The sequence below is a fragment of the Hemibagrus wyckioides genome, linkage group LG09 (genome assembly GCF_019097595.1).
Source record: "Hemibagrus wyckioides isolate EC202008001 linkage group LG09, SWU_Hwy_1.0, whole genome shotgun sequence".
Classification (NCBI taxonomy): domain Eukaryota; kingdom Metazoa; phylum Chordata; class Actinopteri; order Siluriformes; family Bagridae; genus Hemibagrus; species Hemibagrus wyckioides.
The window spans coordinates 20,943,769-21,015,857 of NC_080718.1; the positions used below are offsets into that span (position 1 = coordinate 20,943,769).

The window sequence follows — 72,089 nt, forward strand, 5'->3', positions numbered from 1 at the left end:
CGCTTTGCATTGCACTTGGTGATGTATGGCTTGGATGCAGCTGCTCGGCCATGGAAACCCATTCCATGAAGCTCTCTGCGCACTGTTCTTGAGCTAATCTGAAGGCCACATGAAGTTTGGAGGTCTGTAGCGATTGACTCTGCAGAAAGTTGGCGACCTCTTCGCACTATGCGCCTCAGCATCCGCTGACCCCGCTCCGTCAGTTTACGTGGCCTACCACTTTGTGGCTGAGTTGCTGTCGTTCCCAAACACTTCCACGTTCTTATAATACAGCTGACAGTTGACTGTGGAATATTTAGGAGCGAGGAAATTTCACGACTGGATATGTTGCACAGGTGGCATCCTATCACAGTTCCACGCTGGAATTCACTGAGCTCCTGAGAGCGACCCATTCTTTCACAAATGTTTGTAAAAACAGTCTGCATGCCTAGGTGCTTGATTTTATACACCTGTGGCCATGGAAGTGATTGGAACACCTGATTCTGATTATTTGGATGGGTGAGCGTATACTTTTGGCAATATAGTGTATGTATATATATATATATATATATATATATAATATATATATTTTTTTTTTTTTATCCTCACAACATGGATTTATGGATTTGAGTCAGTTAAGCTAAACTTAACTTAAACAGTACATATTATTGCATTTGGCTCCAAGCTTATGTGTAATCACTCTCTGATAAGACAGAGAGCTAGAACACGATGTGTTTATCTGTTGTTTGACGTCACTGTTCAGCAGATCTGCAGCTTCCTGTGTTGGCGTGACCATAGATAATGTGACAACTTGCTTTCTATTTTCCCCCCAAAACACAGCAATTTCAATAATGGTACTGAGAGAGTGTGTGTGACAGAGAGAGTGGATTACTCTCTCTGGATATATTGTGAAATTGTTTCCTACACAAAACTCTGTTAAATAATTGTCTTAACAAGTCTACTGTCAACATTAATCTACTGTTGGTGCTCTTTAAAGCTCAAATATAGTTTAAAAATATTTTTTGACCAAGACTGTTTGTCTAATCCTGTCACAAGAGACATACAAAGAGGAACACACAGATATTACTTCACATTCCTTGCAAACGTGTATTGCATAATTTTTGAGATTCTTGTCCTTATTTCAAAACGATATACCTGGCAGAAAATGTTCTTTCCCAGTTCATAACAAACAGATAGTTGCAAGACAAAGTGTTAACCAATTTTAACTATAAACAAAAAAAAAAGGACTATGTGTTTGATTATTTTTCACCCTAGACCATGTTGGACAATTGGTAAGGGCGGCGAATCAATATTCCTGTCATTCAGGCAAATTCAAGACGTAAAGTTTTCACCATGACACACATTTTGTTACCAGCCTTTCCATAAAGAAGACTTCCTGGAATCCACGTCAGAGGAGTTTCTTGGCATAGGGACAAGGGGCGGAGACGGACAACCCAGAGCCCTCCCTATCTGCACACGCTCTCTCTTACACTCACGCACACTCACCGATATTCAACACCACATGATCTGGCATACCTTTGTGGATAGATGTGAGTCATTCTTGTTAATGTGATTGACGTGGCTTTGTTCTTGTACTCCTCCCCATACGCACACAACTGTTAGGACATCAGCATGTACGGATACAGATGTTTCAACACACGCAACTATAGTAACAGCACTGCACAAGACTTAACTGGTTAAAGACAAAGTGTACAGTGAGTTAAAAAGGCCTTTCATCACCAGAAATTACGGAAAAGGCGTTGTACAAACTACGACAAATTGAGACAAGCTGAGTATTAAATTCTGTTGTGATCTACAGTCACCTTTACAAATTTTCACCCATAGAATAATCATAGAGCATTAATCCTGAACAATAATCTTAAATATTTCATGACATTACACCTGAATTAGCATTAGCACCAGAATTTGTAAACACATCAAAAAATATTTAAATGTAAACAGATTCAATGTGTATCAGGGTGGAGTTTTCCTTTAACCTTTATTTTTGTAGACACACATCCTGGCCTTGGACTAATTCTCAGAGTTCTGTTTAGTCTAGGATCCAGAAAGGAACGGAATTTAGGATAATTTAGGATGAGAAACTTAAAGAGAAACAGTGAAATGCTTTGTTGTCATTCGTGTCTGTGTTGTGTGAATACTTCTAGGGTTAGGTGTAGATGAGATGAGCCTTTTTCCTTCATATAATAAAGCTACTTGAAATCGAAACTCTGTTCACTTCCTCCGAATTATAGCCTACCATAAATGTACATAGACATGTGCTTCAATGGGCTTTCGTGCCATAAAGGTAGCACAGACTTGTATATTTGGAATTACCCAGTCATGTTAGGACAAGTGATGTTAGAAGTGTACGTGATGAACCTGGAAACAAAAGCTCCCAGCCCTGTGCCTTTTGTACAGGCGTTAAAGGCGCAGCAGTCAGTTACTTTTTATTGTTTACTTGGACTAATAACCTGGAAAATATGTAGAACATGATAAAAACTTAATTGTTTAAGCAATGGCCTATTGCTTAAACAATTAATGGTCTATCCAGTAGCTGTAAAAAACCCATTTGGAATATATTGAGATACTTTTCTGCTCACCACACTTGTAAAGAGTGGTTATGAGAGTTACTATTTCCTACTCTGGCAATTTTCCTCTTATCAACAACACATTTCCATCCACAGAACTGTCGTTCAACCAACTTTTTTGTTTTTCCCACCATCCTTTTTAAACTGTAGAGAGTTGTGTGTGAAAATCTCAGGAAAAAAACCAGCCCATATGGCACCCACAACTATGCCACAACACTTTTTCTTCATTCTAATGCTTGAGGTAAACGTTAACCGAAGCTCTTGACCTGTATCTGCTTGATGTTTCTCTCTCTCTCTCTCTCTCTCTCTCTCTCTCTCTCTCTCTCACTCTCTCTCTCTCTCTCTTAGCAACACCTGTACACCTTCTCATTTAAGATATTTTTAAATTATTATTATTCAATAAGCTGTTATCCAATAATAAATAATGTTTATTTACCTTTCAAGCTTAATCATACCACCTCCTAGAAAGTATAATTTACATGAACCTGATTTTGGTCTCTGGTCTCGTTCTTTAGTTTAACTACATTTTCTGAACCTATACTTGAATCCACGTGAGTATTAACACATTGCATTAATGTTAATACTTGCTGCCCTTTTGGAATAAAATTCATACTTTGTGTGTTCAATATGCTATTGTGTTCTTGACTTCCTCACATTATTTTTTTAACACAGATAAACCAAAAGCTATCGGTGAAATAAAGGTTGCAGAGATCCCAAGGTTGCAGAGCACAAATGAACAAACAACAAAAATCTAAGTGAACCCTTATTAGTAGCAACCCTGTCTTTTTTTTTTTCCCTTTCTGCAGTTCATTTCATTACATTAGTAGACATAGATATCAGTCTGTCTACATCATTGCATTTGGATTATTTGTTGTAAGAGTTTGGTTGGAAATTTAACTGCTTTCCATGACTTAAAGCTATTAAATTGCTTATGAAATATGCTTGGATCAAAAAAACTGGTTACCATATTTTAGGTGAAGCAACCTCAAATAGCTTCTGTACAACTCATTAGGAAACAAAAGTCATTGGATAACACCACAGCCTTTGATGTTTGTCTGACTACATTAGGAAAGCACTGCATTTTGGGTCACAAACCACAGTCGTGAGCCTGGGATACCTCTGTAGACCTACAAAATTTTTTAGTGTACAACAAAATACTTTTGCATATCTTCTGTGCAATTATTAATTAAATACCAGACAGTTTTTCAGATCTCATTCAGAAGCTTTTTTAATGATTTCTACATATTGGATATTTTCAGGCTGTGTGGAGCTCCTTTACTGCAGACAGACGGTACACTGAGATCACTTTCTCCAGCCACACCAGCTGAATCAGCACATTTCTTTCCTCTATCTCTTTGCCAGAAAAAGACAGAATGTACATGAGAGATCAAAGGGAATAGCTCAGGAAATACGGATGAGGGTGTGGAAAATGCAGGGGGAAAAAGAATATGGTGTTCTACACTGAGTTACCTTTCACACACAGCAGTAAAGGCTGAACCACTGTACTTTTAGATTATATTGCACATCTTATGAATTCTTGCCAAAAAATCTTGACATTGGAGACACAATCCAGCTCATCTGGTACCAGCAACTATACAACAACCAGAGTTAGACATCACATGTTTTCTTCATTTGGCATTCTAATATTTGATGTGAACAGTAGCTAAAGCTCTTGACATGAATCTGCATGATCTCTCTCTCTCTCTCTCTCTCTTTATATGCAACACCTGTATACCTTCTCATTTTAGCTGTTTAATCATACAATCGTCCAGATACAGGTCAAGACCTTCAATTAATATACACATGAAACAACAGAATGAAGAGAAAATGTGATCTCTGTGACATGGTTGTAGTGCCAGAAGGGCTGGTTTGAATATTTCAGAAACTGCTGAGCTTCTTGGATTTTCACACACTATAGTCTCTAGTGTTTAAACAGAATGGTGTGAGTATGCAGGCTGAAACACCTTGTTGATGATAGAGAGCTGATAGGAAGAGTCTATAATAACTCAAATAACTACCCTTTACAACCATGATGAGCAGCAAAGCATCTCAAACCACATTTATCTTTGAAATAAAACAGCAGAAGACCTCATCAGGTTCCATTCCTGTCATCCAAGAACAGGAATGATTCCAGGCACAGGCTCGCTGAAACTGGACAATTAAAGATTGCTGGGTAATTTGCTCTGACCCATTTGTTTAGCCATCACAATTTGGCTCTTGTCAAATAAATAAACCTAAGTAGTATTAAACTGTGATCAAGCTCATGATAAAATTGAAATAAAATGATAAACTATGTGTACATGCGCACTGTGAACAGCAACGATTGACATCTGTTGAATTCTTGCATTGTGAAGTACCTCTGATAAATAACACCCTGTTTCATTTTCTTTAATTTATGTTTTGTTGCTCTGCTGCGAAGTCAGTCAGAATTGGTCTATAATATAGATGACAAGGAAACGCATATTATGAGATACAGCACAATTTACTTATGTCGACCTTATAGCTGTAGACACCATGCAATAAAAACAGACATTTCATCATGTCATCCAAGCTAAGAGCTATAACGAACGGGATAATCTATCAACAAGTTACGATATTATCATCAGTCATCCCAAATCTAGTAGTGATTAAACTCATTTCATCAAGGGATAATTGAGTGGGCTCTCCTGCAGTCCCTGGGTAAGTATATGCATAAAAGTTAGAAATATACAACATGGATTGTAAATACAGAACAATTGACAAGGTTTGCTCTAAAACATTGGGCACCAACACCATTTCCTTATTCATTTTACAAATTAATACAAAGCAGACGTTTTTATACTGCATCTGTGATGACTTAAAGTATTCAAGTAGCGCAGGACTTCGCTGGCAGCTCCAGGGTGCTTTCACGGCCGCAGTGGCCTGGCATGTTCCCAGGGCTTTGTTCCTCCACCAGAGCAGGCATCCCCTTGACATGGATCTGCTGCATGCATTGCCTAATATATGATATTGAAGAATTCCTCTCTTTTTTGGACTGCATAGATGGATTCAGCAGGAATATAAGTTTTGTCAATGGAGGAAAGGAAATCAGAAAACGTGAACTCACCAAGCAGATCTGGACATGACGTAATAGACGTCTGGCTTTTGGAAGCCGTTAAAGGTGGACGAGACAGATACAGTGTAAGCACCCATGTTTTCAAACAGCAGCCAGTCCCCTACCTGCCGGTCAGGCATGGTACACAGCTCCACAATGCGGTCCGTGCTATCGCAGGTAGGACCCCAGATACTGCATGGGTACATGCGCTCATCGGGCTTGGGTTTCTGTAGAGCAAAAACAAAGAGTAATGTTCATTAATCTTTATGTAAATATCACTTTATATTGACAAAGGACTTATTAATAAGGATTATTAGTAGAGATAATAAAACATGCATATTTATCTCAGTACCTTGTCCAAAGTGTGTTCAAATTTGTAACCAAGGAATACTTCTTTAAATGAGCCATAAACTCCATCATTGACATAGTACATTATTGTTCTGTCACTAGTCCTATCATCTTCGTCTGCATTGTGTTAAGAAAAAAAAATATGCCAATGTTGTTTCAGGAACATATAATTACATATGTTGGTCACCACATTACCATCCTGGTCTTACCATCAGAGCCTGATTGCTCCTTCATGTTGACTTTCTTAGCAATGATATTGACAGCTAGCATATATGCAGAAGCCACATAGAATTGGCCAGGCTCAGCAATTATCCTCACACCAGAGTCTGCAGGAAAGTACTTATCCAGTGCGGGGTTGATTACAGCAGTAATCTAAATGAAACAAAAATTAAATTTTAACTTGATGGCAAAAATGTATAATTAAAAAAACATCTTAAGATCACTCCTAAATAGAAACAAAAGTAAGTTCTAAAATAACCTGCTCAAACATCAGCTTGGATTTATCACAGCCAGGGAAGCCACCGCCAATATCCAGCAGGGTCATATTGTAGCCCAGCTCAGCCTGAGGGAGAGTTTTAAATTTCAGTTTCGTAATGCCACCATGCTGAAGGTGCACTTTACACTATGAGACAAGCAGATTTCACAGCATGTGACTACTCACCCCCATGTCAAAGACTAAACGTGCATCTGCAATGGCCTGGGCATACGTCTCTGGGTCAGTGCAGCCGCTGCCTACATGAAAGCTGACTCCAATGATGTCCAGTCCTAGCTCCTTTGCCCGCTCCAAAAGCAGCTTGCTGCTTTTCAATGTGGCTCCAAACTTCTGACTTAGCCTGATCTTTGCTGTAGAGTCATCTGCAGCTATACGCAACACTAATCTGCAAGAATATACAAATCGCCATGAGATGATGGACTATTCTTGGGTTTTTGTCATACTGTAAACACAATGACATAATTTGGACTCCAGATATAGAAAGCTACTCACTTTGCATTGTCATGGCTACGAGCAACCTTCATTAGCTCCACTTCACTATCAAAGGTCATCATTTGTACTCCATGTGCAGACGCATACTCAATATGTGACACCTGCTTACAGGGGTTGGCATAAATGATCCTACTGGGCTCCACTCCCACAGACTGCACAAGCTGGATCTCAGTCTAAAGGAAGGTACAGATAAGTCAGTATTAGTTTCTACTAATGCTACACCTACTGGTACATAATGTATTTCTTTCAAAAGTAAAATATGAAATTTCAGACAAAAACATACAAACCTTGCTTGCGCAGTCAAAGCCTGCTCCCATTGTTGCCAGTGTCTCGATAACAGCCCTACTATCATTGCATTTCACGGCATAGAAAGGTGTGACATGAGGCAAGACACGTGCCCATCTGAGGTGCTTCTTAAGGACATCCCCCAGGTCTGCCACATAGAAAGCATCCTGGTTACCCTACAGGCAAAAAAACAGTGTCATCAGGAACAAAAGATTGACAGTAGCATGCTATACACACTACAACCAAACTAAATAAATATGTATATGATGGAGAAAACTTACTGATGAGGCAGACTCTTTGATCTTCTGCTTAATAACGTCCTTTGCACAGAACCCCTCCTCCAGAAAGGTAATTTCATAGTTGTCAAATGAAGTCATGGTCATAAATTCCAATTCCAGTTGCAGATGAAACTGCAAAAAGTGACTTGTGAGTGTTAACACTATCCATTTTAGTTAGTTAACTAAAAACATAACTGCAAGCTATTTGCAAACTGATTTTCAGAGTTTATGCACCTTTCCCAAATACTGACTCCAGCAGAAAGTTACACAGAACAAAAAAAGCAACTATGCAAAGCATTAAGAAAGTATTCCAGACTTTTGTTGCAAATGATCTGGCTCACTCCACTCATAAGTAGCGACTCTAGTATCAGTGCTAGGTTCCCTAGGTTTATCATAGATTGGATTCAGGTTATCAACATTCTCAATCAAGATTTCCTCTGTTATATCATTATCAAGAGTGTTAAGTAAAATGCAGCGAAAGTCCGGACCAGTTAACTGGGCATAACGTGTATGCTGTTTCAAAGCATCAACAAATCTACTAGGATGAGAACAGGGAGGAAGAGAATCACAAGTAGCTTTGATTTCACTCATGCTTGGAGGAGAAATTTGGAATGACTTACCCATCTGCACAAAGGGAGCTGTGGCATTTATTTCAGTAGAATTAGGCTGAGGTTTCAGAGTGTCTCTAACGACTGCAGATTTCGATTTCTCCTGTCTTTCTTCCTGTCTATCTCTGTCTCCCTTCGGTATAGGTGGAGCGTAAAGCGGCAGTATCTGGGCCGTGGGAGTAGGAAATGTTGCGGCCAGACAAGCCAAAACTACTTTTTTTTCAGGTTTTTCAGGCTTTTTCTTTTTAGTTTTCTCATGTTCCCTATCCCAAATTGGTTTTATTTTTGAGCCATGCTTTTAATGCATCAGTCATATACTTGTAATCCCAATTAGGGTCACCATATCCATTGAAAACAAGAATGGTAGCCGCATTTAAATCATTATCTTCAAAAGACCCTTCTCTAGGATAGGGACGCCACTGTGACCCCTACATTTCCCGCGTTTTGTTATGCTGACATCAGTCTATACCCCTATAATGTCAAAGCAAAAATCAGACTTTGCAAATGTTTTAAAAAGGAAAACTAAAATATCACATTAATCAGACTGTTTGCTATGACACTTGTTCAGGTGCATCCCATTTCTAAAGATGCATATCAGAGCATTATGATATCAAACACACTATGATATCAAAGGAGTTTGAGTTCAGAGATTATGTTGAGGCACAGATCTGCAGAAGGCTACAGAATTTTTTTTTGCTGAACTGAAGATTCCCAAAACAACAACTGACCTCCATAATTCTTAAATGGAAGAAGTTTGGAACAACCAGAACGCTTCCTAGTGCTGGCTGCCAATCCAAACTGAGCAATCAGGAGAGAAAGGCCTTTGTAAGGGAGGTGTCCATTACAAGAACCCATGGTTGAGCTCCAGGGATCATGTGTGGAGATGGGGAAAAACTTGCAAAAGGTCAATCATCATTGAAGCACTCTGGGCACATTAAAATCTGCTTGTCATTTAAAAAAAAGCACCTAAAGTATTCTCAGGCTGTGAAATGAACCTGGAACTGTTTGGCCTCCAAGCATTATGTCTGGAGGAAACCATGCACCACTCATCACCGTACCACAATACCATCCCAACAGTAGAGCATGGTTGTGGTAGCATCACACTGTGGGGTTGTTTCTAAGCAGGGCAACGGTCAGGGTAGCTGAACACAGCACAATACAGAGATGTTAATGAAACCCTGTTCCAAATAGTTCAGGACCTCAGACAGATTAGCAGAATAATGCAATACAATAAATTTCAGTTTGATCAGACTTACCCAATCAATGACAACACTCCACACCTTGCTGATCTGATCTCCTCAGAGCCGTGTGCTTTTACGTTTCATGGAAATTTATACAACTAGTGCTAATATATACCGTAGCTGTTTGTGCAAACCAACTTCTGCCCCACTAAGAGTTTAATATTTATATAGTTAAAAAGATAGGTTGAGCATACTATGTAAATAACTGTTAATTTGCATGAAGATTTAAATGTTTGCCCCAGGGCAAATGCTTATAAAAAATGCCAATTTATATCTTGTTCTATAAGAGATACATGCTTTGAGCAAAAACATAAAGAGCAATTCTTTGTCACTTACCATTCAAGTTATGACAATAGCTCAGTGTTAACAATGTCATATCAGCTGAAACTCGAGTGGCCGATAACAGCCATTTTTAAGTATTTAGAGATACAGTATGCCAAAAAATTCAACTTGACTAGGCTTGCAGTTCCTGAGAAACAGATATCTAAACTTTGCCCCTATTTAGGCCAAAAACTATATAAACCCATCATGAGCTGCTATAGCTGTTTGAGTACATTATTATTGAGACTAATTTGAAAATAATTATTGAGAATATTGAGACTCCATTTTGCGGACTGAAAGAAACAGGATTAACGTCTGTCAGAAGTTCTCAGAACACAACGTCTTCACAGTGAAGCTGAATCATCATTTCAGACATGCCTCAAGGTGCGTGTGTACTTTTCTCAAGCAAATAAACTGAAATAAAGAACTGAGTGAGTTATTAGTGGGTTTGTAGTCAGGATTAATTTGCTAAGAGTACAATGATTATTTATCGTTATCAGATTATTTTGAAATTACAACCGAGAGTGCAGTTACTGAATATTACTGAATATTAGCCTGGCTGTCAATTGGCCATTGGCATGAGCTCTGTAAAATGGGTGTCCCTTCTTCCTTTTCATGTCCATTTGATTAACTTTAATATTTTAGGTCAAAAGTTCTATTCCTGAAATGTTTGTTTGCCATGTTTGCTCATGATGTCACAAACACTACTGTAGCATCCGTTTCAAGTAGGGAGTGGAATTTTATGCAGCAAACATAGACAAATGGAGTGATAGACATATTTAAATTTCCCAGTTATTGAAAATATCCTGGAACACCACTCGATCAATCAAATTAGCAGAATGAAACTATATGTTGTTTAATACAATGATCTCTTTGCTCACACTATAGCTAAGTGGCTAGAAGTGATCATTCAGAAACATGCATGATTCTGATTAATTATGGTTCTATCTTTTAAAGTCTATTGTTGTAGCCGCTAGTAGCTAATATAATATGATTAAATAAATTCTACGGTGTATTAACTTGGCAAGCTGAATGTGGAATTATAATGAAGTGTTTATTGAGCTTTTATGGAAATCTTTATTGTGTTATATATGCGTTTGAATCATTTCTGTTAGCCCTTATTTCTCTTATACTATTATACTGTACAGGACCTATGATTCAAGATTCAAGATTCAAGAAGCTTTATTGTCATTTCAACCACATATAGCTGACGCAGTACATAGTGAAATGAAACAACGTTTCTCCAGGACCTGGTGCTACATAAACATACAACAACAAAGAGTTCAACACAAAAAAAAGCACCACCACAGAGCTAGGACAGAAGTTTGTCTTAGCCACGTAAAGTGCACAGTGTGCAGCTAGGTGCAAACAGAGCATAGACAAGACAGTGCAAAAGACAATAAATACAAGAAAGACAACACAAAAGAACACAGGACACTTAGTGCCGAAAAAGAAAGAAAAGAACATGTGTAATGGAATGTAAGTGAAATAAAATAAGATAAAATGAAATGATGTAAAAAAGTATTGTGCAAAGATATTGTGCAAAAATACAACAGCAGCAGTTGAGGTAGTGCAAATAGAAATAAACATAAATATAACTACAGCAGCAGATGACAGGTAGAGGTAGTGCAATAAGTAATGAACAATGTAAATTATGTGCGTGCGTGTGTGCGCATCCACACAGTCAAGAGAGAGTGTGTGTGTATATGTGTGTGAGAGAGACAGAGGGCGTACTCTGCTAGAACAGATAATATTTTAAAAATGAATATCATCGGTTTATTTTTTTAAGGCTTTTCCAGACAAAAGTGCAGATGTGGGCCAGGCAGACATTGTGTTAATGACATCTGGCAAAACAGCTTACTTAATCACTATTTTATATAAGCAAGTTAGAGAATGCTTAGACTTTAAAATAAGACTAACTTTTTGTCTTAGGAGACTCAACGTTATCAGCACTGTAGTAAAGTTGATTTGTGGTTCCGTAATCACAAAAAAAATAAATAAATAAGTGTAATCATGTAAAACAACAGCCAAATGACGTGATTTCTCTGTTGAACAGAATAGTTAATGTGCAACTTATCATCATCCTGTTCAGAAAAGTGCATTAGTTACACACCATTTACTGCTACACTAGTTTGCTAACTTTATATCCATGTTAGCTGGCTGCTTTCCATTGACCTGAACATCATGTGAAATGGAAAAAGACACTCACTGTCCTGTCCACTTTATTAGTAAACCTGCAGTTATCTTAAATCAGCCAGTCATGAAGCAACAGGTCAAGAGCTTCAGTTACAGTAATATTTATATCAAATATCAGAATGATGAAAAAGTTTGATCTCTGTGACTTGATTGTGGTATGGTTGGTGTGGTGGGTTGATTATTTCCTAAACTGCTGAAGGGAATTTCTTCACACCGTACCTCTCCCAGATGTGGGAAACACAGTGAAGGTGCACTCATTATAGAACAATACAATACAGTGAACAAATAGCTTCAAATTGTCCACAGCCCAAGATTTCTGCCGCTGGCACCATCAAACTAAAATTTTTGGTTTTGGCATGAGTGACCAAAGGTTTGGCTATAGCAGCCCGGCCATAAATTTTGACCCTGTGCCACTCCAGACAAACATTTTTGGTTGAAACAGGAAAGTCGTGGTGCACATTTAATTCTTCTGTGAGTTTGGCATTTGTGGTTTTATATTTTTTGGATACATTCAGCTTAGTACCTGGAAATCCTTTAAAGACAGCTTCCTCTTACATCTACAGTTACTCCTGTTGGAGTGGTTCTTTCTTCATGGTGGTATGCTGACATTACCCTGGATACCGTGGCTCTCGATACACCACAAAGACTTGCTATCCTGTTCATAGATGCACCAGCAAAACACACACCAACCAATTTATGTTGTGTGGATTGCAAAATTTGCTTTGCTACTGCTCTGCTGATTTAACCTTCCCATTCTGCCCTTCTTATGAAATGCGAAATCAGTGAAGATCAGAACCAGGCCACGCATATATAGGCGTTAAACCTCTATCACTCTATTGGCAAGCGTTTCAGTGTTGTTGTCCAACATTATCTCTTTTTCATGCTTCAATGTGGCATGTCGTCAGTGCTGGATTCCTGTCTTCCCTGCATCCTGTACTTTGTTTCATTCCAAGAACCCTAAGAGGAGTGTACAGGTGTACCATAAAGGCAGCACAGATGGTTATTACCCTTTTCTCTCATTACACAGTCATGTTAGGACATGAGAACACATATCTGTGATTAAACTAGTAATACAGCACAAAAACAGCTCTATGGACTGTCCTCTCTGTCAAATGAGCTGTTGGGGTGGAACAGATTTCCACTCCAATCTTCAGAAAAACTAGTTTTTCTTTTACAAGTTTGCAAATCAAATCAGAAAAATAATGTTGAGACGAAAAGTAAAGAACTGAAAGTGTTCACAACTTCACATCTAACATCTTATTGTATTTGTTGTAAGAGAGTGTTGGGAAATTGAACTGCTTTTCATGACAATGCTATCAACAGAAACTTCCCTAAAGCAGATATTTGAAGTTGATGTGTAATCTTAAAAGTTCATGTGCAACTTCTTAGGAAACAAAAGGCATTGGATAACACCACAGCCTCTGATGGTTGTGTGATTGCAGCCGGAAAACACCGGTTCACAAACCACAGCCCTGAGCCTGGGCTATCTCTGAAAACAAATAAAATCTTTAGTGTAAAATCTTTCGCTTTCACTTTTCAGATCTGAAGCGTTTTTTTTTTTACATTTCAGATTTCAGCCTGATGGAAGGATTGATCATTTAGTCTGTGTTTAGAAGATAGACGGGACACTAAGATGACTTTCTCCAGCCACACAGCCTGAGTCAGCACATTTCTCTGATCTCTTTGCCAGACAGTCGAGGAAAAAAAAGACAGACAAGACAGAGACGAAAGAGCCGAACCAGTACAATCAAAGGGGATAAATGAGGGGAGAGAGAGAGAGAGAGAGAGAGAGGGAGAGAGAGAAGAAAACTAAAATCTAGGGTTTCCCTGGCCTGAGGCACCTTTCACACAGCAATATGAACAGCACTGATACAGTATATTTTATCAACAAGTAAATTAATCATCTTTTATTCTGATTTTTCTGTTCTGATTCAGTTTTTTTTCTAACAGAAGCTCTGAAAATAGTTTCAGTTTACAACAATGGGATCATTGTAACACATTAACATGTGATTATCATAGAAACAACTTACAGAGGAACTTGTATGGTGGACATTCTGGCATGATCTAAGACTAATTGCAAGTTAGAAAGTTTTTAGCAAAAGCAAAGTCTTTAGAATAGAATGTTTTGTGGTTACCTAGTAACACTGATATCCAGAAAGAGTAAAAGAGAGACTGGTGAGGGAACGACTGTTTACAGAACGACTGTTTATAGCTGCTATATGTTGTTATTGTCCTTCAACTGCTTGCTGTTTGAGCTCGTCACCACGGATCATCTGGTCCGAATATTTTTGATTTTGGCAAGTTTTATCCTTCCTGATGCAACCTTCCCATTTTATCCACGCATGGGACTGGCACTGAGAGTTAACTCCTCAGTGGCTGGGTTGGTTCCTTGCCCAGGAATCAAACCCTGACCAAAATGGTGATCGCTGTTATACACCGATCAGGCATAACATTATGAGCAGTGAGAGGTGAAGTGAATAACAGTGATTATCTCCTCATCATGGCACCTGTTAGTGGGTGGGATATATTAGGCAGCAAGTGAACATTTTGTCCTTAAAGTTGATGTGTTAGAAGCAGGAAAAATGGGCAAGTGTAAGAATTTGAGTGATTTTGACAAGGGACAAATTGTGATGGCTAGACGACTGGATCAGAGCATCTCCAAAACTGCAGCCCTTGTGGGGTGTTCCCGGTCTGCAGTGGTCAGTATCTATCAAAAGTATCCTTTAAGTCTGCTAACATCTTGGTGCCAGATACCACAGCACACCTTCAGCGATCTAGTGGAGTCCATGCCTTAACAGGTCAGGGCTGTTTTGGCAGCAAAAGGGGGGCCAACACAATATTAGGCAGGTGGTCATAATGCTATAGCTGATTGGTGTATATAAATGTGCTAAATTCTGCTATTGGAAAATAATCACCTTCAGAGTGCACTTACCTGTGTCAGGAGGATAAGAAATTACAGACACTCAATGTTTACTTAGAATAAATCCCAATACCAAACTGTCAGTCTTCGGATGTATAAACTTGTGCTTTGAATTGAATTTGGTGGAGAATATGTGGATACATCAAAATATAAAGTACTTTGTGCATAGAAGAGTGCTCCAAAATCCTTCTGCATGCTTTCTGATTTTGTTCAACGTTATTTAAATAGACTCAGAGCTGTTAGAGGCAGAACAAAACTCAACCTAAAACACAAAAAGAAAACTTAGAACTAAAAAAATAAAAACTATACAGGATTTCTATTTTAATCTTAAAATATGACGTATAATGAAGGGTAGCCTGGCGTTGATTCTAGCTCTCACTAGCTGTTGGACAGAAATGAAACATCAGAGGTGACGGCCCCACTCTTCCCATGTGGTATGCCACCGTTGGCCTTGTGCCCGCGTTCCTGTCACGTGATGATAAAAGGGGCCTGCTGCTGCTCTTTTCCCAGAACGCACCCGCTTCCCATTCCACTTGCCTTTGGAGAATTCAAAGAAACTGAGCACAGCACTGAAATCCCTGAGTGGACCTCACACACTCCCAGACAAGGCAGCGAGTGGGAAGGGTGTGTTTTATGGCTGTATTGAAGTGAGTGTCAGGATGGATTACTCTGTGAAAGCAGAGTCCTTTTGTCTTGTGCCCTGGACCTACAGAAATGCAGGCTGGGCTAATTTAAAAAAAAAAAAAAAAAAAAAAAAAGCAAGCCTAGATGCCTCACTCTTTCCCTATCCAAGCCACTGAACCAAACACCAACCAGACCAGATAATGAAGTTACATACACTGGAAATGACAAAGAATTTGGCGTCTTATACAAATCAGGTAATCAGACCTTTCATGAGCTGAGAGAGGAACCCAAAAAAATGTGCACTAGACTGCTTAGCTAGTTGAACTGGTCTTAGCAAAAAAATAAATAAATAAAAATCTAATTCAACTGTAGATTATATTCTTGAGCCTTAATCTAACTAAAAGATTCAGCAAATTTAAACTGAATTTTAGAAATTAACATTATAAATTATAGCCCTATGTACTTTCACTGCTACCTCTAGTCATTAGAATCTGTTTTTGAATGCTGTCTTACAAAGTGTCTAATGTGTCTGCCTGTGAAACAGTGACCTATTTTCTGCTGTCTCTCCACCATCGTATCCGGCTTGTGATTTATCCCAAAGCATGCCTGGGATGACCATGGTGACCCTACCAAACAAAATTGCTTTTGTCAGTTGATCTGCCCATGCAGAGGGAAGTAGGCTAAACTTTTTTCTTTTTTTTTTGGTGAAAGCATTGAAGAAATCCATGTACAACATTCATATGAATATTTATAATTAATGCATGATTTTAAGATTTTATGAGTTGACATAAATCATGAAGTTTTCAAGTCTGTTTTCACTCTGGCATTATGGGTATGATGCTATTCAACTACTTGCTGAGAGATGAGCAATGAAGCAGCACTCCAGTCTTTAAGTTTGTCCAGCTCTCCCACATCCTCATCTGTACAATCTACTCAAACAGATCCTTCATGTTAATACCACCACCAACACTACCAGGCTTATCGACTCGTAGATCTCTAACCAGCCGAGCCAAGTTTCTGCCATCTTCCTTTGACTACAATGTCTGTTATCTCCATTACTTCCACGTTAGATTTCTCAATCACATGACATGAAGAAAGGAATGATAGAATGAATTTCACTTGAAAATAAGCACTTTTTAATAGAAACTAACAGCAAAAACTGAGCATTATTTCCTATGGTTGATATTGCAATTTTTTTTTCTCTCCTATTAAATGCCTTTGCGATTGTGCGAGTACAAAAAACAATTAGCCCCAGAAACGTTATTGCACGTTAGAAACGTTTCAATATTAATTTTTCAAGGAGGTTTCATTTAACTTTGCAGTTTTCTCTCTCTCTCTCTCTGTCTATCTATCTGAAACACCACACACACAGTGTAAGTGCTGCATCATAGTTTTGACATCAGAAGGCCTATATTTCTCTTGAAAATCCTTATATTTATTACAATTTAGCATCTGCACAATATTATATATATATATATATATATATATATATATATATATATATATATATATATATATATATATATATATATATATATATATATATATTCCTTTAGATACAGATGAAGAGACTCAGACGTTAAATGGACTCACAGGATCCAGCTTTTTGACTATTTAGTAACAGTATTTACTTTGTTTGACTGTTAACGTTCAGTTGCTTGTTTTATGTACGTCAAGCATGATTGAGGGTTTCAATCCAATTTCAAACAAATCTGTGTCACCTTGAAAATCCTGTCATCCTGTCAGGTTCTTACTAGCTTCCTCAATACTTTATTTAGAATAATCAATAGAATAATACTAATGTTTAGAATAGTCGTTTTAAAGCTCGACACTTTTAATCACAGGCTATTGTTAAACAGAAGGCAGCAAGTGTCCGGTTACAGTTGGTTATCTTAAACGTCTGCTTAATATCTTAACAGCTGACAACAAAATTGCAGTTTGTCATTAAGCAGCTAATCCTCATACTGACTCGAGTCAAACTATTCCGTAAAGGGAAATTCTAAAAAAAAAATAATTATGAAAATGTGTAAAGAAACTTTAGCCCGAGGCAGGACAGGGGGAGGGGCTACTGCAGCTGGAACTGACCTCATGTTCACCTGTCACTTTTCTATCACTGCGTCTTCTCATTTGCACCCCTACTCTACTTTTAGGAGAGCAAAGTCAGCTTACTATGAAAGATATTTCTAAAATTAATTTTAGAACAGAAGTTGCATTGAGCTCAGAATGTGGAGTAAAAAAATTAAAATAATACAAAGACACAGAGTCGGCTGTGGATAAAAGGTTTCTTTAACAAAGTCCAGTTGGTTTAGACTACACTGTGGGACAAAATAGGGGTGTGTAGCAGAGAGAGAGAGAGAGAGAGAGAGAGAGAGAGAGAGAGGGCGCACACACATGTACAAATCTTCGCACGCACGCACGCACACACACACACACCCAAACATTAAAAAGAATTATCCCCAGCTTCTCTCACTGCCTAAACTGGCCACATGGTCTCTCTTTTGCATTCCGTCATTCTGCGAAACCCACATTAAGAGCAGGGTTTACAGAGCACTTGCCTGTCCTCGTACCGGCAGGACAAAGTTATTTTGAGGCAGTGTTTAAAGCAATGCATAGAAGTGACTACAGCGGTAATTTGGAGGCAGGGTTCAGAATCGTCCCCGCCCTCGTCCCCTCCCTCGTCCTCTTCCTCGTCCTCGTCCTCTAGTGTAAAGGTGACCGGCAGCCCTTCTGATCTTTCTCCTCTCCTCGTGGTGCTCCCGTTCGGCCTGCTGCTGACTCCTCTGTTTCTCAGTCTGTGCGAAAGAACAAGAAGAGAACAAGATAAGCAGTCATGAAGGCTAATGTAAACTTTTAAAATATCGATATTAACCTTAGAAACCATCAGAACCAGCAACTTTAATAGGAAAACTTGTACCCCAATCTTTCATTCAGTTATGCACTTTACCAATCATGTTGAAGCAGTTCAGTCAATAAGATCATGCATATTCCAGTCTCAGTGGCTTCATGTTCACAACACAAAATTTGATCTTCTCTACAGTTTACACAGACCCAATTACCCAATGAGGGGGCAGTTCTACTGCTGTAAACTCTTTGTTGAATGGATGGTGCAGGTAACTCAACCATTCTTTACAACCAGAGTGAGCAGAAAAGTATCTCAGAATACACAAAACGCCAAACCACAAGGCTGATGAACTTCAACAGCAGAAGGTCACAACCTGTTCACACTCCTGTCAGCCAAGAACAAGAAGCTGAGGCTACAGCAGGTGATCCTCAAGATTACTGAAACTGGACAGTTGAAGATTGAAAACACTTTGTCTAGACAATTTCAATTCAACTGTCAGGTTTTGGTGACCACAGGAGCCTCAGATCCTTGTTCGTGGTGTAACCCGATATGGTCTTCTAATTTTGTAGCCGATCACTTGGTGGTGCTCACTGCTGCTGAGGATGACCCTATGTGGACTACCTGGAGATATATGGGACTGCTATGGATAGAAACACTTGAAGACCATGGCGCCAGCTTTGAACTGCTGTTGCGGTAGTAAGTTTTGCGCTCAGGTCTCCATTATTGAACATGATGTCTTCGGCAGGAAGGAATCAGTGTTAAATCTATAATGAATTAAGAAACGACGCTGATTTCTAAGTTGCTCAAAAGCTCCTGGTTACACAACTCCACTTCACTATTTACAGCTGTAGAAAGGACATTATTTGTAATCACACTTTCCGGTGTCACCCAGTATTTCTCCAAAACTGCTTAGCACTATATACAAATAAAATTGAACTGAATTTGTTGTTCTTAATAAAGTGTATAATACCTGTAATAAATAAATCATTTTTATATAATGCACTTATAAATGTATACCACTATTAAGGATGTGGCATGATTATTTTGATATTAACTACTTCTGTTATACTGTATAAAAGTGCATGTATGATTTTATTTTTATTTATTTTTTTTTTAGTTTTAAAAGCACTGCACACTCTGTGTGGTCTCAACAGTTCACACCACAAAATAATCTGCTACACAGAGTTAAAGTGATCATTTCAAAAAGGGTAAGCAGTACTTTCTGGTCATCAAGAGACACCTGAAATTCTGCTTAAGAACAGCTTTGCTGCTAAATCTGGCCTGTCGTAGTCACTAAGCCACTGTTGTTAGATGTTTCTTTTGCCTTGTGTTTATTCAGTCTGAACAGAATCAGGGACAGAGCCACCATGATCACCATGGTTTACAGTTCTCTAATGTTAATCACAGCTAAAATCCACTTTCACCTTAAATGTACTCCTGTACGATGATTACAGGATTGTCTGAAACTTTGAAATCTGTAGTCAGACACAGTCCTGAAATCTGCTTTAATCTGTGACGGCACCAGTGAAAAGAGCAGGATGCTTCTCTAAGGTACCGGTCTTTATTCCTCATGTAAGAAGGAAGGATCCTTCTTACATTCCTTCTTTCTAGAACTATGTGGGTAATTTCTATTAATAAAATAACTAAAATAAATAAATAAAAAATTACTAGAATAAATGAATGAATAAATAAATAAATGAATAAAAAAAATAACTAAAACTAAAAACTTATTAACTATGAACTTTGAATATACTATAATAAACTATAATTAAACTATAAATGGTTAAATTGTTGAGTTCTGGTATCTTCACAATGAGAATAATGAATTTAAGCAGGATGAATTTAACGAGTGAACAAGTAAATGGAACACTGAAACTTGAATGCACAACACAAAAACACAGCATATAAAATCAATAAATAAAATAACAGACATTTTAATACCACAGCGCTGTTTGATCCTCAGTTCTAATTGGTAAGAACTGGAGAAAGAGAAATTATTGATTCATTTTCTATAACAGCAGCTCGGACAGTGCTGGCTGCACGGAAATCACAGGCTTAAATCAATGCTCTCGTTCTAATACACTCTTACAGCAGACCATCTACATTAAGAGATTTTTAAATATGAAAATTCCCATCCTCAATCCTTTAAAACTTATGGTTCATTGCCTGTAAGTCAAGGTCCTACCAAAACCTGACATTAAACTCATAGCTTCACAGTTAACTACATTTTAAATATATATATTTTTTTTACCCACAAAAGTTTATAAAATGATCATTTCAAAAAGTGTAAGCAATACTTTATATGATACGGCAAAGCTGTTCTTAAGCTGAATTTCACGTGTCTCTTGATGACCAGAAAGTACTGCTTACCCTTTTGAAATCATCACTTTAATTCTGTGTAGCAGATTATATTGTGGTGTGAACTGTTGGGACCACACACAGAGAGAGTGCAGTGCTTTTTAAAAACTCATTACCACCTCCATAAAACTATTTTACCCCTTCATATGGATCGAAAACAAATATATATATATAAATAAATACAGACACACTGTATGCCAGTGCATTTATGTCTTCGACACATATTAAGGTATAAATTAGCTTTAAAAATGGTAAAATGGACATTACATCATTTCATTTTCTACATTTATGCATGTAAAGTTATAGTTTAAAAACATGATGGACATAAGAAAATGAAATCATCATTAAAGCAGTTTCAATATTTACAAGCTACTTCATTTAAGAAGAAAGTCGGCTAATATGTCGATATATTGTTTATATATGCAAATTATTTATTGTTATATACTTATTATATATGCTAATTATTTGCACTGCGAAATGCACTTCTGGTTAGATGCTAACTGTATTTCATTGCCGTGTACCCACATGTGCAGTGACAAAGTTGAATCTAATCTAATCTAATACAGGAAATGTGATTAAACGGACAGGTTTGCTCTGCTCCAACACTGAACATAAAAGCATTTAGCCAGGAGAGAATTTCAGTCACGCCGCTTCAGAGCTCCCACCGATTTCCACCCCACATTTATTCACACAATATTATTTATTCAGCTTACTCGTCTAATTTGTCTTGACGCGACTTCCATCACTCTTTGACCTCTAAACAAGAGAATGCGCCTCACTACTTCACCATGATCACAAACTCATAATCCAGATTACATTTACTCAGTGCCAAATATGTTCCTTCAAGGGTGACACCAAAAGGTCACTGTTTTCCTCTCACAGTAACAAGAAAGCACTTTTCACATTTGTTGGCTCTGCAGAAATGTATCTGGAGTGTGTGGGCAAAGAAAAAGGAAGGACAGACACAGGAGAAAAGTTACAATGAATTTCTTCAGTACATGAGTGACTAAGAACGGCATTCCTAGAGCCTAATCAGAGTCTCGTTAAAAACCTACGCGAAAGGGAAAGCGAAAAGAAAGGGAGAAAAAAAAAAAAGAAAGAATGAAAGAAAGAAAGACTATTGTATCACTGACACTGAAATAATTTGGAAAATTGCAAATAATGTTTAAAAAAATTAAAGAAAGAAAGACTGCAAACTATTGCTTCACTAACACTGAAATAATTTGGAAAATTCCAAACAATGTGAAAAGAAAAGAAAAGAAAAGAAAAGAAAAGATTTGGAAAATTGCAAATAATGTTTAAAAAAAATCTTTAAAAAGAAAGAAAAAGAAAGAAAGAAAGAAAGAAAGAAAGAAAGAAAGAAAGAAAGAAAGAAAGAAAGAAAAAGAAAGAAAAAAAGAAAGAATGAAAGAAAGAAAGACTATTGTATCACTGACACTGAAATAATTTGGAAAATTGCAAATAATGTTTAAAAAAATTAAAGAAAGAAAGAAAGACTGCAAACTATTGCTTCACTAACACTGAAATAATTTGGAAAATTCCAAACAATGTGAAAAGAAAAGAAAAGAAAAGAAAAGAAAAGAAAAGAAAAGAAAAGATTTGGAAAATTGCAAATAATGTTTAAAAAAAATTTTAAAAAGAAAGAAAAACAAAGAAAGAAAGAAAGAAAGAAAGAAAGAAAGAAAGAAAGAAAGAAAGAAAGAAAAAGAAAGACTGCAAACTATTGATTCAGTAACACTGAAATAATTTGGAAATTTGCAAACAATGTGAAAAGACAAGAAAAGAAAAGAATAAAAGATTTTGAAAATTGCAAATAAATGTTTAAAAAAATTAAAAAAGAAAGAAAGAAGCATGTGGCATAAAGAGAGAAATGAGCTGGCCATGAAGCTCCAAACTCATTCTTACTCAATTCAGGTGCCACGACAGGTGCTGCTCCAATACAACTAGACAGAGAGTACACACTGAGTCTCATCAGGAACGACCTTTATACACCCTAAAACCTACAACGTTTTATCAGAAACCGCATCCAAGTGCAGGAGTAATGTAACGTACAAACGGAAGTCACTACATTCAATTTACACACGTCTTTATCTGAAAAGGGTTTTTCCCCCATGGGAATGCTCAGAAATGATCTTCAATGTATACGAGTCAAAAAGGCAAACAACGCTCTTTATCTCCTGCTGTCAGTGACATTTGTACACCAAAAGGCCAGTCTATAGAATGGCTACAATGAAAATAAGTCTTGCTATTCAAGTGCTTTGCTAGCATCAACAGACATGCGGATTTACAAGCAGTGTCACAAATATTTGAAAGGAGTGGCTCTGGTATGTGGCGGACACCCCAGTGTGTCTTAGGTGCATCAAACCGTATTACAGGAAGGTTCAAGAAATCTAGAAATTTAACATCTGACTGTTTATATCTTCGTGACCACGTAAAGGAGCATCCAAAGCATGTTAAAAAAAAATCCGGTGTTTGCACTGAAAATGAAACCCTTGTACTTAATTGGTGTGTCTTTTACATGCATCTCCACCACAAGTACAGTTTTACACTCTGAAGTAAAAGAGAAAATTGCATTTAAATTCCAATACTGCCTAGAGTAATGCAATGAGCAGGTGTTCCTATTAAAGAAGATATAACACACACATACACACACAGTATATATGCACTGGTTTTTGTGGATGTTTGCCATACAATACCCTGTGTAAGTCATTACAACAGTGACAATAACACATCAGAACAATCACATTAATATAAACCCTGCAGCCTAGAAAATGAACCTCAGGCAGAACAAAGCGTAATATATACATATATATGTTTAAATAGTCAAATAACTCTAATATTTCACTAGACATGAGAACAAACGTTCTGACAAGGTACAACACAAACTACTGCTTGCATATTCTAAATAACCCGCTGATCTAGCAGAGCGACATTTTCAAAAGGTTATGCTTTCCAATAATTAAAGAGACATATTTGCACAGTAAATGCTGTTTAAGCTGCTGCAGGCACTGGAATAATTTGAAAAATTGCAAATTATGTTTAAGAAAAAGAAAGAAAGAAAGAAAGAAAGAAAGAAAGAAAGAAAGAAAGAAAGAAAAAGAAAAAGAAAGAAAGAAAGAAAGAAAGAAAGAAAGAAAGAAAGAAAGAAAGAAAGAAAGAAAGAAAGAAAGAAAGAAAGAAAGAAAGAAAAAGAAAGAAAGAAAGAAAGAAAGAAAGAAAGAAAGAAAGAAAGAAAGAAAGAAAGAAAGAAAGAAAGAAAGAAAAATACTGCAAATGATTGTATCATGACTTGGAAAATTGCAAATAATGTGAAAAGGAAAGGAAAGGAATGGAATAACACAGACACTGGAATGATTTGAAAAATTGCAAAAGAAAAGAAAATAAAAGAAAGGGAGAGATAAACTACAAACTATTGTAACTGACTGGATAATAATTCAGAAAATTGCAAATAATGTTTAAAAGGTTTTGTGCCTTTTTTTTGTGCTTTTTTTGTCCGCATGAATGTAAAAACTGCCCACTCCCATGAGATTCTGATGAGTCCAAGAAGGGGGTTAGTGGTGTCCTGATGCCCACCGGTTACATGTGATGTGTAAAAATACATTTCTGAGACAATTTACATCAAATTTTAGTGAAAATTTACAGTATGTATTTCAGAGTGAGATTTATTTATGGCTGATCATGTAGTGAATATTAAGTGCGAGAACATTTAACATTTTAATTAAAAGTTCATTACTTGCAATCAGTTCTATTATTAACCCTATAACTAAGTATTTTATTGGACAAATTTGTATTTGAAATGGCCTTAGACGTTTAGTGGTACAGCAGTGCGTATTTTCAGCTATGGTTCTGCACTGATGAGTAAAAGTGCTCACCTTTTTAAGAGTGAAGGTCAGCTGCTTGCTTCCGACTGTGGTATCGGCGAGGTTCAGCATGCCTGAGCTCTCCTCCATCTTCAGACGCTCCTCAAGTGAGGTCCTGGCATGGAAATAGTCATTTAGAACAATTTCAGACAGCAATGCAATAATTGTCAACAGTCTATACCAAAACTCACTTTTAAAGCCATCATTTGTTTTCAACTTTTATCATCTAAGTTGGAGCATTACATGTGGATGAAGTCATTATGAAGAAAGAGACTGGCAGGAAGTAGCAGAGACTTGGTGAGATGAGTAACAATGGAGAGTTGTGTACACATAAGCCTAATATGCAACTTATAAAATAAGGAACCAATTTTCACACTGATTATTTAATTACTTAACTACTTACACCACCAATGGGCTGAATGCATTAAGAAACTAGCTAGAATTAGCCAAGCCATATAAGCATTAGCATTAATGTCTGAGTTTTCTTAAGCCCCTGCAAGGTGTTGGCTTGTCATGTAACAATTTTTAAGAAAGGCCCAACGAAAATTCCTGTAATCAAACAGTGGCCAAAGTTATGAGTAAAATGTATGAGTGAGGTGGCATGCATGACTAAGATTAGCTCTGCTCGTAAAACTGACCATGTACAAATTGTGGGATTAAATCACCATAAATGACAACCAACACCATTTAGTTAAGATCTAAATCTGAGCAATTATGATTATTTATAGATCAAATTTCACATTGCACACTGCATTGACCTTTACATAATGGTAGTTTAGGATAATTTTAGCATGTACTTTTGCATCTTCTGTTTGCGTGCCACGTCCCCGAAGCTGCGGAACTCCTCTCCGGCTTTGATCTGGTAATAGCGCGGCTGACTCTGGCCTTGAGCCTGGCTCGGTTGAGACTTTCTGACTGGATCTGAACTTTGCAGGCTGGTGTTGCGGTCCTTCTCCTTTCTCTCTTTAAACTGGCGCTCTCTCTGCTCTGCTCGTAAGAGACGTCGCTGCTCCCTCACCTCCTCCACCCAGCTCTTATCATCGTCTGAGCTCTCCTCTTCCTCTGAGCTGGGCCGTCCCTCCAGCTCCTCTTCCTCTTCATCCGACTATCAGACGGGAAAAGATTTCAACACCTAAATTTAATTTTCTGTCCAACGTATTATAAGACTACAAATGAAGACTTCAAATGAAATAAATGAAAAATAACAGACACAAGAAATATTTATTAAACACAGTTGCAGTATGTTCCACAAACTGTGTGCCACCAAGTGCTGCAAAGGATGCACTCACCTGCTTGCATTATCTTTTGGACAAAATGTCAAATGTTTTAAAACCTCAGTCATATTTTAAAATAAAACATTAGATTATAATTTAAATTCCATTATAGACCCTGAAAGGCCCTTAAAGCCTTTCAAATTTTTAATAAAAATTGTTTTTCTGCCAAAATAAGACTTAAGCAACCATCAGAATGGCCTGTTCTTGTTATTGTTGAAATTTAAACTAAGGTTTTTGAACACCAGATTATCAAGCCCATATTTGGTTCTTCGCCCAAACTGTTGGAACTCATAATTGTATGGGATGTCTGTGTATGCATGAGGTGTAGAAGTTCCCCTTCACTGGGAACTATTGGGGCACAAATATGTTCCAATCTGGCAATGTCTCTGTGCACAAAGCAAATTTCATGAAGACAAGGTTTGATGAGGCTGGAGTTCTCTGCTCTGACCTCAACTCTACTGAACACGGATGAACTGGTAGCTAAGTGGTTAAGGTGCTGAACTACTGATCGGAAGGTTGTGAGTTCAAATCCCAGGTATATCAAGCTGAGTCCCTGAACTGCTCAGTTGTCTTAAAATAAGATAAAAATGTAAGTAGAGTTCTTCCAGCCTTGGCAAACCTTGACTTCATGGAGTTTGCTTTGTGCACAGAGACATTGTCAGACTGGAACATGTTTGTGCTGTAAGCTGCACCCAAGACCTCCTTATCCAACATCAGTGCCTGATCTCACTAATACTTTTGTAGCTGAAAGAACACAAATCCCCACAGCCAAACTCCATTATCTACTCCCTCCCAGAAGAGTGGAGTTTAATATAACAGCAAATGGGGATTAAATCTGGAATGGGATGCTTGATAAACACATATGGGTGCGATGGTCAGGGATCCACAAACTTTTTTCCATATAGTACATTATACACATATAACCTTATATAAACAAGTTTGTTTTTAAACAAAGATATAAAGTCTCACATTTTCTGATAATCTGGACATACGGTACCTTTTGCATGGCCTCTTGCTCAGCTAACTGCTGTAGTCTCTCCCTTCTCCTCTGGCCCACTTTGGACACGATGGGATTAAGCAAGCGGTACTCCTCGCTCTGCTCGTCCACTTGGTAGTCTGGATTCTCAAACATCATCTTGAAACGGTCATCAGTCAGGATGCTGGCGGTGCCCTGAGAGAGTGAGACAAATGCAGACTAATGCATCAGCAAGGTTTAAAGAATTAGGAATATCTATGTGCTAGTAGAAACCACCATATCCGTTATGCTTCTAACATTAACAGAAACTCTCACCTTAGCCTTCTTCTTGGCTTTTCGTGACTCTCGGTCTTCTCCCTCTGCCATTAGCTTTATTGCAAGCTCTTTATTAACCTTCGGCAGATTCTGTCAATGTGCAGAACAGGTGAGGGTGGTTAGACATGCAACAGGCACATAATTTACTTACTTAATAAGCAAGGATGACTGATGCTGAGAGCATACATGAGAGAGAACATGAGCAAGATAGAGAAAGAGAGAGATACACTGGGAGAGAGAAGAGTGAGAGAAAGAGAAGGGTAGACAGAAAGAGACAGATAGAGAAAGAGAGAGAGACTTGTCACCTTTAGTTGTACTCTCTGGACTCTAGACTCTTCGATTTTCTGTCGTATTTTGTCCTTGCGATATTCCTCATAGGCAAACGGATTTGCCATAGTTTTAACCTGGAGGATTATTTACAGTAAATCAGTGGTATCACTTTAAGGAAATTGTTAAAATATTTCAAAAACCTCAATTGTTTCAGTCTCCAAATGTGATTAAATATTACTTTTAAATATTTGATCACAGAATATTAATAATGTTACAAAGACAAATGATCACTAATAAACCAATTATTACTGAGATTATGTACTTTTATTCTCACACAGACACACACCTTGTGGTAGAGTCGGATGTCCATGAAGAAGCCATGCATGTAGGCCCTCAGCAGAGGTGAACCAATCAGGTGCGTCAGACCTGAGGGAACAAAACCAGCCAGACAATTAGGTCAAACTGAATAACTCAAAGCCAAACAGACCACAGTAAACAAATAGAATACCACATTAAAAAAAGTGGTTTGTGATTTTTAGCTGCAACTGAAGTGAACTAGAATTATCAATATCTATATCTTTGATAATTTTTTCCAGTTCTAATGGTGTAACGGCATATACCTTGTGAGTTGCCATTTACATAAAAGTAAATAAAAAGAGACAAACTGTGCAGTTGCTTTAGCCGGGTCAATTTAAGGGCCAGAAAATTTCAACTAATCAGGCAAAGAAACTAGCCAGATTAATTGCATCATAATCTTTGGAATAATGTGATCATATATTGTCTATATGTGTATAATGTCAGTCTATATAATAGTCTAGAAACACATTTCCTATCAGTTCAGTGTTAACTTGCCATAACAAGTCTGCTAGACTCTACAATGCAGAAACATTCAGCAGATTTAGGAATCAATGAGGCCTTATGACCGTTTCCCAATGCCGTGTTGTCTTTTGGTATGTGAAGAGATAGGGTACAGGGCACAAGGTCATTGATTTGTTCCTAATCATTAATAGTAAACAAAAGCCTTTTCACAAATGCTGATTGTTTCACCACTAATAAGAACATTTTTCTATAGATGCAAGAGAAATGAGTAAGAGTGAATGCCAATAAGAATCATTCCTGTCACAATGGGCTTGATGCCTGTGGATGGGACGAGGTGCTGGCTGCTATTGTCTACCAGCCGAAATCTATCGCAGTGGTACATTTGTGCAACACAATGATCTAAACGATTTTGTAGATGACTGTCATTTAAAAGGTTGGCTGTTTAATATTTCTGAACCAAACAATATAATTTAACTCCATTTCTGTAAAGCAGGGGCTGTCAGCTGGCAGACTACAGTCCAGATTCCAACACAATAACAGTTTCTCAGCAGACCAAACTGAATAATTGGGAAAAAATACTATAGCAGAGCAGGTCAAAGTATGAAGAAAAAACTGGCCCAAACAAGGGTTTATCAGACCACAGTTACAGGGCTAAAAAGATATTAGGTCAGAAAGTGGAGACTTCCTTTTCTTTTTTTACACAGATTTTCATGGATTTTCATTTTATTGACCCTCTCTAGTCAGATTAGCAAAATGACGACATGGCTTTTTGGGAAATGACTGGAAAGTCAAAGTTGGAAACAAAGTTTTAATGACAAATGGAGAATGAAATCAGCTGTGTGTTCTCCCCAAGACAAATTCAACACAGACAACAGTTCAGTCAGTGGTTTTAATGGCGACTACAAAGCAAAGCATAGACTTTTAAACCATCTTGTTCACAGCTATAAACTAATTATCAATGCTTAAGAAATAAAAGTATTGTATTAGTATTTTAGTCACTTATGATATAATTTAGAAGCAAAGGATTTTATGTGACTGGAACTTCAGAAAATGTTGTTAAATACCAATGCTGTAAAGTATTCCTGATGTCTTTTCCACCATTTACTTATACGTTGTCTGTATAAGTAAGCTTAAATAAACAGATGACTAGTTTTAATTGTTGGGAGTAAAATTTACTTAAGCAGGGAGAAGATGGGAGAAGAAAGTGAAGTAATAATGAAGCTTTGGGAAAGTATTACAAAGTTTGAGGCTATAGCACTAAAATATCTGCCCTCCACTGATATTGTGGAGCTGATAAAATGCATTTTTTTCTGAGGAGCCGACAATGGGGTTTAAATGAAGTTTTGTAGGACATCTAACATTGACTCCATTTAGATCTAAACTAACTAAAACCAAATTAAAACTGGATTTAAAAATTCCACAACACGAGATTGTATTGGGAGAAACAAACTGTAAATATTATTTAGATTATGGATCACGCATACTCTGGGTTAAAGCTGTGGGATAAATAGCCTTGGTGGATCTAGTGATGAGATTATCTGTGGATAGTGTAAGGATGGTGAATGATAAAAAAGGAGGAGGCTGAGGACCGAGCCTTGAGGGACACCTGATGCAACAGTGCCAGTAGAGCAAGTAGGGAGTATGTTGCAAAATGACCTGCGAAGCAATGTCCCATAAATAAATAAATAAATAAATAAATAAATAAATAAATAAATTAATAAAATTAATAAATAAATAAAACGGGGCACACTGCGAAGAAAATAATATATCCTCTACTGTGGAAAAAAAAACATGGAACAAGATTTTATTTCTGGCTACTCTAACCAACACCCTTAAAGTATTCTAAGAGTTACACTACCTCAACATATCCGATCTAACAGAGGGCATGTAAAAGATGTGTGAGTAACTGAGGCTAAACAGATGCTGCTGTGTCACTGAGTTCAGTGCAATGCTTTCAGCAGAACTATTTCTGTCATAGACAAAAAACGTCATTTTCCTAGAACTGCATGCTGTGTCCCTAGACTTCACGCTGCATGGATTTACCTTACAGGACTAGATAGACAGTTTTCTGTTAACTTGCATTCTGAGAAATGCAGAAATGAGCCAAATATTTTGGCTTAGTTTCTGCAGTTACAAAGTGTGCTGAAGCAAAATGCAGGGAAAATATCACAACAGAGTCATCTTACCATCTTCACAGTTACAGAAACAGTTATTTAATTATTTTTATTACTTAATGCGGCGAATAGAATTTTCAGCAATAACAGGAACAAAAATAAGGAAGCCACTTACAAGACCATGGAACTTACCAAGGTTGTCCAGGTCTTTGCGTGTAACAAACTTGTAGTCGTCATAGACGGTACTTTCTGGGTTCTCCTCCAGTTCTTCAGTCAGGTTATCCAGGAAAGAGCACCAACGAGGTGCAGGACCCAAGGCCTGAAGGACAAAGAATACGGATGTGCTATATTAAGCTGTCATATAGCAAATACACAATGTTGGCGGAGACCTACAACTACCAGCAGTTGGTTCAGAACCTGATCTGAATGTTAATGAGATGTGAATTTCTCTTTGGGATGAATAAAGCATCCATCCATCCATCCATCCATCCATCGAGGTCTGATATCATGGATGTTGGCTGTTTAATCTTCATAGATTAGATTAGCTCATTCAAAAAGGTTCCAAAGCCTTGCTTTTTGGACGAACCAGCACTCATAACTTTTGTTTTATACTCAGTAATATTGAAACAAGTTAAACTGAATTCCCCTAAGTATTGATAGTTTTATATATAGCTATAATAAGAGGAAATCCTTGACTTCTATACTATATAAAGTAGCATTAAACAAAAACAGAAAGGTGTGAGCTCTTGGGAAATATGTACATATCAACAGAATGAGTCATTATTTACATGAGGACTCAAAGCCAAGATGGGGATTCCTTCTTAAGCAATAAACAATGTTTCAACAACAGTAAAACTTACAGGAATGTAGAAAGTATTCATTTTGGGGTCTTCATTAGCAGTGAAAAGCATGCCTGTAAAATGGAGAAAAGTGATTAGGTTTAATATTCAAAGTTTACCATTTGATAGCCCTAAAAGATCATTTAGAGTTAATTAGCTGGGAAGGCTTCCCATCAAACAACGCCTGTGTTTTATGCTTGAGCAATGTAGGTTAATATGGAGTAATTACCAGCAAACGGTTGTAATACTTATGCCAAATTAAATTACGTAACCCTTTATAGTAGTCTTTCTAGTTCTTCTTTACAAATCTTTACAAAAATCTGTCTTGTGCATCTTTAAATAACTTATTTCTTTGTTAAGCAAGTACATGCACAGTTCTAGTCATCTTTGGATGTTGACTCAGTTTTCCATGAGTAAAGTTTGCAGACAGGCTTGAATAAGAAAAAAAAAATTCACATCAAGGACATTGTGTAATGAAGGAAGGTAACGTTTACCTGCCATGAGGGAATTCAAACAGTGAGGGCAAGCTTTAAACATAGGATGAAGGTACTCACCTGATTCAGGGTAAACACACACATCGTTGATGTTGGCCGGTGGCTCGATGGAGGAAAACATTTTACCCTGAAACGAAGAAGTTCTGTTTTGGATACAATCTAACTGCAGGCTAGTCGCATGGTGATATGGGTATTGATAGTGACATAGAGAGTGTTGTGCTTACATTGTCTTTGTGCCACATCTTGATGATCTTTGAGTCTGCAGAAATCACCAGATCCATCTGCTTATGGAAGTTGAGGGAGTGGATGGGCAAGCCGTAATAATGGTCTTTCACAAGCAGGGGACGAGAGGAACGCAGGTCATACAACAAAACCTGCAGAAGCACCGGGATGTTTGTTTCCATTTGTGAGGTGAAAAACAAAGCTGAAGAATGAGGTTGAATTATTATATAACTATATTATATTAAAGCATTCCTTCACTCTTTGCTTAGCATTGCATTTCACATGAAGGAACTAGACTTTCTACAGAATTAAGGCACTGCCTCGGGTAATATTACCTGGAATGTACTCTAATTGAGTTTAAAGTACAGCTGAACCGTTTCAGATTCACATTGTGTAACTCTACAGTTTGCAATCTAAACATCATATGCAATAAAACCAGATGAGCTTTGACAATGGAAATCATCCCATGAACACACTCAACAGATTTCACAACAGATATCATTTATATCATCAAGTGCTAGTAGTAACTGACCTGTCCTGTAGTCGTACCCACAGCCATACCCAGGGAGTCATTAAACTTGAGTGCACTGACAGACGGCAAGCTCTCAACTCTGAAAAGCAAAAAAAAAAAAAAACACACATAATGTATATACAGTACATATACATACGAATGGGTGACAATTAAAGGAAAAATGGTGGTTCTTCTTCAGAAGCGTTTTCTGGGCAGGGGTTTGGTCACACATTCACTTAAGAGTCACTAAAAATCAAGCAAAAAATTTGGTCTCTTCCTGGTTGACATGATCCTTTTTCACAGGGCAGGAGGGCTTACTAAAGGGTTTGAGGAATAGAAGAATGGTCGATTTGATCCTATGGCCTTCACCTTCACCAGATCTCAACTCAGTTAAACTCTTATAGCTGATTTTAAGTCTTGTGATCCAAGACTTGTTTATCCAAATTGGCCTGCATGAAATGAGTCTATGTTTACTGTGAACCTGACTTTCATGGCCATGTGACGTATGTTAAACTAAAACATAGCCCTGTGGTGTCCACATGCGTAAGTCAGGCAGATATGTTTTTTGGGGATTTTTCAACAGACAGTCATCACGTGCAGTAACCTAGAGCAGAGTTGTTAAAGTGGTATCATTTATACATCATCAAGAGCTGTGGTGAGAAGTGATTAATTGCATAAATAAATAATAATAATATTGGATTACATCTCTTGTAATCCATTGTTTTAGGTGCCATCATGTGCATCATTGCTGCACTATAGTTTACATAATTATTCATATAAAAAAATTGTGACTATACACGTTTTCACCTCTAAATTATTATTTTAAATTATTTTATTGAATTACATTATTAGCACATTTTGACAATAGCTGAGTTTATGAAACAGAGTTTATTTTCTTTATACAGCCTGAATCTTTATACAGCTTGTGGGCCATGTGTTTGACACCCCTGCTATAAGACATCTCTGTGATGTTTGTTTAATGTTAAGGTCCATTTAATGTCATGCCAGCATCAATGGCTATTTCCATGCAGGATCAAGGTAGGTGAAGCGAGATATTTTAGTAGTCCTTATAGTATTCCAACAATATAATCTTGCACACGTGTACAAGAAATAAAGTTATATACACAATTTCCTACCTTTTGTATATCTTGAGTCACAAAAGTCTCGTCCAATCAACTGTGAGAAATCCATTGGCAAACTATACCTACCTTTTCCTGTTTGTCTACATTGTTGTTGTGTTTTTTGTGTTTTTTATTTGTTATTTTATTTTGCACTTCTCAGCCACCATATGAGGTCCTTCACTTTAATACTCAATAAGAACTCCAGGATTTTCCTTGGTGTGAAATTTTGGACTCTTAAATACGTGTTTTCTGAGTAAAAGAGTGGACTAATGTCTTTCATAACATAACAATCCAGTAATACATGTTTTGACATCAGTGCTAAATGTAGAGACAAATTATTCAATATTCTTATATATTTTATTGACTGAATTATTTACACAATGTTTGTAATGATGTATAGTCTTCCTGATTCACAAATAAAATCCATAACTGGCTTGTCCACCAATAAGGATGAAGTTCATTTAGTTACTCATTGTATGAAGTATCCTTTTTAAATTGAAGGGTTGTGACATCACTAGTTCACATCCCCACCACCAAGCTGTAAGAAATGAGACAGTATACTTAAGCATTTGCCTGAAGTCAGGAAAACACTGTGGGCATGAAAATACCACTGTGGTGACAAATTCTTGACATCATACAACTTGTTGTGCCACCTCACCACCAACAACCAAGGAGTGTTTATTTTTGGCAACCAAAATAGCAACTGGAGTAGAAAAGCTGGCCGAGAATTAAACCACAAAATTTTACACACAGCCGAGTGCAGATGTGAGCATTAGATCATGAGGATATGGTGTAAAGATTAGAGCTTACTCGGTTCCTTCTGTGACGCTGCTGAGGGCACAATCCAGGATGCCCACTCGATTGCGCACACGTGGGTCCCAGCATTCCACTTTCCCCTATGCACAGCAACACAACGTGCATGCTCAGAAATGAAAATCATTAACTGGAGCAAATCAATGCCATAAATATTCACAATCAAATACAACACCAACCTCTAATGTGCCGGCAGCGAATAAATGATGAACAGGGTTGATGTCACATACGTTGATTTCCCTGTTTAGATATAAACAAAACACAAAATATAGTTATGAATTGTGAGGAACATAAAGCATCAGTTTACAGACGTTAACCTGCAAGCGGAGACAAGTGAGCTATTAATGTTAACTAATTGGCCTCAATGAAGGCTTTAAAGTTAGAAATAAAATATAGTCCCTGCGGAAAATCACTGACAAGAAGACGAATAGCATGGTAATGGTTGGTGCATCCTCAATAAAAACAGACTACACAATAAAATAAACTCTACATTCAAATTGCCAAACACACAACAGTCTTCTGGGCCCCCTGGTGGTTTAGTACTTACGTTGCATCTGTCTGTAGAGAGTTGAGGAACCGACCCTGTTCAAGGTTCATACGGAAGATCTCTGAACTAGAGACGGAAAGAGAAAAAAGCTAAAGTAACATGACACAAGAATGATTAAGAGAAAACTTGTTTAGCAAACAGACCTTTCATTGAGGGAAAGAAAATTAAAATAAAGGATTTTTGAACGTTTGAAAATTTCTCAATGAAACATAAAAGAATGTACAAATGACGTTATATGGGCAAAAGTCAGTGTCCAAACCTTTCCCTTCACTGAAACTAAGAGGACTACACCTGTTCTAGCATGGCAATGTCCCTGTGCACAAAGCCAGCTCCTTGAAGACACGGTTTGGCAAATTTGGTGTGGAAGATTTTAAATGTTCACAGAACCTTCACAGAGCCCTGACCTCAACCACACTGAACACCTTTGGGATGAACTGGAACACTGACTGTACCCCAGACCTCCTCACTCTTGCGACATCAGTGTTTGACTTCACTAATCCCCACAGCTACACTCCAAAATCTAGTGTAAAGCCTTTCCAGACGAGTGGAGGATATTAGAACGGCAAAAGAGGACTAAATCTGGAACAGGATATTTAACATGCACATACGAATTTGATGATCGTATCAAAATCGTATCAGAAGTCAACAAACATTTGGTGTTTGTGTTTAAACAATATTTAAACACAAAACTCTGCTTAAACTCATGTTTTCTGTTCTGTAGGAGCTATATCTATATATACACACACTACAAGTCAAAAGTTTGGACACACCTTTTAGATTCAGTGTTTTTTGTTTAGGGATTTATTTTCTACATTCTAGAACAATACTGTTATTTCATAGTTTTGAAATCTCCACACATGGACTTAAGTAATCCATATGTAATGACAACAAAAAAAAAGTCAGTTGTTATTTTAAGACACAAAGGTCAGGTGTTCTGGAATAGTTCTTGCAAGAACAGTATTGTCGAGTGCATTTGCAAAACCCATCAAGCACCATGATGACACTGGCTCACATGAAGACCATCCCAGTAAAGCAAGACCAAAACTTACCTCTGCTGCAGAGGAGAAGTTCATTTAGAGTTACCAGCCTCAGAAATCACCAATTAACAGCACCTCAGATTAGAGCCGTTATGAAGGCTTTACAGAGCATCAGTAGCAGACATATCTCAATATCAACAAAGGACATTATTGCGTATTTCGGCCGCCTTCAGCATTGTTTTACAATGTAGAAAGAAATAAACATCAGGAAAGACCATGGAATTAGAAGGTGTGTCCAAACTTTTGACTGGTAGTGTGTATACATATATATATATATATATATATATATATATTAAGCTGTGTTTGTTTATGTGGAGCATACATCACACAGGTCTATGTGAATGGGCTGTAGAAATTATATATATTAGAATGAATACATTAATATAAACCTGATGTTGAATGCAAACATAAAATGTAACTAAAGCTAAACCAAAGACCTGTGTCTGAGTGATATTATGCATTGCGCTGCTGCCACATGATTGGTAGATTAAATGAGTGGGCAAGAGTACAGGTTTCATGCAGCAGTGTGTGACGTGATACCTCAGGTTAACTCATTAAACTGCATTCAGTCACATTAAAGATGTTGCATGAAGTTTAAACAGGGAATGTGGTGGCAGACAAGCTGCATGAAACGTAAAGTGTCGGTCAGTATACTTTAATCAGTCTGTCTGTCTATCCACATACATACAGCACACACACAGAGCAGAGGAAACATATTTCATGACATGCCCCATTTAGAATGTGTGTATAGGCGGCAGTTCAAATATCCAAATATTATTCAACTAATGTTTAAAAAATAAAAAGACAATTATCCTGAAGGGTCAATTCTAACAGTGTACAATGTATATGTACACATCAAGCTTAACTCCAGTTTGTGTAATACCCATCACGTGTGTCAGTAAAGCATTATTTCTGTCAATGATATGAAGAATACTTTTGAAGGCCTGTCTTTACCTGGCTCCTACAAAGTACAAATCACAGGATGGGTAGTGGTAGGAGAAATCCCGGCCAAACTTGGGGATACGTGTCTTGTAGTAGTGACCGTGCTGAGAATGAAACTCCACGTAACGATCAATACGCAGAAACACCAGCTAAACAAAACACACAGACAAAAACACAATGTGATGGGGTTTTTTTTTGGTTTAAACTTTTAAATATTGTTTCTGATTTACAATTGCAACCACAACACACTGAAAATATTAGTTAGATGTAAAATTTATGATATAGTAATTACCTTGGAGTAGTCATCAGACAAGATTTCAAAGGCCACCACTTAAAACAAAACAGAAAACACACACAAACTTAAATATTTTAAAGCTCAAATCACAGATATGAACATAAATATACAAAAATTGTAAACCAAAACAGACGAAAACTAAAGTTTCATAGCAATAAGTTATAAAAATAAACATCATATAAGGATTGTTAAATCGTGCAAAATGTGGTGCTGTTGAAACAAAAAAAGATGAGGGGGAAAATGAGTAATGTGAAGAAATGAGGGGGGAAAAAAGGATAAATAAATTCTATAAATATTTTAATATTTTACAGTTTTAATTATTTAGTACAAATGAGCGGCTTCTAATCTGTTTGAAATAAAAAAAATAAATAAATTGCTTGCATTTAAAAAGTCAAACAAAAAGAAGGGGGAAAATCCAAATACCTATGACTTATACTAAAAGGTAAATTGGGACATAATTTATTACAATTTTGTTATTATATTGCAGAGATCTACAAGCATATGGGTGGAAAGAAAATCAGCAACACTGAAATCTGTTAAGAATTTTTAGTTCGGTTTGGCCTGCTAAGATATTTTATTATCTACTACATAAAAAAGGCATCTCTTCATTATTTATGGCTTTTGTGTAATGTGCTTTGGTTAGGACATGAAGTCAGAAGCTTATAGTTTCAAGCTGATTAAATATTCAGCAGAACTCTGTACATCTACTGCATTAGGTTTTACTTATTAAGGAGACTTCATAACTACCACAGCGAGACAGATCACCATCACTGAGAGACATACATCCTCTCCTAGTAAACAGAGCTGACTCACACACACACATACACACACTTGAAGAGCTTCTTGTGTATAAGCTCAGTGGGGTCAGTTCCTGATTCATGTAATCTAGACGTAAACCCATGTGTTACTATGCGCTTGACAGAGTTTGTACATTTTTAATGGAGGGAAAAACGGCATGTATCTTGAGCTACTTTTGCCATTCGATATTTGACTCTGTTCTGTCAAGACATTTGCAACATTTTCTACATTAATGTAGAAAAAAAAGTAGGAGCCCTGGCAGATATTTACCAGCCTTACAATACAAAATGTACACCCACTGGCCAAATTAATAAGAAGACTAACACTACATTACACACATCAGCACATCTACACTCAACTCACTTGGTAATAGTCATACTCAAAAGAGGACAGACAGTGTGTAGTTTCTTCAAAGTGTGTTGGATTACCCTGTGACAGTGATGTGCATTAGGATTGGGATTTTGCAGGACAGACAGGAAGATTTTATTCATGCAGGAAAACCCTGAGAAAATTGGCTAGATTGAACATATTGAACATGGACTGTTGCAAGTGCTGTGTGACCTGGTTACTGCATTCATTTATTCATTTTCAGCGTCACCCTTGTTAGGGTAAAAGTGGGAAATGAATTAATTGGATTAGAAAAGTATGTGGTGGAAAGGAAGCTTGCGTTAGTCCTTACTAACTCCTGGATGGTCGCTGTCATTAGATTACTCAATATGTCCAAATGTCTGGGGAAAACCCACATATGGCTCCACAAACATTTGGCAATACAGTGGAGTGAAGAGTTATCTAAAACTGGTAAAAAATGGCAACGACCAAATTAGGAGAAAATATATACATACAGTGAGGGGAAAAAATATTTGATCCCCTGCTGATTTTGTACGTTTGCCCACTGACAAAGAAATGATCAGTCTGTAATTTTAATGGTAGGTGTATTTGAACAGTGAGAGACAGAATAACAACAAAAAAAATCCAGAAAAATGCATTTCAGAAAAGTTCTACATTGATTTGCATTTTAATGAGTGAAATAAGTATTTGATCCCCTATCAGAAAGATTTCTGGCTCCCAGGTGTCTTTTATACAGGTAAGGAGCTGAGATTACAGTAGGAGCACTCTTGGGGAGGGCTCTTAATCTCATCTTGTCAACTGTATGAAAGACACCTGTCCACAGAAGGAAGCAATCAATCAGATTCCAAACTCTCCATCATGGTCAAGACCAAAGAGCTGTCCATGGATGTCAGGGACAAGATTGAAGACCTACACAAGGCTGGATTGAGCTACAAGACCATCGTCAAGCAGCTTGGTGAGAAGGTGACAACAGTTGGTGCGATTATTCCCAAATGGAAGAAACACAAAAGGACTGTCAATCTTCCTCAGTCTGGGGCTCCATGCAAGATCTCACCTCATGGAGTTTCAATGATCATGAGAACGGCGAGGAATCAGCCCAGAATTACACTGGAGGATTTTGTCAATGATCTCAAGGCAGCTGGGACCATAGTCACCAAGAAAACAATTGGTGACACACTACGCCGTGAAAGACTGAAATCCAGTAGCGCCCGCAAGGTCCCCCTGCTAAAGAAAGCACATGTACAGGCTCATCTGAAGTTTGCCAGTGAACATCTGAATGATTCAGAGGAGAACTGGGTGAAAGTGTTGTGGTCAAATGAGACCAAAATCCAGCTCTTTGGCATCAACTCAACTCGCCGTGTTTGGAGGAGGAGGAATGCTGCCTATGACCCCAAGTACACCATCCCCAGGTGAAAGGACAACTGCACCGTATAAAAGGGACGATGGACGGGGCCATGTACTGTTAAATCTTGGATGAGAACCTCCTTCCCTCAGCCAGGGCATTGAAAATGGGTCGTGGATGGATATTCCAGCCTGACAATGACCCAAAACACACGGCCAAGGCAACAAAGGAGTGGTTCAAAAAGAAGCACATTAAGGTCCTGTAGTGGCCTAGCCAGTCTCCAGACCTTAATCCCATAGAAAATCTGTGGAGGGAGCTGAAGGGTCAGCCACAAAACCTTAATGACTTGGAGAGGATCTGCAAAGAGGAGTGGGCCCAAATTCCTTGAGATGTGAGATGTGTGCAAACCTGGTGGCCAACTACAAGAAATGTTTGACGTCTGTGATTGCCAACAAGGGTTTGCCACCAAGTACTAAGTCATGTTTTGCAAAGGGGTCAAATACTTATTTCACTCAATAAAATGCAAATCAATGTATAACTTTTTTGAAATGTGTTTTTCTGGATTTTTTTTGTTATTCTTTTTGTTGTTATTCTGCCTCTCACTGTTCAGATAAAACTACCATTAAAATTACAGACTGATCATTTCTTTGTCAGTGGGCAAACGTACAAAATCAGCAGGGGATCAAATAATTTTTTCCATCACTGTAGTCTTTTGTCAGTGTCACAGCAGACCATGTTCAGCATTTGTATAATGGCATAATAAACTAGTGATAAAAGTTGTGATCTAAAGACTTTACCTTCAGAATCCAGACACCTTTCAAACTTCAGAGACAGCTGATATGTGTCATAGCATCTGATCCTGGGTTTATATGTACCTGTAACGCAAAGGCATTAGTGTGTGCTTTGCCAGACTTTTTCCAATGACATTTTCCAATTTTTCAAAGGGCGTAACACAAACATCATAGTGAGGCACATCAATAGCACACACAGATTCTATATTAGTATAATATCATGTTACAGTGTAGTGGCAGACTATTTTAAAGTACAGCACGTGTGTTGATGTAGTTCATGAGCAAGGCTCCTGATTAACTAACCTGCAGCTAAAACATACTGTCCGTCACGTGACACTCTGATAGAGGTACACACAGTGGGCATCTCAAAATCCTGAATGAGTTCAATCCTCCTCTGAATGTCTGTGGGGGAAGTAAAGGAAGTAGAAAAAAAAAAAAAAAAAATCAAGCGAATACAAAACACAGAATCAATCATGCAAAATGACATTAACTAAAACTTACCAGTATCTCTCTTCTGTAAAGCTCTCTTCTTTCTGTCTGACAACCACTGCAGAAATGGGACAACGTTAACCATTAAAATTAGCATCCAGATCACTTCACCAGAAGACAACATAAAGAAAAACAATTCTACGAACTATTATTTCAGTCTAACAATAAGACTAGACTAATGATGACCCTTATATGGTAGCTGACCATTAAAGTTAAAAGGCATTTAGTCAAACATAAGAAATATCAGGATAATGTTGAGTAGCCAGTATAGCTCTCTGAAAGAAAATAAGCTGTCTTACCTCTGGAAGAGACTTGCCATGGCTAAGATTATATATCTTTATATTATTTACACTGGACACCTGCATTTCTGAAGCGATCAGATGAACTTTTTTCACATAATATGACAAATTATTTATAGAGAAAAGCTTCCCGGTTACAGACCCACGTTGGAACCACAACAAGAGCTGCGCTGTTCACGAAATAAAGTCCGTGTGGAAACTTGTAGCGGAAAGCATTGGTTCCTACAACGGTTACAGGCGCCACTGAATAGTTTCCTATAACATTTTTATAAATATATATATAAACTTCTTTCAAAAATAATTATAAATTGGGTACGCGAATAAGTGAATGAATGAATGAATGAATGAATAACAAATGATATTTGAAGAAATCGGCAAAATGGTCGTTATTACGCAGATATATCACACGTTATATAGCTTTTTTTTAGAAATATCTTAGTAATATGTGGAGTGAAAAGATTTGTCATATTTAGTAAGGTTACTGTAGGTTTGTAAAGACCGAAGATCACAGCACACAACTGAAAACTGACCAATAAATAAATAAATAAATAAAGCTGAATCTTTTCAGGCGTAAATGTATACTTATGACTACTTACGTATACTTATACTATATACTTATGATTTTTTAATATCTAAAATCTTTTTATGTATGAAAAGAATCAATTCTGTCAATTTAGTAAACACATTTTGTGTTAAATGACTATTAGTAAAAAGAAATAACGGTAAGACGGCAGCCAAGCGGGTCCTCATGACGTCATTACCACGGGGCGTGGCTACGTTGAAGCAACAGTTCTTGCGCCAGCATGATCTAATGACTGTAAGTGTATTGTCTTTGAATACACTTGAATTGAATATTATTTTTAAGTAAACCTTTTCGTTATAACACCACAATCAAACAAACAAACAAACAATCAAACAAAAAAAATAATAAGATGAGGCAAGCACATGCCAAGAATAATCATAGTGGCTGAAGTGTTTCGTCATTAATAGGGAAATGACGTCAGCCGATCCTACCTTGTCCAGCCAAGTGATGACAGTATTCAGAGTGTGTGACAGGTGAGAGGATTCTCCTGTGCAGTGATGTGTGTGAAGAGCTGCTGTACCTGAGTACAGTCTGTCATGGACAGGACATTAACGCACTAAAACTCCATATGGATCAGGCCTTACTATGGACACCTGCACTGTAAGGTAGGGATATTTATATCTCATCTTCACTTCTTGATATAGAAAACATGTGTGATTTAACTGATGGTTTAGAAATGGTTTTATTTTCATCTTATATATTTTTCATCTTATAAAAAAGTACTATACACATAAAGCTGTATGCCAGATGGGCACACACTCAATCATGCCAAGTGGAAATTCTTATTATCTATGGAATAATTCTTTTAAAATGTCATTGAAGATGTCATGGAAATTTTCAGCCTTAAATGAATCATGAATTTTTTATTTAAACTACCTGCTGTACTTACTAACCGTATTGTGTATTATAAACTATAGGCTACTGTCCATTGCTGTTGCTTCAGATCATTACACTAATCCCTGCCATGAGTACATATCGTACATATTTTTTCTCTCAGTTGTGATGCAGTCTGTATCCTAATTATTTATAGTGTTGATGAAAAGTATAAATCTATAACGTACGATATTGATCGGCCATACATTTGTGAAAACATTTCTAATACGTTGAAATTTTTTGCATACTGGGATTATTTAAGGTATAAACAAGCTTTAGCTTGAGCTTTCCGATGTGTATCCATGTAAAATAAAGCAACAGTTTTATAGATTTAACAAATAAATGTTTAAAAGTCATTTTTAGGCTCACATTATGCTGGATTCAATGCTTAATATGCTTATATATGGTGAGTAGGGTGCTATATGTGCCATTAAGTACAAAATAAAATCATGTTATTAGCTGACTGAGAGTTAATTACATTCGTTAGGATATAATTTTTTCCAGTCTTGGAAACACAAGCCTTCTAGACAGTGAAGTCAGATGAAATCAGAGGTGACATATAATCTTACGATGCCTTTGTAAAGCTGACAAGTTTCTTAGTAAGGCGTACATCGTAAATGACTTTCAATGGTTGTAATGAACGTCTCTTATCACAGCGTTTGAAGTGTGAAGAAAGCCCACTTTTGGAAAGTGGGCTAGGAAGGAATGGCGGAGTTCTGGCTGATTGCAGTTCCTCTGGACAAAGTCAGTTCACAGTCTTTGGAAAAGCTTAAAAGGGCCACAGTCAAAGCTAGCCTGGGAAGTTACTTCAGATTTCACATCCCAGAGCTGAAGGTAGGACTGGAATTTGCCTACTGACAAGAGAGAGAGCGAGAGAGAGAGAGAGAGAGAGAGAGAGAAAGAGAGAGGGAGGGATGGCCGTTTAGGGGTGGACTTGAGCATGTCAGATTTTGTTTGTTTGTTTGTTTTATATTTAAATGATTGTCTTTGTTTTTGACAAAGAAACAAATCTTATTTGAGTACTTGTGTGAGTGCATGCAGAAGACATGCAGCATGACAGATCAGGCTCAAATGTGCATAATGTATAATGGAGGTCAAAAGTGTTGGGTTCTCACACTCACGTTTCGGTCTTATAGAAAAGGCTTGCAATTAAATTGTATTGATTTGTTTGTTTTAAGGTAGACCTCTATGACACATCGTTCAACTATGCATGCTGGACAATACCATGAAACACTTCACTTCAATTCTTAAGTCACAGTAGGCAAGGGTGAAGGAGACAACATACTCGGTGTCTTTCTCTGAATTTTTGAAACTGAATCTGCCTTGTTGCACTTAGATGTAACTGAATATTGACTATAGTCATTCTTAGCCTCAGTGTTTACAGAGAGATCATTGTTATAGCTGCTTATACATGGAATACACATCTAAACATACTGTGATCACTGATTTTTTTTACCAGGTAGGCACGCTGGATGTATTGCTTAGCGTGTCTGATGACCTCTCCAGACTGGACTCCTACACAGAAGAGTAAGAAAATTCTCCAACTCCAGTTTTCAATGGTTTTAAAAGGGACTGCTTGAATGTATTTTCCACAAGCTAGCATCATTTTTTTCATTTATTCAGTTCAATCACATTTTCATCCTGCTTAATTAATAGATATATCTTTAAAATCCTGGGGGTTTCATGGGTAAGCCAGAGGTTATTCCATAGGTTATTTCATTCCTCAGACACATCCGTGTACTGTCTGTGGGAAAATTCACAAGCAACTGTATAGCAATTATCGTTAGCCGAGACACTCAATCCAGCAGGCTCTTGTTTCAGGTGCTACTTCACAATGTTCCGTGCCTCCTTGTGTTGTGGAAACTGAGCTCTGGGTTTTTTCTTCTTTTCTCCATTTCACAACGACAGTCCTCTTCACCTCAGACTAAATCATGTCCCGTACATCATTTTAATCATTTTAGTCGCACTTTCCGAAAATCTAGAACACCAACACAAAGTTTGTGAAAACAAAACTGTTGGACCTAAATGTATCAGGAATTTGTATTGGGTATGTTAAACTTCTTAAAGGAAATAAAATGTTTGTCATGCACCGGTTATGTATGAACTAATGTAACTAATTGTATGTATGAACTAATTTAAATGATTGCTCATTAAACATGAACATAAACATATTCAGACACTTTGTCTCTTATTTACAGTGTAATGCGGAAAACGTCTCAGTGTATAGCAGAGCTCATGGAACAATCCGGTGACAAGTTCAAGGAGAACGTCCTGACTAATGGAGGTATAGCAGTGCTTGGCACAGTCACTTTCAGCTCTTAGGGCTAAGCTAATGAACTCCCCCATATTCAGCAGGACGAGATCATTAGCTAAGAGCAGACACAGCAGGTGGCAGTTTCCACTCTTCTCAGTTTGGCCAGCACACAGATCCTGTTACCTGTGTATATCATAGCATAGTTATTGTGTCGCCTAAGAATAAGAATTGATGTCTATAAGAAAATCGTATTACATGTTATGCTTGTGTTATACTTATTATAATGTTTTTTTTAATGTTTTTTCAAATTTTTGCATTTCTCACCAGAGCAAAAGGCACATCGCAAACTTCCACAGTCGCCAGTGAAAATGTATTTCCAAGCCTTGCGAGGTATGTTTGGAGCTTGCAGATTGATTTTGTTGTATATTTAAAATGACCTCCTGCAGGATTAACTACCAACAAGCATGGTTTTTTTCCCCATGTGTTTTTTTTTTTGTGTGTGTGGAGTCAAAAAGTCGTCAGTGCAGTTGTTATTTGTTTGACCTCTATGCGTTTCATGGCGTCTGATGGTTCAGTGGATCTGACTGCATATATGACAAAGTTCCAGTGGGACAGAGCCAAGTATCCCACTGCGCTGGCACTTAAACCTCTCACTGATCTTATCTTCAAGGTATACATCCCACACAGACCTGACAGGTATAATGTTAAGAGAGCAGCTCTTTAGCATTTTAATATTCATGTGTGTGTATCTGTGTTGGTGGCTGCATGCGTGTGTGTCAGCAAGTGGCCCAGGTCGAGACGGAGATGAAGTCTCGTAATGCTGCTTACAGTGACGTGAAACTCAGCCTGCGATCGCTTGAGGAAAAAAAGGAGTAAGTTCTCTTAAGTAGGGAATAAAACATGGTGAGGTGTGCTGTTATAGGAAATGAATGAACAACAGGGGTCATGTGATGCAGCCTGGAGGTACTGTTGAAGTTGATTCTTTTTCTAATAACATCATGTACTGAAATGGTTTATTGCTCTTAAACCACAAAAATTTACCAAAAATTATATTACATAATGTGCCTATATAATTGACATTATACTTTTGTTTAACTGTTTACATTTGTGAAGTGTCTATGAAACAAGTTAGCTTCTGTTATCACTTGTGTTATAAGAGCTATAAACATTCAGTCTCTTGTCAGTATTTCTTTTTCTCTCTCTCTTAAATTTAAGTTAGAAACAAATACACAGATTTTCATGCTACAGAGAAGTCCTGAAGATTTTATGATTTAGAATTACTGTGATTGTTGGCACTAGATTCTCTAGTTTTTCACATACTGATAGACAAAAGTCTTAATTTTATACAGCATGGCATACAAAATAAAAATGATGAGCATCTCAGAGCACACAATACAACATAGATTATAGTCTGAGAATACACAAGTTCCTTTATATATAAAAACCCCTACAGGTACAGTGAAATAAACACTCTTAACAAATATGATGAGCAGAAAAGTGTCTCAGAAAGCACAGCATCTCGGATTAAGGACAGGATACTTGAGAATGTCTGTGAATTTGATGTTATTATAGAAACTATAACAGAGTAGAACAAGCACATCAATAAATATTTGTGATTTGAATAAAAAAAAGTAGTCAACAGTGCTATGGAAGAGATATATAATGCTGCTTATAATTATAATGCGTGGTGTCAGTGGTTTAGTGGTTAGTATGTTTGCCTCATACCTCTGGGGTTTAGGGTTTGAGTGCTGCCTCTGCCCTGCTCTGTTCTCCCTGTGCATTGGGGGTTTCCTCTGAGTACTACGCTTTCATCCCCTAGGCTAAAGATATGTGCTGTAAGCTGATTGACATTTCTAAATTGTCTAGTGTGTGAATAGGCATGTGAGTGTGAGAGTGCCCACTTTGTACCCTAAATCCCTTGGGAAAAACTTCAGGTTTCCCCATGAACCAGTGTAGGGTAATTGGTACAGAAAATGGCTGAATGGATGGATGTTATAATGCTTAATATTTAAATTTTATATTATTTTTATTTTATCATTTGAAATTCACTTTAGTTAGTTTTAAGTTGTTGCTGTTTTTTTTTTTTTTTTATTTATAAAATTTTACACGTATTAATCTCAGTTTGGAAAACATATTGAAAGTTATTAATGGCCTACAAGCAAAAAGTCCTGCCTATATTACCAGAAAAGTAAAATTCATGGGATGTTTAAATGAATACTAATTAACCTGAAAGAGGAAATGAGCTCATATCTGCTTTTTATTTGATCCAAGACAGTTGTTTCTGAGCCAGTTGTAGCCATTTATTTTTTTTCAACATTGAATTATTTTCTGTTATATTTAATATAATCTAATTTAATATAATCATTCGATGACAAACACTGTAAAAACATATAGTTGTCACCCTCCAGGGGAAGTCTGCAAACCAGATCTTTGACTGGCATTGTGAAAAAGGAGGACCTGGTTCTCAACTCTGAATATCTCACCACTTTACTAGTTGTGGTGCCCAGGTTAGTGTGTGTCAGTGTTTACCGGTGTTTAACCCACTGTCAGTAATGACTATTTAAGCAAATAGATCATCTGTTTAAGTTTATTGTTGTATTAATGTTGCAGTGTAATTAATTACAAGTACTATATTTTTCCAGGACGTGCATTAGGCAGTGGGAAAACACCTATGAATCTATGTCAGAGTTTGTGGTTCCTCGCTCTAGCAGGTTAGTTCCTGTTGTTTGTTCCTGTTTACTTTTAGCTCAGCTAACTAATCAGCCAGTCACGACTGCAGTCCAGCTCTAGCCATGGGTCAGCAGGTTACATTCTCCCTAGTGTAAAGTTACTGATGGAAAGAAAGCTTCTCACCTCAGTTTGCATAACTGATATCCATCTCAGTGGCTCTAATTAGCCTGTTTTACTTCATCCTCATTAAGCAGCCGGCGCCAGAAGATCAGGCGTCCTTCACTGTGGGGGACTGGTGGCGTGTTGTAGCAATGAGTAGCAATGATACAGATTTTAAAAATGGCAAAAGTATAAATAGAAAAAGAATAATATAAAATGAAATCTAATATTCTAATCAATACTTACCTTGTCCTTCATAGCAGTACCTTTGATAAGACTTTAATTATGTGTCACAGGAAATTGCTGGAGGAAGATGATGCTGGGATTTTCACTGTGACACTATTCAAAAATGCTGTCAGCGAATTCAAAGCCAATGCCAAAAAGCACAAGTAAGTGACTGCACCTCACACACACACACACACACACACGCACATTCGAGGCAAATGTGTACTTGAAACGTCAACAAGTTTGTGGTCCCCTGTAGATTTGCAGTGCGGGACTTCAGCTTAGAGGAAGTAGAGAGGCAACAACAGGAGATGAGCCGCCTCAGTGGTGATAAGAAAGAACAGTATGTGAGTATCACTTGAAATTGTCTATAGACAGCTACAGGATATACACTCACTGGCCATTCATGTAGCAGCAGCACAGTGGATGAAATGCAGGCACAGGTCATGAGCTTCAGTTAATGTTTACATCAAATTCCTGAATTGGGAAAAATGTTATCTCAGTGACTCTGGCCTTGGTGTGGATTTTGGTATCAGATGAGCTTGTCTACGTATTTCAAGAACCTGTGATTTTCATGCACAATAATCTCTAGACACAGATGGGTGCAAAAAGTGAAAGTTTGCCAGAAGAAATGCCAGAGATTAGAGAAAAAATCACCAGATTTTTTTGAGTTGACAGGAAGCCTACGTTAACTAAAATAGCTACTTTTTATAACCGTATTGAATAGAAAAACATCCATATCAAATTTTAAGGTACAACAGGATAAGACCATATTGGATTTCACTCCTATCTGTAAAGAACAGGAATCTGAGGCTCCAGTTGGCACAGGCTCCCAGAAGATTGGAAAAAATTTCACCAGGTCTTTGTCTTGCCTTGTTTCAGTGAGTCTGTATTCTCAGCATATTCGTCATATTGTGCTTTCTGAGACGCTTTTCTGCTCACCATGTTTGTAAAGAGTGTTTATTTCACTGTAGCTGTAATAGTTTTTATAATACCGTCAGATTCAAAGGAATTTTTGTAATCGAAGACTTTAATCTATGTTGTATTGTGTGTTCTGAGATGCTTCTCTGTTCACCACAAAGAGTTACCAGTCTTTTCTGTCACCTTTTCACCTGCAGAGCTCAGTTACTTTTCCACCATTCTGTGTAAACTACAGAGAGTGAAACATTTTCTAAAAAACCAACCATGGTCATTTAGATCGCATTTTTCACTGCAATCATATTTTTTTTCTCCATTCAACATTGAAGCTCTTAGGACCTGTATCCGCCTGAATTTATTCACTGCACTCCTGCCACATGATTGGCTGATTGAATAATTGCATGAATGAACAGGGATACAGGATTTCAAGGGTTTTCCTAAGGGGAAAGTGGCCAGTGAGTGTATGTCTGTAGTCTACAGAGTTTAAAAAAAGTGATGTCAGAATTGTTTCTATCACCAGGGAATATTTGTGCGCTGGCTGAAAGTGAATTTTAATGAAGTATTTGTGGCCTGGATCCACATTAAGGCCCTCAGAGTGTTTGTTGAGTCAGTCCTCAGGTAAAATGGATTGACTCAGTCATGTACATATTTATAATTTTGTATTTGTCCATTTATCCATTATTGCTCTATGTGACCGTTATGTTGTGGCTCAGGTATGGCCTGCCAGTCAGTTTCCAGACTCTCCTGCTGCAGCCACAGAAGAAGCAGGTAAAACGGCTACGAGAGGAGCTCAACTCCGTATTCACACACCTGGACCCCATAACTGTGACTGGAAAACAGGAAGTGAGTGTTTTAACACCTTTAATCATGATCCGCAGTTAGAATAGTTAACATAGTTGTTCACCTGATGATTTAAAATAAAAAGTTATTTCCTGGTTATGTTTTAATGGGAATAAACAATCATCCACATTCCAGCCTTTCCTTTTTTTTTTCTTCTTTTAATGGGTCAAATAATGTAGCTACTAAAGAATTGCCTGAATATGTTCCTGTGCTGGAAAAACAGAAATAGCTGTTACAAATCCTTGATACTGGAGATTCCTTTCATAAATATTAAATTAATATCTCCATAGGGGAAAACTTCACTATTGCAACAGTTAAATAAATATCTTTATTTCTATACAATGGAACCTCAGCATATGAATGCCCTCCCTTACAAATTTTCACATTAAGAATAAAAATTTAGCAAGAAATTAGCATTGGCATGTGAAACATTTTTGTCATACGAACAAACTGAACCGAATGAGGAGCCTTGACATGGAATGCTTGGCTTGGGTCAGTTGTTTGTAAGCAGCCATACAGTTTACATAGACTTTGCATTGGTAATATTGTCAATATTTTTGGGTGGCTGGAATGGGTTCTCTGCATTTACATTACTTCTTATGAGAAAATTTGTTTTCTCATAAAAGAAAATTTTCGCCTTAGGAACGCCTGACATAAACTTAGGAACTTGCCTCCAGAACGAATTAAATTCATATGCCGAGGTTCCACTGTGAATCGTTTCCAATGATATATCCAGTGGGCAGTGGTGGCACAAGCAGTGAAGGCTCTGGGTTGTTGATCAGAAGGTCAAGCTGCCACTGTTGGGTCCTTGAGCAAGGCCCTTAACCCTTTGTTCCCCAGGGATGCTGTATCATAGCTGACCCTGCACTCCTAACAAGCTGGGATATGTAAAGAAAATTATATGTACATGTGACAAATAAATAAAGGCTTCAGTTTCTAATAAACAGCTGAATGTATTATTTGCAGTTTTTAAAAATATTAACAATGCTTTTTATTTTCTCTTTCTAGGTGGGACTTGACATTGCAGAGGTTAACCTAGGACAGCAGGAATACTACTCCTACATCTATTACCCAATCAGCATTAACTTAGTGGACTCCAGCTAGCAGACACAGACTAAACAAAAAATAGACTCATACATCATACCCATGTGACCCAGACAAGGATCTCAAAACGGCTAAAGAGACTAACAAAGACAAATGTAATTGAAGAATGTAAACATCAATGTAACACACACACACAAGGTCTGATTTATTCACACGCTTGAATACACACCTCCCCACCATGTAGTCAAGCGAAAAGTGGGTATAAAAAGGGTATAATGATGTATTGTATTGTTTAACGATGTACATAAGTGTAAATAATCTCAAAACGACTATGCAGCATTTAGAAAAGCATTGTACACCAGTATATTTAATCATGTTATATTTATGTTAATGCCATTTCATTACTTTCCTTCTGTTTTGTAATTCTTTTTGTTTTTTTCTTCTAAATGAAAGGAAAGCTAGTCTAAGAAGGGCAGCTCCTGGACCTCAGGGTCTAAACATAAGTGAGCCAGGTCTTATAGTAATAATAATAATAATAATAATAATAATAATAATAATAATAATAATAATAATAATAATAATAATAATAACAATTAATAATAACAATTTAATATAGCATGCTTTCATAAAATTTGGTATTTGCCAGGACAGAGAAAAGATTTGTGTATTTAAAAAAAAAATGTTCATACAAGGTTGTAAATAAAACTGACAGTCCTGATTGTGAATCATTTATTGTGTTGCATCTCTGCAGTCTTTTCTGTGGTATACAAAGGCACATGCAATGCCAGCCCTGTGCCAGCTGGAGGTTTCAGCAAGACACTGCTTTGGAATTAAGCAAATGTAATAAATTTAAGTCATTCTAAAGGTCGCAATATACTTTGAGAAAGAAGTCTGTCATTTCATGATTTTCTGTGCATTAATGACTGGGCTGTGTTGGTGTTATGAGGTTGTTAGATAATCCTAAGAAAATGAAAGAACCATGAAATCTTCAGATTTTTGACATTTTTACTCATAATTTAGCTACATTTCACATTTTGTTGTCATGCTGCTGCCATTTTATTAAGATTTATTATGAGAATAAATATGCAGTAGTCTTCAGAAGAAATGGTAAAATGGTGCAGTGACACACAGACGGCAGCAGGTGGCAGCATTTCACCTTCATTTTAGCGCCGTTCGCGCTCCATCTGTTACTTAGGAATAAAGCGTCTATTTATCAGTTTAACATTCAGAATCAGAAGCATTTATATTCGCCATGGCTAAACTACTTTTATTTTTACACTTATGTGTGATAAACAGTTTACAAAAACATCTCACGTGGCACATAAAAAGATATACTAGTTCAACCACACAGGTATCCGACTGTAGACTGTAGTGTGCGCGTGCGTGGGCACGGGAGAGAGTGTGCGCGCGCGTGCGTGTGTGTGTGTTAAATCTTTTGCATCAATAAGTGTCATTAAATATAGAAATCATGTTTGCACTGCTAATGTGTATATATAAGAATAACAGATCTAGGAATGCTCTATATTATATATGGATTATATTCATACGGTTTAGATGAAAAGCCAAGATCTGGATATTGACATTTGCATGTCTGATATTTCCTGATGGAAACAGTCAGTTTAAGGGACATATTTGACTAGAGTCTGTTTTGTTGTTTGCTTGTTTGTTTTTAATATTAATATGATAAAAAAATATATTTTAATGTTCGTATATTAATTTGTAATTTGTAAAATAACCCAGAAGGTTAAGGTTTATCCATGCTTTGGCCCTGTGGGTCAGTCTGTTTATTAATTAAATATAGGATGTTTAAAAAACAAATTCTGATTTTGGGGAACTGATCTATTCAACACAGCATATTGTGGACAGAAAGAACCCTTTAAACACATGCCTTATTATTCAGTTATCCTTCCTATAATTATTATTATTCATTTTTCCTTCCTGGCATTCATGATCTACTCTGAATTATTCAGTAACTACATTTAATTTCTTCGGAAACAGTTTAGACTAATCCAGTATTAATTTGGACTTGCAGAAAGGTGCAGGGACTTTAAAGAGTTAAGTAAGTGGGTAAGTAAGTATGAAGTAAGTGAGTAAACAAACATTTCATTCATTCATTCAAGAGGAACTTGCGATAGACAGGAACGCTAAACTGTAAAAAATAAAATAAAAAAAAATAAAAAAAATAATAGAAATAATAATAATAATAGTATTCTTTGTTTGTTTATTTATTTATTTATTTATTTATTTATTTATTTATTTATTTATTTATTTATTTATTTATTTATTTCTGTGGGATATTTCCACCTTTTGGTTAGTTGTTTTTTTATTTTTGTTAGTTTAGTTTCATTTTGAACTCTGCTTAAAAACACTGACCTCAGTTTCCCCTTAATCTCATTTCTGCATCTCCTTCATAGAAACAGACAACAGTGCTATGTTCCACTCTGTCCCAGTTACAGAAAAACTCATGCTAGTGAATATTCACTTGTCATCTGTCTACAAAGAATCAGTCATCAGTGCTACCTTCAGAAAACCTGCCTTGCATGACAGACAGCACATTGTGGGTGGGTACAGGGACTCTGTCAGAACAGGTAGGAAGTTTCTTTAAAGTGCAAGCCTTAGCAGATGAACTGTGTTAGACAAACAGCAAAGAGGAGAAGGTTGAACCTCATCATAAAGTCTCTTACTTCAGCAGTGCCAGTTACACAGTTGGGTCCAGACCAGCAAAGAAAATGGACGAACAGACTACATTATCAGATGGGTAAAGTAACTTCTTTCTTTCTTTTTCTTTCTTTCTTTCTTTCTTTCTTTCTTTCTTTCTTTCTTTCTTTCTTTCTTTCTTTCTTTCATTTACATGGATTCATCTCCATCTTGCTGTTTTTGATCTTGGTCATATTTAGAAAGTTCCTAAATCTAAAAACTTCAAACTATGCTCTTAGATAAACTGATACAGCCGATTTACTATGTTATAGGTACATTATAGTTAAAATGCAGAGATCCTGATGCATGATTTGTCAGTTATTGTGACAGATGTGAAAGTATATCGCATGAATCTGATTTAAGTAGGCAATTAACTAATGTCATCCTATTTTTCAAGCTATTTATACATTTTGACTCTTAGACATGCCTGTGGCACAAACAACTCAAGTCAAGTCGAGTCAAGAGGCTTTATTGTCATTTCAAACACATATAGCTGACGCATCCATACAACATATAATTACAAAACAGAAACAACATAGTGTTAGGGACAGGAAGTTTGTCCTACGTGAAGTGCAATGTGTGCAACCAGTGCAAGACAAGACAGTGCAGAAAAAGAGAGGACAAAAAAACAACACAAGACAGTACAGGACACATAGCGCCAAAAAACATGTGCAACAAAACAAAATAGAATGTGCTAAACTCGAGGAACCGTAAAACCAGTGATGTCTAGTAAACATATATGTATAGCAGCATGACAGCGTGAAGTGTGCAAAAATAGCAGCAATTGAATTCGTGCAAAATGTAAATTTATAGTGTGAGTTCACACAGGTGAGTGTGTGTGTGAGTGACAGAGTTGATACAGTTTCAGTTCTGGATGTTGAGAAGCCTGATTGCTTGAGGAAGCTGTTCTACAGTCTGGTTGTGAGGGCCCGAATGCTTCTGTACCTCTTTCCAGGTGAGGGTGAAGAGTGTGTGTGAGGGGTGTGTGGGGTCATCCACAATGCTGTTTGCTTTGCTGATGCAACGTGTGGTGTAAATGTCCGTGATAGAGGGGAGAGAGACTCCAATGATCTTCTCAGCTGTCCTCACTATCTGCTGCAAGGTCTTGTGAGCTGAGACGATGCCGTTCCCAAACCAGGCAGTGATGCAGCTGCTCAGGACGCTCTCGATGGTCCCTCTGTAGAACACAGTCAGGATGGGGGGGAGGCAGATGTTGCACCTCCTCTCTGTACGCTGACTCATCGTTCTTGCTGATGAGATCCACCACGGTCATGTCATCGGCGAATTTAACAATGTGGTTAGAGCTGTGCATTGCTGCACAGTCATCAGAGTGAACAGCAGTGGGCTGAGCACACAACCCTGAGGGGCCACAGTGCTCGGTGTGGTGGTGCTGAAGATGTTGTTCCTGATTTGGACTGACTGAAGTCTCCCAGTCACGAAGTCCAGGATCCAGGTGCAGAGGGAGGTGTTTAGGTCCAGGAGGCTCAGTTTCTCAATCAGGTGCTGAGGGGTGATTGCACTGAATGCTGAACTGAAGTGTATGAACAGCATTTGTACATAAGAGTCCTTATTGGTCAGGTAGCTGAGGGCCAGATGCAGGGTTGTGGTGATGGCATCGTCCATGGAGCGGTTAGGATGATACTCAAACTGCAAGGGGTCCAGTGAAGGGGGTAGCTGGGACCTGCTTCATGATGAGCCTCTCGAAGCATTTCATCACGCCGGGAGTGAGTGCGACAGGACGATAGTCATTGAGGCAGGAAACCGTAGACATTTTGGCATGGCAACAATGGCACATTCTCTGAGCAAGTAAAATATTTATAATATGCTTTTTAGTTGTACTTACTGTATTAAACATATAATGAGATCCATATAATACTGCCAATAGCTCATATTTACAGCAGCGTCCTCACCTCTCTATTCCTTCCATCAGTGAAAAAAGATCACTTACTCTCTCTTCATAGATCTTCATAGTGTTGTTTTTTCAGCTGCATGACATTATGTTCATCAACCTAAATAAAAACAAAGAATATTATATTAGAATTATATTTTTAACATGTCTTGGAAAAAAAAGAAGAAGCAAAAACGTTTTCTGTATACTGCACGAACATCGAGGGTCATTAACAATTTTTTCTTCCCTTTTCCACACAATGACTCTGATCAGTTTAGAGCCTACACTGTCAACTTGATTAGTTACTCATTCCTAATCTGAAAACACTGTAATATGTAGTTCTTTAATCCTAAAAAAAAATGAAGTCTTTCAATTATAATGAATATAGTATGTTAGCAAAGCATGTAAATATCTGAAGTGTGAGTTTGTTCATTATCTAGTTTACTCTCTTTACTCTCCTCATGCAGTTATGAGCAAAGATGATTACTGTAATAGGCGTAAGTCTAAATTTTTTATTTTTTTCACTCAAGCAAATGCTATCATATTGCATACCTGATGCATTTCTCTGTATTTTAAATGTCATACATTGTATCGGGTTTATTTAGTGTGATTAAAACAAAAATAGACCAATACATGGCCAAAAATGTGTAGACTCCTGGCGGTCCAGTGGCAGGATCCCATGCTCTCATTGCCGTGGCCTGGGTTGGATTCCTGGACAGGGCGCTATCCCAGCCACTGAATAGTTAACTCTCAGTGTCGGTCCCAAGCCTGGATTAAACAGGAGGGTTGCATCAGGAAAGGCATCCGTCGTAAAACCTGTGCCAAATTGAAACGCGTGGCCAAATGATCTGCTGTGGCAAGAAGCAGCTGAAAGAACAACAACATGGCTAAAAGTATGTGAACCCACAAGTATTAAATATCCTATTCCAAAATCATGAGAATTAATATTGAGTCATTTCCCCCTTCACTGTTATAATATCCTACACACCTCTGAGAAGGCACTAACAAGAGCATTAGTCAGGCACTGATGGTGGATGAGGAGGGCTGGGGTTCAGTAACGCTGCTCTGTCCAGGACACTCGAGTTCTTCCACTCCAGTCTTTGTGAAGCATGTTTACACAAAGCTTGACTTGTGCACAGGGACATTTCTTATGCTGGAACAGGTTTGGGCCTTTTAGATCCAATAAAGGAAATCTTTCTGAATCATTGTCCAAAGATGTTCTAGACAATTGTATGCTTATAACTTTGACAAAAAATTTTTGTGAAGACCCTCATATGGGTGTTAAGATATCAAGGGCTCAAGGTATCCGCATATTTTTGGCCACACGTAACTGCATGTATTTCATGCATGTCCCATAAACCTTTGCATCAGTTATGTTCATGCTGGTGCAAATTGTGTATATAGTTTAAAGGAAAAGTGTACAGAAGAACGCAGCAATCACGTGCAAGTGCCTTTATAAAACCCTCACAGGTTTGGCAAAACTCTCTTTTCTTTACAAATCACTGTGCTGTGTGGAATATACAGAAATCAGCCTTCATTAAAGTGTAGAGTTGATGTCATACAGCACACATCTGATAAGGAAAAGGATTCAGGTTTAGACATGGGTGTTTATTCACAGCCCGTCTTTTCATTTTTGTAGGTGGGGTTGTGGTTATCTGTCCTGCAATGACATGAGCTCATCATGAAACAATAATAGTAACTCTTATGTCAGAAAAAAAAAGGTTCCTGTTACCAATTGTATAAAATGCCAGTTAGCTGCTGTAAAGTAAAGCAGAAAAGTTCTGTTAAAATACAGTTCTGTAATGTTATAATAATAATCTAATAATAATAATAATAATAATAATAATATTCATTTTACTGCTTATAATTAATACAACTCACCGTTTACTGAATACAGAAAAGATCATTATGCAAAAGTAAGTAAATAAAATAAATGTTGATTTAAAAACTTTATCCTACATGCATTTTTTTTAAATAAGGACAAGATATCCACAACTTAACACTGCAAAAGTTTTTCTTTTCAATTCTATTGCTTTATTATTCATTTTTATAAGCATTAGACATTTTAATAACTTTTCTGGACACAAGTACGGTTCTAGCAATAGTTCATTACACTGCAACTTTTACTACACATACCTCAGGCTGTCCGTCTCTGTGTTGGCATGGCAACACGTAACACTGGACCCAGCTGTGGCTTTACTAGAGCAAAAAAAAAAAACCAAACAAAATATTTGGCCATACTGTATCTAAAACATCCATTACTCCATTTTGATGTCTGTTATTAGAACTGTTAACTGTATAAAAATAATATCACACTCACAGTCATGCTGTTGTACAGAATATCAGCACAGGTGTGATTACCTGTGGTTTACTACAACACTTGTTGCTTGTGAGATATTGCTTATGTAATTGCTGATCAAATATCAGATATAGTGCATGCAACATTTTGGGCTTAACCGCAGATATCTACTTCCACAATCAGGCCAAATTACAATAAAGGCTGTGTTTAATAACATTTTAAATTTTTATAATTTTTTTGAACAGTTTTCAAGATATTCAAGATTATTTTAAAGAGGATATCACCTCTGAAATTCTTTTGGTCAATGTATTAAGGGAGTAAAAAAATATGAATATATTAGAACAATAATGTGTTTTAAACACACACACACACACACACACACAGTCAGATACTGAAGGAAAATAAATTAATGAATCATTAAATTAACTGCAGTTGCAGTGTTCAGTAATTATAACTATTATTATATTTTGGGACTAAATTAAATTTGTTAGAACATATCATGAGGATGTGCAAATGCAAGACCTTTGTGAGAGGGATTCTAAAACACTTCTCACGGGTGACGTAGCAGAGGAACCATCAGAGCCAGAGTTTACAGACCATACAGACAATGACTGATATTTTTGATATTTTTTTTTCGATTCATGGGATATAGAGTAGTGTAGGGTTTATATGAAAACAACTTTCAGAATTAGGCTACAGGCACACTTGTACATTGAAATGAAACTGAGATAGGTGCAAATGCAGTTACGAGCTATGAGAGATAAGCAAGAATCCAAAACGTTAAGCGAGATCAGGGTCAAAAAATGAGCACAGGTCTGCAATCAGCAAACAGGAGACACTGAGCAAAAACAGTACACCAAACCAGGAAGTTAGAGCGAAAGACTTGTACCTGTAAAAGCAATGCACAGAATCAAAAGGCTTGGGAAATTCAGATGCACAAAGACGGAATATTTCACTGTGCAAAAAACTGTGTGTGTGTGTGTGTGTGTGAGAGAGAGAGAAAGAGAGAGAGAGAGAGAAAGAGAGAGTCTTAAAAGTCCTGAGGTTAACAGCAGTAGGTTCGGGAGTGTGTAGTCAGGGCCATGTGGTGTGTTTTAGGAGGTACAGGTTGTGGATTGCGTAGACCTGACACATACAGCTACAACTGAAGAAAAAATTAAGTTTTTTAAATTACTGCTGCTATATTCCACATTAAAAACATCTAATACAAAATTACATTCAATTACATAGTAACTGTTTCCTTTCCTTACAGGTTGTCTACAATGATGGATGATTATGACTATGGTGATGACATAGAAAATGGCGAACTGTGTGAAATCAAAAGCAACTACAAACATGAGGTGACATACCAAATTTACTCCTTCATTTGCGCACTTGGACTCCTGGGCAACATTCTAGTCCTTGTCACATATGCATTTTATAAAAAAGCCAAGACCATGACAGATATCTACCTAGTAAACGTGGCTGTGGCGGACCTCCTGTTTGTCCTCGCCTTGCCTCTGATCATATATAATGAGCAGTATAACTGGAGCATGGGTACCTGGGCTTGTAAGGTACTGCGAGGGAGCTACAGCATAAACCTGTACAGCAGTTTGCTCCTGTTGGCCTGCATCAGCGGAGACCGCTATGTTGCCATTGTTAAAGCACGGAGTTCATTGGGAATTCGCTCGAGAGCCCAGATATACAGTCGTCTTATCTGCACGATAATATGGCTGTTTGCTTTTTTGTTATCCATGCCAACATTCATATACTCCGATCTAGGAGTAGAGTATGTTAATGAAACAGAAGAAATTGAGTGTAGCTTGACATTTGGCACAAACAGCACAGCGCAGTTCATGAAAATCTTCCTGCCTAGCATGCAGGTGTCTGTGGGCTTCTTCATCCCTCTGCTAGTGATGGGCTTCTGCTACTGCAGTGTCATTTACACTCTACTCAGAGCACAAAATTACCAAAGGCACAAGGCACTGCGTGTGATTCTGGCTGTAGTTCTGGTGTTCGTCGTCTGCCATTTGCCCTATAACATCGTGCTCCTGATCCATACGACTCGGCTGTTCCAAGTGAGAGACTGCAACGCAGAACAGAGCATCCACTTGGCTTTGTCTGTGACCAGAAGTGTGGCGTATCTCCACTGCTGCCTCAATCCCATCCTTTACGCCTTCATTGGGGTCAAGTTCAGGAACCATTTCTGCAAGATCATTGAGGATTTGTGGTGCTTAGGGAAGAAGTACTTTTTTTCCAGACCATCCTCACAGCAAACTTCAGAACTGTACATTTCAGCACACAAGTCCATCAGTGCAAATCATGAAAATCCCTCCTCCTTTACAATGTGAGGTGCACCAGGGAACACGTCCACTCGTTTCTGCAAATAAACTGCCTTTTATTTGGTACTTAATGCCATCCTGAAACTGCCAATAGTATGTCTAAGTGACTTAAATACATGTATATAGTCATGCTGATTTCATTTGAGAGCTTTAAGTCACAAAAGACAGTCCTGGTCTGGATATTTTACCTGTCTTGATATAATGAGTTTTTATTTTGAGTGTGATTATTTCTTACAGTAGTAGGATACTTCTGTAACTCTTCGTGTAATAAAAATATTACTCTTTAAGTCCCATTATTGTGTAACTGATCTGCCTAGAAAAAGACATCCTACTGAAACCATACAGCTTTTAGACAAGTACTGTATGTGTGATAGCCTAGGAAAACCCTTCACATGGTGATAATATGACATTTTCTCTCTGAAAACAACACACTGTCTGCAACTTAAGCTGGTGAATCTCAACCAGAAGTAAGGTTTTAGGCTTCCCAAATGTAAAGAAAAAAAAGTCAAAAGAGTGAATTGAAAGGTTTCGTATTGACTGTACCACAGAAGCATAACAGAAAATTCAAAGTTCATTATCTGATCGGAAAAACTTCAGGCTTTTGTTTATTTTGCTATGGTATGTAACTTGATCAAAGGTTCACCAAGTTATCCTGGCTCTTTATCCAGCATGAGCTTTATATGACAATAGTCCAGGTGAGATTAACAAAATAAATCAATAACAACATGAAATGCATGTATGGTTTCTTAAAATTGTGGTGTCAAAGTGAGATACAGACAGAAAAAAATATAAATATTTTAGCCTAAACATGCTTAGCTTTATCTGACTGTTTTATCTACTGTAGTACTGTCACTGTTACAGACTCAATGATATGCACATCCTTTGTACAGCTGTTTCTTTCCTAATAAAATTGAACTGCAGTGTCAGTTGATGCAGGTGAATTATTCAGAATTTTATTTGCATTGCATTAACATGCTCTATAAGCTATTCATTCAAGAAACAAGTCTGGAAACAGAGACAGAAGGCCATTGCTGCAAACAACATTTGCATTTACCTCATGCTTTACATTCAGGTTCATGTTCGGCACTTCAGTAAACATCGCTTATACAAATTTATTTAGACTGATTACAAACTTTGCTAGGGCATTTGACACCTTGGTTCCATGGTCTGTGGGTCTGTTTATCCTATAACTCCTTGTTATTTTATAATTATTATTTATCCTGACTATAATTATTATTTATCCTGAACGTCTAAACATATCATATAATATTTAGGGATTTTCTTTTCATTTTTTAATTAATTCATTAATTTTTCAGTTTTGACCAGTGCAAGACAAGATAAGCATATGAAAGAGCTACAGCCCAGAACTGAATAACTGTACAGTTTTGTCCACGGAAGTTTTGCATACGGAGGGAACCATGAAAACACTTCCTTGTCACACAGCAATGTGCACAAGCAGCCTTTGTAAACATCAAGAGTCTAGTCCCAGAAACCCAGAAGTCATTTCAATGCAGCTATAGTCTATAATGAAACCTTGCCAAAAAAAAAAAAAGAAAAGAAAAAAGAAAAAGAAAAGGTATTGTTGCCTGAGATGAATTAACAGTTGAAAAAAAAAATATATATATATATTTTAAAGAATTACAGGGACTAAATACCACCGCAACCTTGCAGTGACCCTTAAAAATAAATGTCAAGCATGAATGGGGGTTGAATGCAAGTGGGTTTATTCAATAAGGCAGAAAATGTCAATAGACATGCAAAGTGGGTGCAGGCGCAGGTGATGATCAGCAGACTGATTAAACTAGGCTCGGAACTTAATATATAAACAAAACTAATACTAAAGCACGGTGTGTACAAATAAAATGTAGGAAAACATGTTGGATGGAACACCAGTCCATGGTCCAGGGTACTGTGAACACACACTTTGCACACACGTTCATTCAAATCTTAGCGTTAAAAGCATATTTAATGTAGTTAGCTGCATGTTTCTTTAGAAATGGGAATATATCAGTGAACCTGGAGATCAGGATCAAACTGTAGAGCTGTAAGGTAGCAACTTTACTTTAAGTTTAGGCTTGTGATCTAAATTTTGGTGGAGCAGGCCAACATTAATGACACAAGATTTGTGGTGAAATGCTCTAACACTTTACTTTTGGGACCGGTGACTTAACGGGGCTTTGGGTTACTGATCAGCAAGTCAAGTGTTCAAACCCCAGCACTGATTAGCTACCACTGTTAGGTCCTTAATCCCTGCTTTGATCCCAGCTTCCAAATATGTGGAAAAAAGAATTTCACTGTGCTGTAATGTATATGTGACAAATAAAGACTTCTTATGCTATAGCGAATATCTGGAGTAAGCATGTAACAGGCAGGTTAGAGTAGACACTTTCCAGTATTCAGCTCGTTTTGAGTGCTTGTAGATATACATTTCCTGTTGCCATTGTCACAGCATAGAAAACACACTATTACAAAAGGTAATATTAGTATTAAGATCTACCAGGTTTCAGCAAAATATCCATATAGCCTATAGCAACTACATCTAAAAAAAAAACAAAACCTGAAACTATACCAAGAATTTGGCCATGGAAATTACAGCAACATTTTCTTTTTTTTGCTCAGCCTTTATATGGGAAATAAGGTCAGCGCAGTGCACATGCATTACTGACGTACCAATATTACCCACTCCATAATCTCCTTTTCTGATCTCTGCAACATATCTTACAGTAGAAACGGTTTTGTATGTCATAGACACTCTGTGTGCATGTGCATTAAGGAACTTAATTAGATGCTGTGGGTTTGTTTTTACATGTATAAAATTAGCTCTATCTGCTGTTCTTCTACCTAACACAGGACAGCATGATAACTACGTGTATGTGCCTCTGTTATAGGTCCCATTTTTGACTACCAGGTAATACAGTAATAACTCTATGAAGAACAATACGATCGTACAACACAAAGAAAGCAAGCATATCAATCAGTGGAACATCTGCTTATATCTGTTATTTTATTGGTATTTAAAATGCAGAGAATTGTAAATGAAGACTTTTTACTGATGATAAAAAACAGCTAAGGTATATCATCGGTAAGGTTTCTGTAATAAAAGTCAATAGTCATAAGTTTAAAAGTTATATTTAAATGTTGGTGGGTGTAAGCTTAAGATGGTAGCATGATAAAAGACTGCAGATTTGAGCTGGCTTTGAGTAGGCTGAACTAACATTAACCGGGTCAGGTTCAAAGGCACATGTGAGATGAAACAACAGATAGGTGATATCTGTGCTGAATCTCAGTATATAGGTTTTTTTTTTGGAAAACAACGTGACAGTTACCATGTGAAACATAACTGCACCGAATACCATGGACAGTTTACAAAGTCTGCTTTCCAGTTACTGAACAATTATTATGCTCCGGCTTTTCTTCAAAGGGACTGACCCGAAGAAAAAAAACAATTAAACAAACAAACAAAAAAACATCGGTCATTGTTCAATAAAAACACAATAATGGTTATTTTCTGCGCTTCTCATGCTTCTGTCTATGTATACTATGTATTGTTATGGTTGAAGATTTTTGTTTATACTCCCACGGGACTAAATTTGTTTTTATTCATTAGGTTAACAAAAAAGGATTGAAGTGAACAGGGGTGCCAGGACCTCATCTGGAGTCTGGGTAATGTGTTGATTATAGAGATGTAAAAATGCAGCGTACTTTTACTAGTGTCCTGTGTAACACATTGGTCATCTCATTTTAAATTTTTAATAATGGTGTCTTCCCCAACTGGAGATAGTGAGAAGTCATGGTTTTGAAGCAGCGGTTTCACACTGAAGAGCAATCTTAGGATTTTAGATATAGTGAGGCTACATTAGATAAAGAAATAGGTTCAGTCTCAGGCCTCTATTACCAGGGCTTTTTGCAAGTAAACAACTGAGAAGTAGGTGGCATGGTGGCTTAGCGGTTAGCACGTTCGTTCACTGTATGTGTGGAGTTTGCATGTTCTCCCCGTGCTTGGTGGCTTTGCTCCGGTTTCCTCCCGCAGTCCAAAGACATGCTTCTAGGCTGATTGGAGTCTCTAAATTGCCCGTAGTGAATGAGTGTGTGTGTGTGCCCTGCAATGGGTTGGCACTCCGTCCAGGGTGTATCCTGCCTTGATGCCTGATGACGCCTGAGATAGGCACAGGCTCCCTGTGACTTGAGGATAGATTGGAAAAGCGGTACAGACAATGACATGAAAAAAAAACAAAACAAACAAACTGAGAAGTAAGTAAAACACATTCGGAGTGATGGTAGCACTTTTCCTGTTATTTTTGTTCAACCTGTAGATTATCATAAATACCATCTTTCTGCTTGCCTTGGCAAAGCGTGATACTGTTTATCAGAACAAGGAAATAGCAACTGTGTATCCAAGCAGCTTATACATTACTGTGTAGTGACAGGGTTGCCAAGTCTGTACAAATCAATCAAAAGGCTAAAAGCAATATACACTGCTTTCAAAAATCGATGTGAACAAGAAGAAGAATGCACTGTCACCCTAAATACACTGATGTATTAGATCAGCATATGAATTTACACTAAGGATGTTTGCTTAGGATGAACTTAAGCTGCCATAAGTTATGCTCTGGAGCATGACTCTTAATTGTAATCAGCTAAGCTCAATTATTAGTCGCTATGGATAAAAGCATCAGTGTAAATGACCTTTATCTTCACAACATGGTGACTTCCTTTTAACTCAGGGGTTTCCAATCCTATTCACAAACGGCCTGTGTGGGTGCAGGTTTTCATTTTGACCAAGCAGAAGTCACAGCTGAGCCTACTGAAAGGCAAGGTGGAATCAGGTGTGGCTCCTGCTTGATTGGAAAGAAAACCTGCACCCACACTGGCCCTTTTTGGATAAGATTGGACATCCCTGCTTTAACCTTTTAATTCATGTTTTTAAGGGCTGTGCCTATGAGAATTCACCACTAGATGGCACCACTAGAAAGCAATACTTGGCTGTAGAAAACAATACTTTAGCTTTTGGCTGTGAAAAGGTATGAGTCAATCATCAACTGAGGAGGCTTGTAGTCAAGCGTTTAGTGTGGAAAATGAAAACCAAAGGATTTCCAAAACTTTCAAACGCCACTCTATGAGATATTCTTTGCATTTGGAAACAAACCTTTTAATTCGATTTTTATATAGACACCTGAGCACCAAATGTGGTTCTTCCCTAAATTCAAGATTCTATTCAAGATTCAAGAAGCTTTATTGTCATTTCAACCACATATAGCTGACGCAGTACATAGTGAAATGAAACAACGTTTCTCCAGGACCTGGTGCTACATAAACATACAACAACAAGTTCAACACAAAAACAACAAACAACACCACAGAGCTAGGACAGAAGTTTGTCTTAGCCACGTAAAGCGCACAGTGTGGAGCTAGGTGCAAACAGAGCATAGACAAGACAGTGCAAAAGACAATAAATACAAGAAAAACAACACAAAAGAACACAGGACACTTAGCGCCGAAAAGAAAGAAAAGGACATGTGTAATGGAATGTAAGTGAAATTAAATAAGATAAAGTGAAATGATATAAAAAAAAGTATTGTGCAAAAGTATTGTGCAAAAATACAACAGCAGCGGTTGAGGTAGTGCAAATAGAAATAAACATAAATATAACTATAGCAGCAGATGACAGGTTGAGGTAGTGCAAAAAGTAATGAACAATATAAATTATGTGTGCGTGTGTGTGTGCGCATCCACACAGTCAAGAGAGTGTGTGTGTATATGTGTGTGAGAGAGACAGAGAGTTGATATACAGTTCAGTCCTGTGTGTGTGTGTGTGTGTGAGAGAGTGTAGAACAGTTCAGTCCTGGGTGTTGAGGAGCCTGATGGCTTGAGGAAAGAAACTGTTACACAGTCTGGTTGTGAGGGCCCGAATGCTCCGGTACCTCTTTCCAGATGGCAGGAGGGTGAAGAGTGTGTGTGAGGGGGGTGTGTGTTACCACAAACCAGTAAGCAGAAAGACAGGGGAAGTGGTAGCTTAATGTATTTACCATTGCACTTGCATATGAATATAAAGTCCAATACAATTTCAGGTTTCTGTTTTCAAAATGAATATCAACTTCAATATTAAAGACTTTCCCTTTTTTTTTTAATGAAAAGAGTCTTTTTCAGTCTTGCTGAGGCCATCAGGGTATGTGACAGGGGACTTATAGGTAACCATTTGCTGATAAATAAGTAAGAATTCATGTGAATGAACAAAATCTGACAATAATAAGTGATAAATCTAGTCAGCAAACACCTTGTGCTAAATCAGAACTCGACTCAACAGTTAACATGCTGCTTATGTGAATTTAAAATGATTTATTGCAAAATATGACTGTTTGATATTGACATTAAAAGATTAAATGTTCAAAAATCTCAAAAATAGCTTATTCAGCTGTTTTCGTTTATAGCATTTAACTGTGTAAATAAATGTCAGTAATTATATAACACGAGTAGCCACCTTAGTTTTGTCAAAGTAGCTCTCACGGGGGAAAAGGTTGGAGATTCCTACTAGAAACGTACGCACACAATTGCATATTATGTTCTTTTACGTTGTAACATTACATTTTTCCTCCACTGTAACTAAAAGTCCCGAACCAATTCATTCCTTGTGCACAAACATGACTATCCTGGGCCCTGACCTCAACCCAATTAAACATTTTGGGATGAACTGGAACACAAGGACTGCATACAAGGATTTTTCACTTGACATCAGAGCCCAAGCTTATTAATGCTCTTTGTGGCTGAATGAAAAAAAAAAACCCTCACAGCTATACTCCAAAATCCTGTGGAAAGCCTTTGTTATAAGGGCAAAGTGGATGACCAGCTCTGTGTTAATACCCATGGATTCGGAATGGGCAGATACGGGTGAAATGGTCAGGTGTCCATATACTTTTGACCAAATGATGTGTCTAGGCCATGGCTACAAGGAAGTTAAAGTAGAAGGAAATGTTTTTTGTGCAAAATGGTATATTGGTTGAAACTTGGGAAATCAGTGGGAAAAGGGATGACTGCTGGTCAGGGTTTTATCTAAAATCCACAAATGTTAATGAAACAAATCTTGTGGGACAAACTATTACACACACACACACACACACAGTTTTTTTTTGTCTGCGATGCTGGGTTGATGCCATGTTTCCTGTGAATTCCAAACATGGAAAAAACTAAAGCTAAACCCACTAATATTTCTGTCATCTGTCCTTTTGCTTCTCTTCCAAATGCATTAAAAAAAAAAAGGACGATAGAATAAATATTCCACCTGTTCACATTCATAACAACCTGCAATTGTACTTTACATGCACCTTCTCAAACAGAGACCAAATTTCTGAGCAGTCGCTGATAAATCTACAGTCTGGGTTAGAAAGAAATCAGCCCCAGCCCTGCTTCATAAGTATGTGAATTTGAGGCACAGCTTATGGTTCACATACTGCTGCTTTAAAGAACAATTTAAAGATAAGATAAGGTAATAAAGATAGAGGTAATAAATGTAATATACTACTTGACACATCTGAAGCAAATTATTTGACCTGTAGGTTATACTGTATATCCTTACAAACTCATTTACTTATTATAACACTGAAAAAGATGAAGTACTTGCTCCCCCCCCCTTTTTTTTAATCTGCTCTACTTCTCCACATGTGATCTGCATCACGTACCACTGTGGGATTTAGATTAGTGCTGCTCCAGGATTTTTTTTTCACGCCCGAGTTCACGCTCGCCCTGCTGTGACTGCTAATGAACGTCTCCTTTAATTGAGAAGAAGTTCCAGGTGGACTGTAGAAAACAGGACCAGTTATAGAGTTATAAAGCTGAGGGTCCTCATCACCTGGCTCTAAACAAAGCAGATGTGGAGAAACGCCATGGCCTAATTGTGCAGCTTGGCAGCATGCCTAGCCTCAGCGCTAAAGAAAACGCTTTACATGTCAGGAGAATCTTTTTTGCTTTCAAACATCAACGTTTTTTTGGGAAGAAATGCTTCCAAGGTTGTTTTGTTTGTTTGTTTAACCAACAAATATTCATTCATAGACTATTTTCCTACATCCTAAATTACTATATACAGGATCAAGGTAAGGTCTAAACAGTGCGATGAGTCACATACTGTATGTTGTACATTTGGAGTGTAGATTCTAGGACACCACTGTCATATTTTAACATATGCTTCACAATATCTTGGCAAAAAAGGCAAATATTTCACATTCCAAAGCAAGACTGGGAAGAACAGATTGCCTCCTAGCACTTTAGAGAAAGTAACAGTAGTCACAGTAATGTACCTGTTGTGTTATGAAATGGAAATTACAATGTGCTGTGATGTGTACAGGTCAAGTGTGATGTATTACTGGTATGAAATGGAATGATACAAGGACTAATATGAGGTAAGTAGGCTGTAACATTATGTGTTTGCCTGATTCTTTTTATGCAAAGAAACTTGAGGCCAAATCAATCTGTACAGGTGAAAATTAGGAATAATTCTTATCATGCTGGCACTGCTGGGATTTGAACTCATTATTTTCTGGTCTGTAGCCCAAACTGTTAACCACATCCTCTCATATTTTTATTGAGCTTGCTTGTTTCAGTGCATCTGTTGCATTTTTAAATCTCTCTGCTTATGAAGGTCTGGCAATGGGCAGATTATTACTGGCATGGCTTGAACTGGCTGGCACTTATCTCTGAAACACAGGCCAGTTCAGCATTCCTCAGATGAGCATACTGTGATGTTTTTTACAAGAGCAATAATGGCTTCTTGGCACTCCTCTCTTGCCCTCACTTGACCGCTTGACTTATTAGTCTAAGATCCAATCTGTCTGTGGGCTCTGTGGGAATGAAAGGTGATAGGCATACATAAGCAGTCACAGCTTTTGCAGGTGATGTCAGAGGATGTGTTCATTTTAGGGATGTGGAAATAAATGGTTGGCATTTCCACATCCAGTGAGGCAACAGCCAGGCATGAAGAATATCACTATTTTTGTATGGTCTGCATCCAGAAATCCAATTAGTGACACTTTAATACGGGGAAATCGAATTAATACAGTAAATGGGAAAAGCCACTACAAATTCAGCCTAACATGTGTTCTCTGTTTAGTCTTTTAGTGCTTTAAGCCTGTGCTTGAATATTCTCCTGAGACTCATACCATGATGTTGAGATGTATACATTTCTTATTATTAATGAAATCACAAAGAATTAAACACCATTAATATGCAAATTGTACTGAAATGTGCAGGAATATTTATGCCTTGAAACTGGAGTTGAGTTCAGACTGTAAACTGCACAGACATTTTTTTTAGAAACAGATAAAAACCAAAATTGTGCAAATCTTTCTGCTAAGAGAGTAATACCCAGGGTAAAATTCAGCCAGAATATAGAAAAGATATCCAAAAGACAATAAAATTGATAAATGGTTACCTGGGCTTGTGTGAATGAAGAATACAGTGGCATATAAATACATGTTCAAAAAAAAAAAAAAATTCATCTAAATGAAACACATCATCATCATCATCATCATCATCATCATCAAGAGTGACACTCCAAATTTTCCACAGGTTTTCCCACATGCCTGATCTGGAGGTAAACTTTACCGTATTTAAACATCATGGTGTAGAGAAGTTAAGCAATGAATCACTCTCACCAAAGCAGAACTCACATACACACCTATCCTCTCAGTTATTCCATTATGGATAACACAATAACAACCAACCCACAAAAAAAGGGTTGTTGAAATAATTACCTGTAAATTATCACTGTATCTATTTACGGGAAGTCAGAAGCAGTCTTAATGTGTTCTTAAAGGCCAAACAGTGAGCTACAAGGAGAGCTATTCATGCAAAATGAATCCAGTCTATGATTCACTGGAAAAAGAAAAGAAATGAAAAAAATAAAAAATCATCATCATACAGAGCAGCTGTGGGATAGACGGTACTCAAACCTGGCCAGTTTTGTCTGGCAGCAAACACCTCAGACATTTCTATACTTAAGTCAACAAAATGTTTCTGTCAATGATAAAGTGACCACAGATTGTAGATCTTAAACGGACAAGAACTATATCTCATTTTGTGCAGCTCACAAGCTTCTTACCTGTCTCTTATACTTCACATAAAGTGCAGACTTCCTGTTGATTTGAGTGCTTTCTGGTCCCATGTTGCCATCTGTAATGTTTTTTCCTGACCAGTCTACAATGAAGCCCTTTTCAATCCAACTCAATCCTGGAAAGGTAATTTTCATATCTGATTTCCGTTGTCCAGTCTGTCTGGCTGTGTGTTTATTTTCACTTGATGCCAGACGAGAACAGAAATCCAGAATCCAAACCTGGAGTCAGAAGCGCAGTGTTAGAGGAGCCTATGAACAATCTAAAAGAAGGATATAGTTATGAAACTCTCTGCTCATAATGAAGACTGACGGACCAGCAAAGCAACATAAGGTAGTGACAGCGAATCGCATTTAATAGCTCCATCTGATTTGTTTGCACATGCATTATATATAAACAATTACAGAATCCTCATTTATTCTGTTTCTCAGAGCATTTATGACTCATTTGGTGACAGTGATTATGTGATATGATTCAGTGCTTTCTCTATCATTGCTAGTCTATCTTACAGTTTATATGATACAGAGCAAACCACAGGTTTATATATATCAAAGCTCTTGTTCTAATATGTTGGCGTTTCTATAGCAACAGGTTACTCAGGGACACCATACAAAGCCTTTAAAAATATGTGCATGTTTTGGTATGCTGAGTTTTCCGTGAGAAAGTGTTCATTTAGCTTTTCTGGAAGGACTCCAGTGTGAGCGCTTTGTGACAGTCAGAGGAAAAAGACCAGTCGATGTTCAACTTTCCAATTTTACTGAACCTGTGCCTAGCGTAGCATCAGATTCCTGTTCCTGGCTGACAGGAGTGGAACATGATGGGATTTTCTGCTGTTACAGCCCGGCTGCCTCAATTTTCAACATGTCGTGTGTTCTGGATGTTTTTCTGCTCACCACAGTTGTAAAGAGTGGCTATTAGTGTTGCCATAGCCCTTGTCATTCTTCTCTGACCTCTCTGATTAACAACTTGTACAGAACCTAAACCCTAGATATTTATGGTATTTGCCAGATGCCCTGATCAAAAGCAACTTGTATTTATGCAACTAAACAGCTGGGGTAGTGTTAACATTGCATTAGTGGGATTTGAACTTCACTCAGTAGTCCAACATCCATCGGTGAGCTATGACTTCTCTACAGATGGTGTGCATGAAAATTCCCAGGAGAATAACTTTGAGTTTGTGAAACACTCAACCATGGCACCAGGGACCAGGCCACAGTCAGCTTCGCGTCTAACTAACGTCTAACTAACGACTAGAGACGTCTAATTAACGACTGAAGAGAAGTATCTGCACGATAATATGTGCTGCCCTGCTGCCACATGACATTACAGATATGAGCAGGGATACAGATATTCCAGTTAAAGTGGCCAGCGGGTGTACATAAGCAGTTTAAACAAAAAGTAAAACAAAAAAAAAGAATGTTAACAGCATCACCAAGCTCAAAATATCACTTCTATTTATTCTTCAGAGAGCATACAGGGTATAAAGATGGACTTGATTCAGACGTGTTGGAGCACCACTGAAGAGGACGTCCATATGAAACGAAAAAGAAAACAACCTGCAGCTGGATCAGGGTCAACATTTCTTTTTGATCTGACTTGTGTATGTATTTCTGGCTTTGATCACATGACGCTTTTATGTGGCGTTCAAAAGAGCTGTTGGAGATTATCCTGCATTCAATAAAAGTCTATTTTCATTTTAGTCAAAACACTAAGAGTGGCCTATAATGAGCAGAATGCATGTTTCCTACATACTTTCTGCAGAGGTGAATGCCCAAATATTACAAATATACCTTGTTTACAGGGATTGGATAAGAATGTGTTTATAAATGTTTAGACAACAGAAGCAGGAAACTGCTTGTATCACCTGCTTGTGTAAGAGATTATTTTATACTGTAACATCCTTGAATTCCAGACCAGGAACCTGATGGGACAAAGAAAGTTCATTCATTGCATAAATAGCAAACAATAACAGGACAACAAAAACACAACAGCGAACAGTTGTCTCATGTCCTTCAGCCCTACATACAAAATAATGTTAATAATGTAGTGAACACTCAAC

The 72,089-nt window shown here is 37.5% G+C and overlaps 4 protein-coding genes across 4 annotated transcripts; 2 read left to right on the forward strand and 2 right to left on the reverse strand.

Moving 5' to 3' along the window:
* Positions 1 to 4,719: 4,719 nt before the first annotated feature.
* On the reverse strand, positions 4,720 to 8,711 carry LOC131358939 (ornithine decarboxylase-like). The gene is made up of 10 exons (XM_058398384.1): positions 8,157 to 8,711; positions 7,540 to 7,668; positions 7,261 to 7,434; positions 6,974 to 7,146; positions 6,650 to 6,866; positions 6,467 to 6,550; positions 6,198 to 6,360; positions 5,993 to 6,105; positions 5,653 to 5,867; positions 4,720 to 5,542 (listed from the first exon to the last, which is right to left on the reverse strand). The coding sequence occupies exons 1-10, from the start codon at positions 8,181 to 8,183 to the stop codon at positions 5,413 to 5,415; spliced, it is 1,425 nt and encodes a 474-aa protein (XP_058254367.1). The 5' UTR covers positions 8,184 to 8,711; the 3' UTR covers positions 4,720 to 5,412.
* Positions 8,712 to 18,068: 9,357 nt separating this feature from the next.
* On the reverse strand, positions 18,069 to 41,351 carry nol10 (nucleolar protein 10). The gene is made up of 21 exons (XM_058399738.1): positions 41,163 to 41,351; positions 40,876 to 40,921; positions 40,678 to 40,776; positions 40,381 to 40,458; positions 37,093 to 37,130; positions 36,813 to 36,949; positions 34,822 to 34,887; positions 34,454 to 34,514; positions 34,272 to 34,357; positions 32,362 to 32,440; positions 31,832 to 31,981; positions 31,668 to 31,734; positions 31,135 to 31,187; positions 30,467 to 30,593; positions 27,688 to 27,767; positions 27,377 to 27,475; positions 27,072 to 27,161; positions 26,778 to 26,951; positions 25,304 to 25,611; positions 24,519 to 24,621; positions 18,069 to 18,238 (listed from the first exon to the last, which is right to left on the reverse strand). The coding sequence occupies exons 1-21, from the start codon at positions 41,226 to 41,228 to the stop codon at positions 18,092 to 18,094; spliced, it is 2,154 nt and encodes a 717-aa protein (XP_058255721.1). The 5' UTR covers positions 41,229 to 41,351; the 3' UTR covers positions 18,069 to 18,091.
* A 1,681-nt stretch (positions 41,352 to 43,032) lies between these two features.
* Positions 43,033 to 51,289, forward strand: atp6v1c2 (ATPase H+ transporting V1 subunit C2). The gene is made up of 13 exons (XM_058399602.1): positions 43,033 to 43,452; positions 44,078 to 44,145; positions 44,817 to 44,902; positions 45,200 to 45,262; positions 45,448 to 45,542; positions 45,653 to 45,744; positions 47,281 to 47,379; positions 47,515 to 47,583; positions 47,998 to 48,090; positions 48,186 to 48,273; positions 49,365 to 49,462; positions 49,558 to 49,687; positions 50,693 to 51,289. The coding sequence occupies exons 1-13, from the start codon at positions 43,324 to 43,326 to the stop codon at positions 50,786 to 50,788; spliced, it is 1,206 nt and encodes a 401-aa protein (XP_058255585.1). The 5' UTR covers positions 43,033 to 43,323; the 3' UTR covers positions 50,789 to 51,289.
* A 1,896-nt stretch (positions 51,290 to 53,185) lies between these two features.
* ccr6b (chemokine (C-C motif) receptor 6b) lies at positions 53,186 to 60,845 on the forward strand. The gene is made up of 2 exons (XM_058398474.1): positions 53,186 to 53,486; positions 58,865 to 60,845. Exons 1-2 carry the CDS (start codon positions 53,458 to 53,460, stop codon positions 59,940 to 59,942), a joined length of 1,107 nt encoding a protein of 368 aa, XP_058254457.1. The 5' UTR covers positions 53,186 to 53,457; the 3' UTR covers positions 59,943 to 60,845.
* Positions 60,846 to 72,089: the final 11,244 nt, after the last annotated feature.

Coding starts and splice junctions, on each gene's coding strand:
- nol10 (XM_058399738.1), bottom strand. CDS start 41,228: ATGCAGGTGTCCAGTGTAAATAATATAAAGATATATAATCTTAGCCAT. Junction 30,594..31,134: donor TGAATACTTTCTACATTCCT/GTAAGTTTTACT, acceptor TTTGTCCTTCAG/GCCTTGGGTCCTGCACCTCG. Junction 27,768..30,466: donor CAAAGACCTGGACAACCTTG/GTAAGTTCCATG, acceptor TTGTTCCCTCAG/GTCTGACGCACCTGATTGGT.
- atp6v1c2 (XM_058399602.1), top strand. CDS start 43,324: ATGGCGGAGTTCTGGCTGATTGCAGTTCCTCTGGACAAAGTCAGTTCA. Junction 43,453..44,077: donor TTCACATCCCAGAGCTGAAG/GTAGGACTGGAA, acceptor TTTTTTTACCAG/GTAGGCACGCTGGATGTATT. Junction 47,584..47,997: donor GTGGTTCCTCGCTCTAGCAG/GTTAGTTCCTGT, acceptor TATGTGTCACAG/GAAATTGCTGGAGGAAGATG.
- ccr6b (XM_058398474.1), top strand. CDS start 53,458: ATGGACGAACAGACTACATTATCAGATGG. Junction 53,487..58,864: donor CAGACTACATTATCAGATGG/GTAAAGTAACTT, acceptor CTTTCCTTACAG/GTTGTCTACAATGATGGATG.
- LOC131358939 (XM_058398384.1), bottom strand. CDS start 8,183: ATGCCACAGCTCCCTTTGTGCAGATGG. Junction 6,361..6,466: donor CCAAGCTGATGTTTGAGCAG/GTTATTTTAGAA, acceptor TGTTTCATTTAG/ATTACTGCTGTAATCAACCC. Junction 6,106..6,197: donor GGAGCAATCAGGCTCTGATG/GTAAGACCAGGA, acceptor AACACAATGCAG/ACGAAGATGATAGGACTAGT.